This window comes from Canis lupus, unplaced genomic scaffold, assembly GCF_011100685.1.
Source record: "Canis lupus familiaris isolate Mischka breed German Shepherd unplaced genomic scaffold, alternate assembly UU_Cfam_GSD_1.0 chrUn_S1868H2065, whole genome shotgun sequence".
Classification (NCBI taxonomy): domain Eukaryota; kingdom Metazoa; phylum Chordata; class Mammalia; order Carnivora; family Canidae; genus Canis; species Canis lupus.
This window is the reverse complement of record NW_023330729.1, coordinates 1-65,515: the sequence shown is the minus strand read 5'-3', so window position 1 is coordinate 65,515 and position 65,515 is coordinate 1. Positions and strand designations below refer to the sequence as shown.

Here is a 65,515-nt window from a genome sequence, read left to right as displayed (position 1 = left end):
CAGTTTGGGTTATTATGAATAAGTATATAAACATTCTTGTGCAAGACTTGTGGGGACACACATTTTCTTTGAGTAAATAAGTAATAACTCGAAGTGGAGTTGCTGGGTCATAAGGTAGATAGGGTAGGTGTATATTTAGCCTCATAGGAAACTACTAAAGAATTATACCATTTTACAATCCTATCTGCATTTTAAGAGTTCCAGTTGCTCCACAGTCTCATCAATATTTGGTGCACAGTCTTTCCAATGGATATAAAATGGTATCTTTCTTTTTTTAAAGATATTATTTGTCAGAGAGAGAGAACACAAGCAGGGGGAGCGGCAGGCAGAGGGCAAAGCGGGCTCCCCGACGCAGAACTCAATCCCAGGACCCTGGTATCATGACCTGCGCCTAAGACAGACGCTTAACTGACTGAACCACCCCGGCATTCCTATAAAATGGTATTATTGTGGTTTTAAATTTCCTTTCCCTGATGACTGATATTAAGCATATTTTCATTTGTTGATTAGCCATTTTTATACCTTCTTCTTTGAAATGTCTGTTCAAGTCACAGGCTCATTCCCCAACCCACCCCCAGTTGGATTAACTGGTTTTTTATTATTGATTTATAGAAGTCTTTTATATATTCTGGGTAAAGGTCTTTTATCAGATATACACATTGACATAAATATTTGCTCCCTATCTATGACTTGTCTTTTCATTTCCTTAATAATGTGTCTTGACAATCAACAATTTTAAATTCTGATAAAATCCAATATATTAAATTTTTCTTTTGTTTAGAATTTTGTACTCTAAGAAATCTTTCTCTATCCCTAGAGTTCACAAAAATACTCTTATGCTTTCTTCTTGAAGCTTTATCCTTTTAGCTTTTTCTCAGTTTGCATTTTAATTTGGTTCAAAATTCAAAAATTTAGATAAATGCTAAGGATAACTGGGATAACCGAGACAAGAACAAATTATCTGAAGAATAGTAACTATAAAATTCAGAAAACAAAACTCATTGCTAAATGTCATATCTTTTCCTCCAAGGGTTCTTGTTTTTGGGGGGGGAGAAAAAATGAATAAGCAGGAAATGATCTGCAAAACATAATTTTCTCACAGAAAGCCTACAATTTAAATGTGAGCAGAGAAAAAGGTGTTTTGAAGGATTAAAATTCACTTTTAGTTCATTCTGGGTCTATAACGTTAAGTAATCCAAATACATAAATAAGTAAAGATACACACATCCTATAGCCCAATCCAGGGAACACGATTCACACGTGGCAGGCCTGCACACATTCTGAAGTGAGGTCAAAATACCAAAATGGACACAACAGTTATCAAAAGTTCTCAGGGAGAGATGGAGGCTTTCACTATACACCTTCAACATTTCTGCAACTGTGCTGTCAAGACTTAAGTGTACACTACTTTCAAAAGAAAAAAAAAGTTTCCTGTCCTACTTTATTTTCCAAATAAGTACAGAATTGAAGTTATATATCACATTATTTACCTTCAAAAAGTGGGCTTGATGAGCTTAGAAATCCAACTGCTTTTGAACAGTGTATTTTAGTTTACCTAAATATTTTCATATACTATTTTTGAATTAGAAAAAAATGGAAACCAGGTTTTTTTAAGTGTGACAACAGTCCTCGAGAAATAGTTTTAATGAGATTCATGCAATTCTTGTTTATAAAGACTCACAAGGCTTTTTAAAAATTATATCTTCATTCATACTGAGCCTGTCCTGAGGACATTTAAAAAAACTATTAGCATATACTATCACAAAACCGCAAATCTGATCTCAGTGAAAAACAATGATTAACTAACAAAACAATTTGTTAAAATGCTGATAAATGCTCTTTAAATCCCTCATACAGGCACAGCCATAAAATAAAAAGCCCAATTTTTAATCCCATCATGACACTTACTGTGTTACTTCAGGTGCCTAAAATATTATATTCAAACCCAGTTTTTCATTCTCTTTTAAATTACAAGTATTATTTATCAGAGGCACAAGTGCTGAGAATTTCTGCTTCCCACTCCTACATTTTCCTACATTCCACTCATGAAGTACTGAGAACTTACTAAATAAATAGCCTTAATGATTTCTTTTAACATGCATTTTTTAAAAAGATTTTATTTATTTATCCATGAGAGACACAGAGAGAGAGAGAGGCAGAGACACAGGCAGAGGGAGAAGCAGGCTCCCTGTGGGGAGCCCAATGCAGAACTTGATCCCAAGACCCCGGGATCACGCTCTGAGCCAAAGGCAGAGGCTCAACCACTGAGCCACCCAGGTGCCCCTAACATGCATTTTTAAAAAATCACCTTAATTCTAGAGGTGACCTTTCATAAAATTAAATATTGCACAAAATAATACTGATTGGTCTAGTAAACAGAAATACACTAGAAATGGCAAATAGGCATCTAGGTGGTGGTGGTGGTGGTGGCGGCGGCGGCGGCGGCCGGAGTGGCTTGTTGGTTTGCAAAATCAAGGCTATTAAAACAACATCCAGGTTAGAGGCTGGGGAAGAATAAGAAAATGATTAGCAATATCTACCATCAGTCAGGAAGAGAGAATATGTAAAACTTTTCACCTGCTTTTGCCATTTCTGGAAAAAAAAATTAATACAAATTTATGGGTAAAATTCAGTAAAAAGCAGAATTTAAACATTATAAATTACTTTATAGTATGTAAGTTTATTGTAACCAAATTACAGGTGTTAAATAAGCTGGCTCTTAAAATCTTTTTATATTGATCTTCAGTATTAAGGGGTCATCTATTATAAATTTTCTTGTAGTGGCATGCATATACTTTTGACTATTACAGAGCATCTGGAACAGGAATGATCTTCTTGCTACAAGCAAATGTAAAACTGGGCAAAATGTAGGAGGTAACGATTTTAGGCACTAAACAGAAGGCAGCACAGGTTTGTGATCTTTCAGAATAAAGAAACAAGGTAACTCCCATGACTGCCTTACTTTCAGTGTTGAGGCTCTCTTCTGACAAGCAGAAGGCAACAGAACAAATGGAACAAAGGTTTCACTGAGGTAAAAGGCAGAGATTTGAGTTTGGGGTGTTAAGGCAGCTAAAGTTTGTGGAACAGAATAGTAGAGAAAAGGAATTGAACAGGAGAGCCTCAGAAGTCTGCAGAGAAATTCACCTCTGGTCCTTGCCAAGGGTTGGGATGCATATATGCAGGATCTGAAAGCATAATGGAGAGGACACCAGAGATAGCAGAGCCAGGAGGAGACGTTTTTGGCCCAGCCAGAATGGACAGACTTCATTTTAAGGACTCCAGGTATTCAGCTGAGACCCCAGAAGGCCACACCTTAGAACTGAGGGATCATGCCCTAAGACAAAAGACAAAACTGGAAATAGGCCTGCCTTAACAAGAAAAACCCAGCCTGATGAAACCAGAAGATTAATCGTTAATTTAAAGACTGCCAAGAGGATCCCTGGGTGGCTCAGAGGTTTGGCGCCTGCCTTTGGCCCGGGGCGTGATCCTGGAGTCCCGGGATCAAGTCCCACATTGGGCTCCCTGCATGGAGCCTGCTTCTCCCTCTGCCTGTGTCTCTGCCTCTGTCTTTCTCTGTGTGTGTGTGTCTCATGAATAAAGAAAATCTTAAAAAAAAAAAAAAAAAAAAGGAAACAAGTGGATTCAGTCACATTAAAAAACCCTACACAACAGACAAAACACAGTAACAAAAAGAAATAAATAAATAAATAAATAAATAAATAAAAAAAATAAAGGACTGCCAAAATGAAACTCAACACACCTTAAAGAAAGTAACAATCCAGACTCCCTACAATATATCAGTCATGACATTCAACATACAATTAAAAATTTATTAGACATGCAAAGCAGAAAAACATGACCCATAACCAAGAGAAAAAGCAGTCAATACAAACCAATTCCATGATGAATCAGATGTTGGAATTAGCAGATAGGGATCTGAAAGTAGCTATTATAAATACATACACGAATGTAAAGGAAGATGATTACAGTAAGTGAATGGATGGAGAGTCTCAACAAAGATACAAAAACCATAAAAGACAGACATTCTAAGCCTCACATGTTCAGTCTGGAAAGAAACATCTACTCTTTTAACAGAAGACTGGGGACTGCAGATGTGGCCAACTGCGTTTTTCAAGAATGACTGCATCCTGCATCCCACATCCCACATGGCCTCTCCATTCAACCTAACTTTAACACTTTTCCCATCGACGATTTTCAAGAGCTAAGAGATAATCCACTGAAGGGCTTTTTGTAGACTAAATCTATTCTAGTGAATTAAATTCAAGTCTTACGTTAAGCTGAGAGTCATTCTGTTTCTTGAAGGCGAACTGGTATATCTCTGCTTGGTGCCAATACATAATGATACAAAGCTTATATTATTAGAGCATTAGATTATTTTCAAAAGCTTGGAGAATTGATAAAATTCATCTTACAATATTTATCGAGTACTTCTGTGACAAGCACTACTGTAGATACAGTGTAGTACTGACAACTACAATCCTAATAACAAATGCTCCTAGCAGTTTGAGAGAAACCCAGAAGCAAAAGCTCTTTAAGGTACCTCATTCAGAAAAGAGCCTAAGAATACTGGACAGTCCCTACTAATCCAAAAATAGATAAAAAAGAAAAATACAATTTGAAAAGAAAAAAAAAAACAAATAATGCTTATTGCTACATTTTTCTGTAGCTAACTCACTACTTGGCACCATATTTACTTCTGCTGTATTCATGTTAAATTGAACTTTGCTCTTAGAACTCCAATATACCTATAGCTGCTACTGCTACTACTAAAACATGAAGTTGGGTTGCTGCTTTCCTTTTCAACACAGGAGTCATCTTTGCCTTAATCCCATTAACACAGGCAAGCTCCAAACATTCTAATCCGTAACTATTTTCTCCTAGTCATCTTCAGGTTGACAACCTTAAAATCAGTTATATATCCAATACAAGTAAAATATCTTGTTAAAAATGCACTCAACACTTGCCTGCACAGTACTTGCCTTCTCTCTTACCTCAAGATAAACAAAAAAGCCAAAGTATGAATTTTATATTAAAATCTGATCAAAGACAATGATCCCCCAGTCGGAAAGAAAATCTCTCTCAAAGAGGAATAAACTAGAGAGAAAAGAAACAGCAGAGGAAGTGAACTATAACCCATTGAAAAAAAATTCAGAAGGCTGTTACTATGAATAAAAAACTGCCAACCATTTCTCCAAAGAAGTTATATCATTCTGCACTTTACCAACATGGATTTGCGTTCCAGTTGATCTACATCCTTGCCAACCCATTAAGCCCCTTAAGTTTTAGTAATCCCAGTAAAATATGAAAAAGTGCCTCATTATCTTACATTTTCACTTTCCTGATGACTGATTTTGAATGTATTTTAATATGCGTATGTATCATTTATGTATCTTCTCTTGTAAAGTTTCTGTTCAAATCATTTGTCCTTTTCTTCATGGGGTTGTCCTCTAATGAATTTGTAAAATTATCTTTATATTGTGTTTGAACTCAAGATACTACATATTTCAAATATTTCTCCCAGACTTGCTGTTTTTTTTATTTTATTAATGATGTCTTTCAAACAACATAAGCTTTAAATGCTGATTAAGTCTAACTTGTGAATTTTTTTACATAGTTAACTCCCTATGTACTAAGAAATCTTTGACTAAACCAAAGTCTGCAAAGATTTTTTTTTCCACAAAAATTTTCTTCTCTGTTTTAATCAATTAGTTCTATAGTCTTACATTTTACTTTTATGCTTCTATCTACAATCTGTCTGCATGTAACAGGAGATTTTTTATATCATGAGAAGTAGTCAATGTTCATATCATTTTTTATACTGACATGCAGTTGTTCCAAAGCCATTTGTTAATATGAGTATCCTGTTCCCTGTGAATTCTCTTGGCATCTTGTCTAACAATGTATGCGTTTTCTGTAATCTCTATTTTGTTCCATTAACCTAAATACATATACTTTTTTTTCTTTTAATAATCTTATTAACCTAAAGACCCAGCAATTCTTTTCATGGATATTTAATTTAACCAAAAGAAATAAAAATATATGTCAACAGAAGTCCTGGACATGAATGCTCATAGTAGCTTTGTTCATAATAGACCCAAATTTGTAACAACCCAAATGTCCGTCACAGGTGAGTGGATAAATTATATGATAACCATACCATGGAATACTACTCTGCAATAAAAAGAAACAAGTTACTGATGCAAGCAGCTACCAGGGTAATTATGCTAAGAGAAAGAAACCAGACCAAAAAAAGTACCATACTATGTAACTGAATTCATATAAAATACTAACACAGGCAAACACTTAACTACAGTTAAGATTTAGAAACTGCCTAGAACCAGGGTTGGAGGACTGACTGCAGAGGGGCCACGAAGAAAACTTTTATGGCAATAAAAATGTTCCAAATCTTGACTGCGGTGATGTTCACATGGATGTATATACATGTCAAAACTCACTGAACTATATACACTTAAAGTGAGTACATTTTTACCGCATATAAATTATACCTCAATAAAGTTGATTTTAAAAGTAATTTGAACATAACTACAAATATGTAAAATGCAACCCACCTCAAAATATGTCTAATGTATTTTGCTTAATACTAGAGATAGCAATAGAAGGAGTGTACCATCTTCAGGAGTGAGAACTTTTAGAATGAAAAGCAAAATGACACTAAGAATAACAGCACTGCGAAATAGAACTTTCCACAATGATGAAAATGTTCTGTATCTATGCTGTGTAGCACAGTAGCCACTAACCATATATAGCTAGTGAGTACTACTGCAAATGAAAATCAATGAGTAACCTAACTAATTTAAATTTAAACATAAATACCTCTATGTAGCTAATAGCTAACATATTGGATAGCACAAGTCTAAAACAGGTAGATAAAAAATCCAATAGACCACAATACATATGTCTTAATAAAGTAGTGGAAATGGGTATATTCTTGGAAGAGGGAATAAAATTGAAATAGGAAAGATACAGTAATAACTGGGACTTAACAACAGTCAAAATAACTACTAAAAATATTTTCAACTATGTGCAGTTTTCTAACAAATTCCTGATATGTTTGATTAATTTTATCAGCAGATTAATAAAATAAAGAAGAAAACTAAAACTCTGGAAATATTTCTAACCAAGAATGAGGAACAAGTTTGAGTGGAAATGCCAGGAAACAGGGAGAAAGTGTTCATATAATTTTAGAGTTCACGTCAGACAAGGAAGGAAATACTGGCATAGTTAGATATGATACAGATCAGTAAAACCAAATTTCAAAAGCTTCATTTAAATAACAGGCTATGAATTCATAACTCAAAATCTAGAAAGACTACAGAGAGACTTTACAAACTAAAATTCTATATAAACAATCACAAATGATAGTAGCTTTAAAAAGGCAAGTGAACAGAAATTATCTTAGAAAACCAATCAATACAGCTGCAGAGAATTTACTCACAATGTTCAGATTTAAAAGGTTCACAACCAGGAAAAAAGGGGGGTAGGGGAATAATCCTAGATGAATACAAGAGAGCGTAAATAAAAGGACATAAAACTGGTAAAGACAAAAGAAAGGGCTTGGAGTGAGGAAAATGTCTGGATCAAAAAGAACATTAAATGAGGTAGACTCCACAGAGTAGACAGCGGTATGACACCAGAACCAGAAAACAAGCAGAACTCCTTAAAAAAAAAAGTGTAGGAGCCACTAAATTCCCTTTCACTTCCATCATCCCTATCCAGGAGAATGTTGCTTTCATTTAATAACTCAAGAGTGGGTTTGTCTGGATTAAGAGTGTTTCAAAACTTGCTACTTAAGCAAGGTTATTTCTTAAAGAGTATTCATTCCTTAACAAACAACTATCAACAAATCTTTGACATTCCATGATTATACATATTAGTAAAGCATATAGTTAGCAATCAGTAATTCAAAACAGGTAATAAATACATCAAGCTCTTTGTAACAGCTGCACCTGAATCTTACAGGTATAAAATTCAAAAGACTAGTGAGGTGGGGCATTATAAAACTGTCTGAACAAAGAATACCACTAACTTCCTTATTTTTCAAAGAGTTCATAAAAACCATTAAGGAAAAAAAGATATGACCAATAAACATCACAAAGTTACTTAATCTCATAATTAAAGAAATGCGATGAAAAATCAAATTACCAATAAATGCAAAAAGTTTTAAGCTTGATAGTATTCAGTTTGCCAAGACTGTGAACAGGGGAAAGACATTCTCAAACAAGTTGGTAAGAACACAAAATAATACTGTTTTTGAGGGTAAAAATTTAATCCATGGACCCATTGGTCTCAGCAACTCCACTGCTAAGAATTTACCTTCAGTAAATACTTAAAAAAGGACACCAAGATACATGTGTGAAAATGTTTATTAGAGTGCTATTTTCAATAGTAATAAAGAAATAGCCTAAATGTATATCAGAGGGGACTGTTTACTATGGAATGATAAATAAAATGGAATAACAGCCAATAACAAAATCAGTTCCATCTCCATGCCGGTATGGAAAATTCCTAAGTATGTTAAATGAAAAAAAGCAAGATGCAGAAGAGCATGCAATATGTTCCCATCTATTTTTCTTTTTAATTTTTATTTATTTATGATAGTCACACAGATAGAGAGAGGCAGAGACACAGGCAGAGGGAGAAGCAGGCTCCATGCACTGGGAGCCCGATGTGGGATTCGATCCCGGGTCTCCAAATAGTGCCCTGGGCCAAAGGCAGGCGCCAAACCGCTGCGCCATCCAGGGATCCCCCCATCTATTTTTCTTAAACAGTAGATAAAAGATGGAAATAATATCTTAAAGAACACCTGTAAGTTTTAAGTGTAGGTATCTTTAGGAAGAGAGTCTGAGGATAGAAGATATAAAGTAAGAGAAGTTTGTAGGAGATCTTCGTCCTCCTTAGGCTGCCCAGCATCCAAAACCATTCTAATCCGGAGACAGTTTCAAGAGACGAGAAGCAAATACTCCCTTCCCCATCTTTCTCCTCATGTGTGCAAGCATAAGACCAATCAGGTCCTCCTGCTCTGGACAGTGAATCCCAGGTGGTGAACAAGCAAGGTGCAGAGGACTCAGATCCCTCAAAGAGATCTCCAGAGAGCTGAAGGCTTCCGAGCACAGTCACCAAATGCAGTCATGGCAGGAGTACTTTGGACACTCAGTATCCAAGCAGCAGTGTCCTAAGCAGAAAGCCCTTACTGTAACCTCCTGATCAGGCCTTGCTTCCTTCAGCTTCTGCAAATCCTTCCAAGCCTGGTTCTCTTAGCTATAAATTATCTAACATTTTACTTTTTCTTTTTTTATTTATTTATTCATGAGAGACACAGAGACGGAGAGGGAGAGAGAGACAGAGACACAGGCAGAGGGAGAAGCAGGCTTCTATATTATATATAATATATATAATCTATATATAAAATCTAGGTTATATATTCAACTATATTTTCCTTGAGTTGTTCTGCTTTATTTTGTTTTTTGCTTTTTGGGTTGTGGTTTTTGTGTGTGTGGGTTTTTTGTTTTTGTTTTTGTTTTTTTTTTGAGTGAGGTTTGGTAAAATACTTTTTGTGCTCCCTTAAATATGTGAACTTTACAATTTCTTATCTAGCACTTTGGGCAACAGTGAGACTGGCAGGAGAATAAACAATCTATTTAAAAGAAAATATCACCGCATTTTTTAAAAGGGGGGAGGGTAAGTCCTCTAAAGAACTTGAATATTACTTAGGAAAACATTCACCATGGCTGCCCCTCCCACTTCCTCCTCTCTCCTCCCAAGGATTTCATGCCCACAATTGGCTCATTGCCTTATAAATTTGATACAATGGAACAGCAGAAAAAAGCAAGAAAACAGCACTTTCCAAAGGGAAATGGGAAAATTTAACTGTAGATACTTAGAAAGTAGACTAAAAACTTAGACAAGAGCAAAGAGATAATACCCTCAAAATGTGGGAAATCTAGAACACAAATCTAAGGCAACTTCAAATAATTTCAATATATAAAACTCAGAATTCATTAAGACAGCTGTGAGAATAAATTCTTTATTTTTTTAGAAGTTTTCACTTTCTTCAAAGAATTCCTATGAACTAGTTCTAAATAAGCTGAAAAGTTACATTTTAAATTATTTTTGTCAAAAATATATAAACATATATTTCAAAAGACATATAAAACTTGTAATAAAAACTCAGCTGAGGGAAGACAGCAGCGTAGGAATCACCAGGAATCCATCTTTGCACCTAGACAACTGTACTGGTATAATCTGACCCGTGTAACTATTCTGGAACCCTGAGTCTATTCAAAAGCTTGCAGCTTCCAGGGGAAGGCTGAGACAGTAAATCACAGTCAATTTTAGTCAATTTCAACTCTTAGTAGGAGCAGCTACCCACCCACGCCCAGCGCCCTCAGCTCCCAGCAGGCAGCCACCACACATTCCCAGCACAGTCTGCACCAGCTTATGGGACCTTGTACTCCAAATATCAGAGATCTGTTCTGATCACTGACTCCTCTGATTACAGACATGCAGACACAGAAGCAGGCCACCATTGCTGAAATCCCCACTTTAAGGCTTCCAGGGGACTTTAAGATCCAGAACTTATTTTTTTTTCCTTCATTTACCTCCCTTTTTCCTCTTTTGGGAGCCAGGCATTTAAGATATGACATCCATGCTGGTGTGAACGTAAGTTTTCAACTCTTTTGGGTAAACAAAGGGAATTCAACTGCTCGATTTTACGGAATAGATTTTGTTTTGTAAGAAACCACCAGCTCTCTTCCAAAACGGCCATACCATTTTGCGCACTGTGGCTATTTCACATACTGCCGTTACCAGAGTTTTGTATGCATAGGATTTCACCTATATGACATTCTAGAAAAGTCAAAAGGATAGAGATAGTAAAAACATCAGCAGTTGCCAGAGGCTGGGGTGGGGGTGGGGGTATAAATAGGCAGAATGCAGACTAGTGTGAGAGCAGTAAAACTACTGGGTATGCTCCTGTAATGGTGGACACATGTCATTAAATGTGTCCAAGCCCATTCGACACACAACCAAGAGTGAACCCTAATGTAAATTATGGATTTTATATGATAATGATGTGGTCAGTACAGGTTCATCAATTATGACAAACAGATCACTCTAGTAGAGGGCAATCATAACGAAGGAGACTCTACAGGTGTGAGGGCAGGGGGCATACGGGACACTTTTGTACCTTCTACCAAATGGAGCTGTGAAAGGGAAATGGCTCGAAACACTAAAGTCTATCAAAAAAAAAAAAAAAAAAAAAAAATTTCAAGCAGCCCCGGTGGCTCAGTGGTTTAGCACCACCTTCAGCCCAGGGCGTGATCCTGGAGAACCAGGGTCAGGTCCTGCATCGGGCTCCCTGCATGGAGCTTGCTTCTCCCTCTGCCTGTGTCTCTGCCTCTCTCTCAATCTCTCTCTCTCTCTCTCTCTCTCTCTGTCTCCATGAATAAATAAATAAAATCTTTAAAAAAAAAATTCCACACCGTACTTAATATGATATGCGATAGTAAAAGACAAAACCTTTCCTTCAAGGTCAGTAACAAAACAAGAAGTCTACTTTTGCCACCTCTATCCAAAAACGCATCCATATTGCAAAGGAAGAAATAAAACCATCGCTGCAGATGACATGTTCTTATATGTATGAAACCTTAAAGATTCCACAAAAAAATGGTTAGAATAAACAAATTAAACAAAGCAGCAGCATACAAAATTAACATGTAAAAATTGGTTATATCTCTATGCACTAACAATGAACAATCCAAAAAGGAAAATCCCATCCATGATTAGCTGAAAAAGAGGATCTACGAATGAACTTCATCAGAAGGTGATACAGAGAGAAAACCACAAAACACTGTTGGAAAAATGAAAGACCTAAATAAATGGAAAGACATTCCACATTCATGGATTGCAAGACTTGATACTGTCAAGACTTCAATACCACTCAACAAAATCTACAGATTAATGATATTCAAAAATTTCCAAAACTTTTTTTTTTTTTTGGAGAAAAAGAAAATGCATCCTAAAATTCATACGGTCTCTCAAAGAACCCTCAATGGCCACAACAATCTTGAAATAGAAGAACAAAGCTGTAAGACTTACAATTCCTGATTTCAAAAAGTTACTATAAAGATATAAAGTGTGGTACTGGCATGAAGATAGACATATTTGGCAATGGACTAGAATTGAGAGCCCAGAAACAAACTCTTGTATATATGGCCAAATAATTTTTTGGTAAGTATTCCAAGACCATTCAATGGGGCAAGGACAGTCTTTTAAACAAATGGTGCTGGGAAAAGTAGCTATCCACATGTAAGAGCATTAGGTTGGACCCTTATCTTACACCAAAAAAAAAAAAAAAAAAAAATTACTAAACAGGGATTAATAATGATCTAAACAAAAAAGACTGAACATTACAAAACTCTTAAAAGGAAATATAAAAGCTTTATAATACCAGTTTAGCAATGGTTTCTTGGATGTATCACCAAAGGCAGTCAACAAAAAACAGCTAAACTGGACTGCATCAAATTTTTAAACATTTTGTGCATCAAAGGACAGTATCAACAAAGCAAAAAGGTAACCGACAGAATGGGAAAAATATATGCAAATCACATTATCTGGGATTAATACCTAGAATATATAAAGAATATATAATACCTAGAATATATAAAGTCCCAGAACTCAACAATAAAAACATAAACCATTCAGTTTATAAATGGACAAAAAACTTAGGCATTTCTCCAAAGATACACAAATGGTCAAATAAGCACATGAAAAGATGTTCAACATCAACAATTATTATGGAAATGCAAATCAAAACCACACTGAGGTATCACCTTACAACTCTCAAAAATGTCTGGAATCCAAAAGACAAGAAACAAGTGTTAGCAGGGATGTGGGAAAAAAAGGATCCCTTATGTACTGTCAGTGAGAATGTGAATTGGTGCAGCCACTGTGGAAAACAGTATGGAGGTTCCTCAAAAAATTCAAAGTAGAACTGCCCTATGATTCACTAATTCCACTACGAGGTATCTAACCAAAGAAAATGAAAACACTAATTCAAAATGATACACACACCCCTAGTTTACTGCAGCATTATTTACAATATCCAAATTATGGAAGCAGCCCAAGGGTCCACTGACAGATCAATAAAGAGGAGATAATACACACACACACACACACACACACACACACACACACACAGGAATATTACTCAGCCATTTAAAATAAAAAATGAGATCTTGCCATTTGCAACACAGATGGACACAGAGGTAAGTCAGAGAAAGACAAATACCATACGATTTCACTTATAATGTAGAATCTGATAAACAAAACCAATTAATACACAAACAAAAAGCAGAAATAGACCCATACAAAGGGAAGCAGGTATGGACGAAATGGGTGAAGGAGAGCAGGAGATAAAGGCTTTGTCATGGGGATGAAAAGTACAGCACAGGGAATATAGTCAACGGTATTGTAATAGTGTTCTATGGTGACAGATGGTAGTCCACAATGTATAGAGTTATCCAATCACTATATTATAAACCTGAAACGAATATAACGTGTGTCAACTATATTTCAATTAAAAAAAAATTATGTGGCAAATATTACAAAAGTAGAATCCCCAAAGACCAAAAAATCGCTGGTCATTTTCTTGGTTCCTCTGGAACTTGCACTAAACTTGTCTAGACTCAAAAGAGGAACAGAGGGAAGGAGGGATGGAAAGTCTCCTAGTAGGTGGTCAAAAATGTAAGACACCTGAGTGGCTCAGCTAGGTTGAGTATCTGCCTTTAGCTCAGGGAGTCCCAGGTTCGAGTCCCACATCGGGCTCCCTGCATGGAGCCTGCTTCTCCCTCTGCCTGTGTCTCTGCCTCTCTCTGTGTCTCTCTCTCATGAATAAAAAAAAAAAAAAAAAGTAAAACTGAATCTACTAGATGCTTAAATAGGCCTTTCAGAAGGGAGACTGTAAGGCCTCAAATTTAGACTTTGGAAGTGGTCTCAAGATAATTACAGTCATTGTAAACATGTACACTAAAAGTACTGATGTGTCCAATGTGCACATTTTAAGCACCTGTTTCTAAAATCCTCTTTTAGCATTTCTTCATTTTTTTAAAACACTGGGCCTGGGTACATGAGAGTGACCAAGCGGTTAACATGGATTTCCCAGAGTTCTGGTTCCTAGCAAATGAAGCAATTATCAGCTATCACACTCCAGAAGTAAAAAGAATGGGAAGATCTTGGAAAGTTTCTAGCTAAAATAAGGGTTCTTTATGCTTCATCTTGTTTTGGGGGAAGGGGCTTTGCAGGAGAGGTCAGTTACCAAGGCTCATAGGGAGGGGTAAGTTTCCCAGGTCTCTGCTTCTATAGCTGACATGTGCGATTTCCCCAAGTTACACTGGTTTAAAATAACGATGGAGCAGGGAGGGGGAGAGACACACAATGAGATACACTTCATACCTATTAGGATGGCTCTATTAAAAAAAAAAAAAGAAAGAAAGAAAAAAAAAAAAGCCCAGAAAATAACAAGTGTTGATGAGGATGTGGAGAAATTGGAACATTTGTACTTGCTGGTGAGAATGAAAAATGATGCAGCTGTTGTGGGAAACAATATGGCAGTCCCTCAAAAAGTAAAACACAGAATCATCATTTGACCCAGCCATTCCCATTTCTGAGTATGTAACCAAACAAACTGAAAGCGGGGCCCTGCACAGATACTGATACACCTATGATCATACCAGCATTATTTACAATAGTCAAAAGATAGAAGAAACCCAAGTGTCTCTCCCTGGATGAATAAACGGAATGTGGTATGTATGTACAATGGAAGAAAATGTGTCCTGTGAGGCCACAACATGAATACATAATGCTAAGTGAAATCACATGCTATGCTAAGTCAGTCACAAAAAGACAAATATTGCATGACTCCACTCATATAAGGTACTCAGAATAATTCCATACACAGAGACAGAAAGTAGAACAGTGGTTGCCAAGAGCTCAGAGTAGAGAGAATGGAGAGTTACTACAACATTTCAGTGTGGTAGGAGAAAAAAAAACGTTTTAGATGTGACAGTGATGACAGCTGTGCAATGCAAATGTACCCAACACCACTGAAGTACACATTTAGAAATGGTTAAAATGGGGACACCTGGGTGGCTCAGTGATTGAGTGTCTGCCTTCAGCCCAGGGCGTGACCCTGGGGTCCTGGGATCGAGTCCCGCATCGGGCTCCCTGCAAAGAGCCTGCTTCTCCCTCTGCCTGTGTCTCTCATGAATAAATAAATAAAATCTTGGCGGGGGGGGGGGGGGGTTAAAATGGTAATTTTAGGAGCTCAGTTGATTTCAGCTGAAGTCATGATCTTCTCAGGGTCATTAGATCAAGTCCTGCATCAGGCTCCACACTGGGCATGGAGCCTGCTTAAGACTCTCCCCCACCCCCACCCTTTGTCTGTCTCTCTGCCCCATGTCTAAAAAAAAAGGGGGGGGGGATTTTATAGTATATATTTTATATGTATACATATAATCTATATATATAATTTTACCACAATAAAAAAAATTCATTTTTAGCTCTATTCATCCTCAAACCAATATCCTCACTTCTTCCCCCAAAGTAATCATCCTCAACTACTCATTTATTTTTTTCCTGGATTTAATTCAGCATTTCTATGTTATACATACAACACTACTTCTTGAAGATTTATCAATTACCTGCATAGCTTCTGCCACAGTAGATGAAGCCTACAAAACCAGTACCATCCCCACTTTTTACTTCTCTTATTCCTAACCTTAAATGGCAATACGACGATTCTGGGTTAGGCCATCCAACAGATGTTAGTTATTTGCTTCCTATGCTAATTCACCTATTTTTCAAAGAATCTATTTCCCCAAACATTTCAATATCCATCTATCAGTTCAATTTTTAATTTTTTTCCTGAAGCCCTCTTTCCTACTGCTCCCATCAGAATTGCTTGCTCTTCAGCTTATAACACAGTTGTCATCTCTCGACTTTTCTTTGTTGCTTCTGAGTTGGATCCACTGTTTACCAAAGCCCCTTCTCTTTTCTTTCTTGGTTTATTCTCTCATTTTGTTAGGGTGCACTGTATGGAAACGCTGCATGGGTACATATTTTTTGGTTGTTCTTGCATGTCTTTCTCTCCTACTTTTGCACTTGATTGATGGTTTGGCTGGATGCAGAACTCTAAGCTGAACAGAGAACTCGTACAGCACGCTCCTCCATCTTCCATCTTTAACTCTTAGGTGCTGAGAAGTTAGATGTCATTTATATTCCTAATCCTTCCTAAATGATCCTGCAAGCTTTTGAGACATTCTCATCATTTCTGGTGTTCCTAAAAAAATTTCATAACTGCCTGGCACTGGCCTGTTTTCATTCATTCCGCTTGGCACTATATATCTCTTTTCAATCTGGAAACAAATCTTAAATAAATTTTCTGGCATATGCCTAAATATAGCATCTACCTCTGGCATATACATGTATATGGTACATTTCATCTTCTGATAGATATGGTTACTAAGAAAATCAGCTTGGGAAAATGACAGACTGGATGTGACCCTTACCTCACTATTATCAACTGCAGCACTTGGGGAAGGTAATCTCTATTAAGCCATATATGAAATGGGGACATGAAATGGGGACAGGTGTACGGTAGAGATTTTTAATACAACGACACATGTAAACTGCTTTTGCAACAGCAGCACATGCATGTGAATAAAGTACAATGTTACCTACCTATTATTAAAATTTCAAAAACTGGATTGGTATAGATACTATAAACACTGTCCAATCCATTAAGGTTCTGCTATTTGTAATAGAACTAATAGAAGTGGGAGGCAGCCAATGGGTATAGGGTTTCTTTGGCGGTGATAAAAATGTTTTGGAACTTGAGAAAACTGATAGCTGCAAAACACTGAAGATACAAAATGTCACTGAACTGTTCACTTTAAAATGATTAATCTTATGTTATATAATTTTCACCTCAATAAAGAGAAAAAAAGGAAGGACACAGAAAGGCAATATGAAGGAAGAAGTCAAAAGTTGTTGAAAAGGGAGACTGGAATTGATACTTTTTCCTGTAAATTACTGTGAAATTTTCCTCTATATACTCGCTTTTAATTCTTTGAACTAAGTAGCCAATAATGACAATGTTGGGAAGACAAACACTTTTCCTTTTGTATCAAAAACCAACATGTTAAATAAAGTTGATTGAAAGATCAACATATAATTAAGAAGATTATTTGAAGCTTTTTCAAGAAGAAAATATGTAAAACAGGAAGTTGGAAGATATATATATATCAATAAAAAAGCTAATAGTAAAGAAGATGATGGATTAATTCATAAAAAAAAAATCACAATATATCAGAAGACTAAGCTCTAGGCATTTCCTTACAATAAATAGGGCAATCTACCCAAATCTCAAATCTTTCCAATAAAAAGGGAAGTAAACTGTGTGCTACTGATTGCAGAGTAGGGGGAAATACTGTTATATCCATCCACCTTTTTTCATTTTCAACATTTCCCAAACTGCAAGGAACACTGTTTAGAGAAATGCTATTCAATACAGTACAAAAGAAAACAGAGAAGGGGTGAGGGAGAGAGAGAAAGAAAAAAAAAAAAAGGAACAGGAAAGCAGCATATTCGAATTTCACTCTTGAGAGATTCACAAGACACAGCAGTGTATTAAAGGTTCTGCAGTAAGAAAGCCAGTTCACTTCTATGAAACCTACATCTGTCTGATTTATTAAGTACAGAAGAGTTCTTAAGCTATATGTCTGTTAAACACATAATGCATCATTTTGTTAAAGACTGCTTTGATTTATCCCGATAACATATAAATTAGGGTAACTTCAATATTAGCCCCAGGGATAAGATTACCACACATATCCAAGAATAATCAATTACCTGAATAAAACATTGTTTCAAATTACCAGCTAGTCAGAGCAAGAGCTTAGTGACAGTAAAGGAGGGGGAGAGAAGGTGGGTATAAGAGGAAAAGAAGAAAAACAATCTGGGAAAAGTTAGCTCTTCAACTTCCCTTGTTGAGATGTCCTTGTCCTTGTCCTGCCCTGTCAATTCTGATTATTAAACAAAACATTTACAGTTTAGATAGTAAAAAATTTCAGCTTAGTTCACTTCTCCCCCACTTTTTGTTTATTTACATTAATTCCTGATCCTAGGAGGTAACCTCAAAAAGAGAGGTTAAATATTTGTCACCTGAGTACCTCAAGTATAAAATTTCACGTTGCCATAACAATCCATATCCCAAAAGAGTTGAATACTGCATAATTTAAGCATAAAGGCATTTGCACTTTCAGTTTCTTTTACTCAAAGACATACAACACCAACAAAATCTGAACCTGGCACAGCATTTCTTGTTTGGGGGGAAAATCATAGAAAAAACATGGATTTAGAGAAGGAAAGGTAGTTTTAAATATTCTTTAGCTATCCCAATAGGGGGCAGCCCAGTGGCTCAGCGGTTTAGCGCCGCCTTTGGCCCAGAGCGTGATCCTGAAGACCCGGGATCGAGTCCCACGTCAGGCTCCCTGCATGGAGCCTGCTTCTCCCTCTGCCTGTGTCTCTGCCTCTCTCTCTCTGTATCTCTCATGAATAAATAAATAAAATCTTAAAAAAATAAATAAATAAAAAGACATCCCAATAGGTAGGGCTAAGGAAAATCCAAATGGAAATACCTTTGTTAAGAGAAAACTGGTAAGGAAATAAAGACACGTTTTTTCATTGAGATGTTATCATCTTTGAACCAAAAAGGAATCACTACTGATTATTACTACTGTGTCCAATATTGTGGGAACCGATCAAGGAAATCAATCATTTAGGTACTAGAGACAGTAGTACTTAAGTCCCTTGGAGAGGTTAATCCTCACAGGAAAATTACCTGAAGGTTATTTATTTTATTTTACTTCATAGGGAAAAAGCTACAGCTACCTTTGTGGTCACTGTTCATCCTTTTTCTCGTAATAGAAGCGAAATGGAGTGAGCAAGTGAAGCCAACCTCACTAGCCATAAATCCCCCCAGTCAAAAAATGGGGGAGGGCAAGACAAACTAAGCATATCACAGCTATTACACTCTTATAATTCTTCATTATTTACATGCTACTGCCATTGCCATTACCATAAGGGTCACAAGATCAATTGGTTAAATAACATTAGCTAAATAACAAACCATATTCACAAACCTTTTTTAAGGAGTAACATTTGAAAAAAATCAAAAGCTAGCTAAAATAAACTAGACACACTAAAGCAGACAGAATAAACTTCAACCCTGGTTATTGATAGCAAATTAAATGCATGAATCTCAATTCAGAGGCACAAAGGTAGGAGATACTAAGTCAGAAGATGACAGATCAAAACACTTCCCAGCACAGTATTTTCTTTGTGAGATTATTATAGTCTAAGGTCTGAAAATGAAATGTGTAGATCCAGAAACCAAAATTATTAATAACCGAAAAGACAATCAATCACTTTCAGTGACTTTTCACTGTCATAAGAGAGCAAAGAGCAGGCAAAGCACGACCAGCCCCCAGGTTAACTTAGCACAAGGATGCCCTTGCAGTGACCAGAAAACCTGTCCTCTACCCACAGTATTCATACTCTTCTTTCCATACGAGTACTAATCTGATTTGGTTGAATTAGTACTCGGTTGAATACAGAATTATACAGTAGTAATACAAAAGAGATCAACCTGTAAAACATTTCATCTAAGTCATAAGGAGGCCTGATTAAACACTCCTGTGCCACAGCAGAGAATACATGTGCAGTGACTGCACTGCTCATTTTCCAGATTCTCCCATCACTCTCGATTCAAAATTTATGCCCCTCATTCTGTTTTCCATCCCCTACTGCATTTTCTGTAGATGTGTATCACCACTGACGAAGCTGTATCATGGATCTGTGATGTTACCCATCCTTCCAACTGTGTCCTGCCCAACCATGAGAAGATACATTTATTTTCCTATTTTCACACTCTTAAATAGTACTTCTGACAGACCCATGTACCTATCATTGTAACAGAAACTACAAAGAAAGTAGTAGTTTGGGTTTTTCTGTAGTTTTTGTAGATACTGACATTGAATAATTCTGAACAGAATATAAACACTAAAACAGTCCGACTGGACACAATACTGCAAAATGCAAATATATACATCAGTTCAAAGCAAACTAAAAAATTAACCACTTAGAAAAACAACTTATGGCTAGCTCATATAAGAATACAGCTAGGCTCATATGCTTAGACAACTATTATAAAAGGATTCTACATCTGCATAATGCTTTGCAAAGTGCTCTCCCATTATGAAAACATTAATTCTCCCCAAATATTTAAATTGAAAGTCTCCAAGAAAGAGATTTCTGAAAGAGGATAAAGGATATAATCCAAAAATATAAACTTTAAAAACCCATTAAATTTTCTGCTGACATTTACAGTTAATTTTTCATGCATATATATTTTTGCTTTGGAGTGAGAAAATATATTAAGACTGCACAACAGATACAAATTCCTTCTCTCATAAAATATATCATGTACTCAGGTTATACATGTATTAAATCATTTAAATCAGCCTTGAAAAATACTGTTTTGAATCAAGTAATAATTATACTCAGAAAGTTACCCAAGTTTATAAAAGAGACAAAGTCAGGCTTTCATTTGTCCAGCAATTCCTGTCCAGATCCTCTGTACAAAATACTTCTTCAAATGCATGGTATACTTACGGCTCATTACAAACTGTTCTATGTAAAAAATAGATGGTATCAGTTATCTCTACCTTAGAATGAATAAATTTAAGTGAATGAATCCACTCAAGGATTCTAAACCTAATCCCTAATTCTGAAATAAAAGACACAAATCATAGTGCAATGGAATCCAGGAATTAAAATTAACTTGGTAAGAAGCGTTGAAAGGAGTCCATGAAACCGTATCACATACACCTGATCATGTCAAAGGTTCTTATAAAATGAGTTGTATCCCACTGAGGTCCATTAAACAAACAGAAAGCAGTTACAGAGCACCAACATAATAAAAATAGAGTTTACATCTCATAGTACATCATTTTCCACGATTTAGAAATCTTCTCTAAATGAAAATACAGCATGAATACATCAATATTTGAAACAGAAAATAATAGTTCTTACCTTACTACATCATCAATATTGTTCCTGTATACGCCTTCAAGTCTTTCTGCAGGAAACCCCATAGCAATAATGTTGGGATAAATATCTGAGTACTTAAGTTAAGGAAATGTCTGAAATATACAACAATGCAAACTAACATATACATGTGGTAAAACATGAGCTGATTTTAAAAATTAAACGGTTGTCCAAGGTATTTATAAACCACCATATGTAATTAAGAAACACAGGGGAGTACATAATTCCAAAAACAGATCCTCAAAATAATCATAAGGCAAAATAATTTTCAAATCCCTCTACCTAGTACATTAAAAACACATTCAAGGGAAAAAGCAACTTCCAACGCTTAGACATGGGTACCTGAAAAACAAAACCACAGAGTTTATAAATCACAGAACTGAAGTCACCTTGGGACAAAAACCAAGCATCAAAATAAAAACAAAAATAGCTACACAACTACTCATTTTTCATAGTTATATACTGCACCACAGCACAGAGAAAAAGAATTAGGAAGCCAGATTTAAGAGCTGGCTATGCCTCCATCCAGTTGTATAATTTGGACATGTAACTAAACCTTTTTAGCCTTCAATTTCCCATTCCATGCAATTAGGCTGAGACAACCACAGTGATCTCCTCCAAGTTCTTGGTATTTGTGTCTAATACTGAACTAAGGTAGAAACTTACTCTCATTTACTATCAAGGTAGTCAACACTTAGCAAGCCGTTCTATTCATTTATGTTACACACTACAGTTGGCATAAAAACAAACTTCTGTGCTCCAGAAGAATCTGCACCAAACTAACTAAAAAGAAACCATCACCAAATCTACATTCCTATGCATTTTGTCAATCGTAGCAGCTCTCATTTCTTCTTGAGTGCCATCATCCCTCTTTCTAATCTCATGATTTTGAGAACACAGACCTTCCCAAATAACCAAGCTAATCTGCCTCAAGCCTCCTATCAACACCATCCCTGAAGTTCTCCACCTGCCTACTCCTGGACCCCCACTCGTTCTTCAAATACAATCCAAAATTCACTAAATCCAGTGTCTTCTTCTAGATCTTATTTTTTCACTTCCTGCTGCATTCACATTATTGAGCTGATTTCAGTATTAGTTTCAATCCAAAAATAATTATCAGGCTACCGAAGGCCTTTATTTTAGTATTATTTTTTAAAAGGTTTTATCCATAGTTTTACCATACAGATTGGATAGACCTAAAAATATTTTAAGGGAAAAAAAAAAAAACCGACATAGAACATCATACACAGTATGCTAAGTTCTGTATTTAAAAAAAAAAAAAAAAATGTTCCTTTTGTATAAAATGAAGAACTCTTACACATATAGTTGCTTGAATTTGAACTTCTCAACATACACGTGCATGTGCACACACACACAGATGATAACTGAGAAACGAATAAAGATGATTGCTTCACAGGGAAGGAGAGGCAAAGGGGAGAAGCATACACTTAAAAACAGCAACAAACCGGATTAAATACCAAATTGATAACCAGGAGACAGGGCTTATCTTACAGGAGTTATTTGGACATTGCAAGTTTACTGTACTTCTTGGTAGGAAGCACTCTAAGAACAAAAAGAACTACAAAGAAAATTTAAACTTCTTCTGAGAGTTTGTTTTTACTAATTTCAGTGTTGATATCCTCAAGCTTTTTTCTATATTGTAGAAAAAACTGCTAATTATGCTAATAATTTTAAGATTCATGATTACAGGTATAAAAGAGATACCATTATAAAATCAAGAAATCAAGTAAAAACACTAAAACATCATCATGAACTCATGTTTATAAGAATTTATGTTCTCTAGGTGTTTTCACTGACCTGGCCTAAAAGCATGTCAATCCCAGCAGCAAACAATCCCTGAATGCAGATTTCATCTCTAATATATAATACACTAAAAGATACTAAACTCCTTGGAACAACTGATGCCAGGTCTGGGGCAGGAAGATACAGGAAGATCTTTCTGTGCCAGAAGACAAGGAAGGTATTCAGAGATTAATGGTGTCTATCAGACAGATTTGGAGCTAACAAGAAGACATCCCAGGGCCTTGAGTTGTAACAATCTGAGTATCAAAGAAAAAATTTAAATGGTAGTAAATTAAAATACCCTAAATAAAATTAAAACCATTGAGTCTATAAGGATACTCAGAAGAAAAAAAGAACTAAATCTTTTTCATTTATCACCCTTTTGAAGTGGCTATTTTAACAGTTCTTTCTTTACTTTGAAAGTAGGTAAAGGGGGAGATTAAGTATTGATGCTACTTTTCCTGTAGGTTCTGTATTTCAGGGCAACCAAATAGCCCCATTTCATAAGGGTAAAGATCTACTTTACAGAAAAACGCCAGTTAATAAACACAAAAGAACAGAACTTTAAAAATGGTATTTTGCAACCCCTAATAAAATTACTGATTTAGGCAAAGATGAACAACTGGTTCTACACCAACAGGTGACTGGATGATGAACTTTCTTAGAGAAACAGTAACACTGAACAAAATACTTTCTAATGTAAGGAGACAAATACAACTGAACAGCAGGCAGAAAGGGCCACCACCACCCAATTTCAGGGGGTCCATCACCATCACCAAGAAAATTACATAGAGATCCTATAATACAATACAAATACAATACAAAGGACACAGCATCATCTATAATAACTAAGGTATCTTCAATCTGAGAATCCACCAAGCATTTAGATATAAATTTTAATTTACAATAAATACAATAATTTACAGTAAATAAAACAAAGAAAACAAGCTAAATGACATGTGAGAATTAACTGGACAGATTCAAAAGATCTGTAGCACATGACCCAGTCTCTGCTCCAATGTCTTTTAAAAAGGCAAGGAGGGTAGCTATCATTGATGTAAAGACTTAAGCATTCTATGGGACGCCTGGGTGGCTCAGTGGTTGAGCGTCTGCCTTCGGCTCAGAGCATGATCCCAGAGTCCCGGGATCGAGTCCCCATATCAGGCTCCCTACCATGGAGCCTGCTTCTCTCTCTGCCTGTGTCTCTGTCTCTCTCTCTCTCTCTCTCTCTGTGTCTCTCATGAATAAATAATAAAATCTTCAAAAAATAAAAAGACTTAAGTGTTCTAAGAGCCAAGTTCATAGGTACAGTACTATTTTGGATATTGCTCTGGACAAACCGGCCATAAAGAACATTTTTGAGCCAACCAGAGAAATTTGAACATGATCTGGGCATTAGGTGAGATGAAATTTTACTGACATGGAAAAGCAGACATTACTGACAAAAAAAAAAAAAAAAAAGGTTTCAAGAGAGAATATACAGCATTATGCCACATATAATGCATATATATCCATAATAAACATGTAGACGAAAAGATCACAAATAATCATGTATAGGTGGTGGAAATATATATATTTTTCTCATTTTTGTCTTATATTTTCTGTTGCTGATACAATGCACCTGCACTATTTCTAAAACATTTTTTGAATTGTTTTATAATTATCTACAAGTCTATTTACTGTCATGACAAAATATTGTCTTGTCCCTCATGACTTAAATTCAGCTCTGTATATAGTTTTAAAAAATGAATTTCTATCAAAATGCATATATGTATATACACATACACACACACACACACACACACTCATATAACAATAAAAGACCATGTAATTTTTGTCACTTTAAGAGTACAGAAATTCACCCCCAACCTCAAAGGGTTCTTTTACTATAAAGGCTCTGAAACTCTTAGGATTATCATTTTTAACATTACAAATAATAGCTGTCATCTATTATTCTCACATGAGAAAGTAGTTCCACCTAAAAATGTAGCTCAATTCAAAGACCTACGTTCAATTACCAAAATGTTTTAGGTAGTATGTCCATTCATGAGAAAAAAAAAAAAAAGAAATTGGAGGTTCAAATTAAGCCTGTAGCAGTATTAATTCCTGAAAGTGAATAATCTTTACCTTGTAACTCTGTCTTGGGAGCACCAACATATAGAAAATGAGAAATAACACTCAGGAAAAAAATGAGGCAACAGTAAACCCAAAGCAGCTGCCACCAATCCAGAATTCCTACCTAAGAAATTATGAATACATGTCAGTCAAGAATATAAACTGGTCACCCAAGTTTTTCTTCTGAGCAACAGAGAAATTTTTTATTCAAAGAAATAACAATTACTGCTACTAACAAACTTTCCAACTGAATCCTTCATTTCAGTGAAGATGCTAGTAAGATTTTAGCCTTGCAGAAAAGCACAGTAGTACAAAGCCCCTGGAAATGCAGTCATTGTAACTGGGACTAAACTCAAATGTAACTATTAGTTAGCACTATGAATGCTAACTAATAAAGTAAATGAGGTTGCAAAAGACTTAGTTAACTTACTTTAAAAAACCATAGGCCTATAACTATGCATAAAAAGGGATGTTATGTTACACACTCATTAAACTCACTTGGCCCCCTCTTCCACTCAATTAGTCAGACACAGAGCGAGCATTCTGTGCAAGGGGCACTGAGGGTAGAAGCCTAAGTAAGCAAAGACTACTGCACTGGAAGAGTTCCTACTCTATCAGGAGAGGCAGACACATGGAGGTGCAACGGTGCCACAGGCTCTCCTGAATATAAGACCAAGACATTTTAAGAGACAAAGAGAGAGGGATGAATCCTGCAGGGGCACAGATAAAGCTTCACAAAGTGGGTGATGTTAGATAATTCTTAAGAAGTCAGTCACACATCAGCAGGACAGGAGAACGAACAAGAGCAGTTAGAACATTCCAGGCAGAGGACAGAAGAGGGATACGGAAATACATACATCTGGAACACACAAGCAGTCCAGCGCGACTCACACACAAGGCTGTATGCAGAATGCAGGATGGAAGACTGGGTCTAGTTTTAAGGATGCTGTGGCAGGGAGTTTGATTTAACCAGACAGATAAAGAGCCAAAGGCCACAATCAGCCTGGGGGGGTCTCTTCCTTTACACAGAACCTAGGCATTTGGTCTTTTTAAGATTTCATTGTTCACAGAGGCTCTCACCATCCTTATTCATAGTTTGAGCTTTTACCCAAGACTTTAGCATCTATCATAAGTTATAAGGACACAGAGAGCGTGTGCCACTGTACAAGAAATACATTCCCATTTAATCTTAAAGATCCTACAGAGTTGATACTCCCATTTCATGAATGACAAAATTGAGGGTGAAAAAGACTGGGTAATTTGCACTAAGTTCCTGTACTGAGCTATGATTCAAACCAGTTAGATACATAACCCAAAGCCCAGGCTTTTTATACCATGCTGCCTCATGAAAGGAGATGAAGATCTCTTTTATTTCCAAATCAATAATAAAAATATAAAAATTTTCAGAGGGAGCAGGTTCAAATGAAAGTGAATCTACTAATCAGATGTTAAAACTTTAAAACTTCTAAAAGACAATACAAAACTCCACTGGCTTTTCCAGAACTGATTTCAGCAATTGATAAGCACTGAATTTTGAGACAAATATTTGTTATGCCAAGAATTATACCAATAAACACCTAATATATGATTTTTTTGCTTCCCAATGTAAAAAATTTGATATGCTTTTTTAAGACAATGTAAACCAAATAAAAATAACTGAGAAAAAAAAATATATATACAAGATTTCTAATACAGAATAGCCTTAACCTGCACTTACTGGATATACTTTTGAACAAGTAGAGGGCTTCATATGAAATTCTCCTCTAATAACTTATAAATGTTGAGCATAAAAAATTAGAATAACTAGGTCACTGAAGGAAGCCAAATATTTTTGCCATCTAGTAATCTACTTGCAGGCAAGGTGGCACCATGGTTAAGAACATATGCTCTAGAGCCAAGCTGCCTGGACTTGACCTCCAGCTTCATGTATTAAAAAATCTTTTCCAAGTTTACCTGTCTTCAGTTCTCTGTGTAAGATGGGACTGCTCAAAGTACTTATCACACAGGGTTGTTTATAAGGATTAAACGCATCAATATATGGAAAACAACTAGAACATAGTGACAGCTGTCCATCAATTGAACAAATGGTACAGACCCAGACTGTAAGGGCTCACCATAACTATTTGGGTTTTTTTTTTTCCAATGACACTGACTTACTATTGAGTAACCAACCTAATCCTTCTAAAGAGCATCAAAGCCTAACAGAAACCTTAACTGTGTGAAATCTTAACCTTAGCAACCTGCCTTTTAAGTATTTAAATTAAGAACAAATGTAAAATATTCCCAAATTTCCCAAAGGAAAAAAAGGTCTTCTTTCCCCACATTATCAGCGGCTACATGCAATAAGTGGAGAGGTAAAAGAAATGCGTGTATGTGCACATGTGGGTACTTCTTGTCATGCCTAAGGTGGATGGCCACCATTGCTACAGGAGATCTGGAGATGAGATACATGACGTAACAGCAGACAGTCTCCTTTCGCCTCACCTTTGAGCAAACATGTCCAATTTGTTTTAATTAAGGCAAAATTTACATACAAGATCTTAAGTGATTCATTGATGAGCTTTGATAATCATACATATCATGTTGGACAGTCTTGATTTAAGTGCTACAACAATCCCATCTCACACCACAGAATACTGTAGACTGAAAGAAAAAAAAAATGGTAATTAAGTTCTAAAGCCAGTCCACAGAAGTCAATTTCACCAATAATATAACTGACATATTGTAAAATAATGTGGCTACTATAGGAGCTAAGTAAATTTTTACTGGTTATTCTAAGCATCCAATCATGACTTAAAACACTAGACAGTACATTCTAAGTTACATCTAATTAACAAAATACCTTTAGAAAAAAACATGTGAGCTGATAATTCATATCTACTTTGTCTTTAAAATTTTACTTGAACCTAAATTAACGTGGTTTATGTTACAAATTTAACTAGAATTTTCAAACAGAGGATAAAAAAAATAGCTTGTTAAGCCTTATTTTAGAAATGTGTTTCTGAATATAGACTGAATCTTAATTATGGAAAATAAAGCAGTTCTGAAGTTTCTTTGTAGTACTACTTAATATATATACTTATCCCCAAACAACTTCTACACTACAATACCAGTATACAGTACTAGTATTCAAATCAGTAACACTTTTTTCTTGCCACGATTGTTTTAAGAAAAATTATATCCACAGATCAAATAAAGAGATTCTTTAAACTCTAGTTAGCTAGAAGTTAACAATATGAAGCCGTAGCATACATGGAGCATGAATGGCAAATAGGGACATACAGATTTACAGAGGTAGTGACCAAAAAGCATCAAAAGACAATCTGAAGTCACCTGGCTCACGAGAGGAATGAACACCGAGCTTATCCGGCAGCAGGAGTGAAGGAATAAAGTCAGACTAATGAAGGAAGACACGGAAAATGAAAAGCAAGTTAGCAAATACCAGGACTTCACCATTTAATTCTATTTTCCAGGAATTTCTGGAGGTTTTCCCCTGCTTTCTCTCAGGGCTATCAACCAACAGATACTCAAGGATCAGGTGAGAGGAAAAATAATTCAGCCACTGATTCATAAGCTACATCAGGTCTACATTTTTTTCCCGAAAGTTTTTAAGAAGTTTAAATTTAACAAATAGTTTCCATGCATGTCACAGCTATATCCATAGTGTCTTTACTAATCAAATTATGCTTTAAATAATTGCCACACTCACAGACTTCTGTCAGAGTTTCATCTAATGAAACATTTTATATTTCTTATTAGATTTTATTTTTCCCTATTAAATGTGTAAAATGTTTGTATCTGGTTTCTAAATTAAAGATTCATATTGGTAGGAAAGCAGAAATAGGAGTTCCCTGAATTTTCCAGTTGATGAGGTGCTAATTGCTCATTATTTGAGAACAATTTGTCCTAACATATAAAGCATATAATCATTCATGTAAAGAGCAAATTAATAAAGCCTAAAATCTTATTTTCTAAAATGAAATGGGTGCCAAAACTTGAACTACGGATATATTAACAGAAAGAATGCTCGAAAAATGGGGATTTTAGGAATAAAGAAGTATTGGGTCAGAAACACGACAGGACACAGGAATATTTAAATATTTCCTAGGTGTCAGGCCTTGCACTAAAATACGTAATGCATAATGTCATTTAATATAGAAGACCAGAGTTCCATTCTCCCCTTTCAACTTAAAAGCCTATGGACTGCTGGTAAGTTACTAAATCTCTGGGCCTCAAATATTTTTGTTTCTTCTTTCTGCAAAAATAATGATCCTAACAGCTGCTCTAACTTCTTCACTGGTTGTTTCAAGGATCATATGAGATATCTGGACATTATCTTCAATTCCATAAACTGCAAAGAGCTCTACTATTGTAATAAGAAGTTGTTATTATTTGAGGTTGCATGAGAGATGCCACCTAGAAATGCCGTGTTATTTAATTTTAGTTTAAATGTCTCATTACAAAGCAACCCAATATGATGTTTTTATAAACAAATTAGAAAAGAATTCCAATATATTCACTTAAATTCACGTTAGCATAAATTTTAGGTTCCTTTTAACACTTCTAAATTAACTGCCCACAGTGCCAAACCAGAAAGGAAACTGACTGCCAAATAATTTATGAGCTCTACTGGAGCTTTCTACTCCTCCAAACAATTAGGAGCTCACAACTTTCTCTCAAATTGTTACATTATACCAACTTGCCTTGACAGAAAAGTTTACCCATATTTTTGCTTTAAAATGAAGTTTAGATCTCACTTCCTAGAGGTCGTCTTCTTTTTAAATTTATTTTTTACTTATTTATTTTTTTAAACTTAGGCTCCATGCCCAGTGTGGGGCCTGAACTCACGACCCTGAGTTTCAGGGTCCCATGCTCTACCAACCCAGCCAGCCAGGTACCCTTAGATTTCATTTTCTAAAGGAAAATATCACATTCTTCAAAGGTAACATCAAGAATTGCTAGTAATTCTTCTACTTAGTAGCAATACTATAAATTGGTTAATTTGGCAAGAAATCTGCAATCTGTATCAAAGAGCTATGAAACTGTTTTACTTTTTATTCCAAAAACTCCACTCTAATAATGTACTCTAAGAATAACAAAGTAAACTATTCATAGATAGTCACAACCAGTGCTGTTTATAAAGGGAGAAAATGGAAATACTCCTAATACAGTACAGTAAGCAAAGCATGGTATCTAGCTCGATATAATATTAACTATCCAGCTTTAAAAATGACGACTACCCACGGACAGATAAAAATTAAATCATGAACAAATACCTAAGTATGTAATTATGAGTATACATACATTAACAAAAAGGGAAAGATAATTTCCAGTAAGAAACACCTGACATAGAATTAACTTTTTTTCTATTGTTTAAATGGACGATTACGCAGTTTTAAACAAATACTTTTTAAAGGAACAATCAAGGCCTTCTGAACTTGATTTAAATTTAAGCAAATTAGAACCACATAAAAGTACCTTATCAGGTCACTGATAATGCTAGCAATACTCTAAAATCCAAAGTACAATATTTTTCATATATCAGCTGAGAGATTATTCCCCTCAACAAACTTAATCAAATTTTCTTCAGAGCTGTTATGAAATAATGCATCTACAACTGTTCAGACCTACATCTGTGAACCTCTAAAAATTTAAGTTGCCCAACTAACTGGTTTTAACGAGCATAAGAAACAATTACCTTCTTCCTAGGTCTCTGGATGAATACGATAAGGCGGATTTCCTGTTTCAGAACTCTGCTGCTGTTAAAATACACACAAACACACACACACACACACACGCACACCCACACCCCACCCCACCCCCTCTGGTTTTTGTTCAAGACTGACTCCCAATGACAAATCAAATATGGTTGTAACTTACAGAACTTTCAGAAAGATCGTCAGTTCAACGTGCATTAGACATATTTGTCAGCATTATATACCTAAACTAAGCCAAATGCTTACTCTCATTTTCTACAGCAAAATCATAATAAAATATATTAAAAAATCAGAAAAGTTAAAATTTTAACACTGATCCAGCATTACTATAAAGTACGTAGGTGTATCTTTTATGCTCTGATCTTCACATTCAGTGTTAGGTTTATGTTTCTTCTGTAATTCATTCCATTATAAAAGCCATGCTTTTTATCATTTTATCACAGACAACTATCTAAAACACTAGGTTTTGGCTGCTCTATAAGGCCATTAACTTTTACGGAAAAAAAGACACTCAAACAGGTAAGACACAGAAGATGACAAGGTATGTGTCAACAGTTTGAGAACAAAGGCCTAATAATATTTAGTGTGAATTCACTATTAGTAAAATGCACCAAAAAAAAGATTCCAATATTTCCAACTGTACTGATCTTTTAGATGCAACCACGCGCTAAGTCAAAAACTACTACACAAATAAGGTACTAAGAAAAAAAAAGTCCTAATACAAAAATGTGTCTCCAACAAATGGGGTTTTCATTTTCCTACTAATTTAAACTAAAACTGTAAATCTTTAAAATTTACTTCTAACAGGGATCCCTGGGTGGCTCAGCGGTTTGGCACCTGCCTTTGGCCCAGAGCGTGATCCTGGAGTCCCAGGATCGAGTCCCATGTCAGGCTCCCAGCATGGAGCCTGCTTCTCCCTCCTCCTGTGTCTCTGCCTCTCTCTCTCTCTCTCTCTATCATAAATAAATAAATAAATAAATAAATAAATAAATAAATCTTTTTTAAAAATTTAAAAAAATTTACTTCTAACAATAAAATTTACCTTTCAATGAAAGCACTGCTAATTCCAACCATTTTAAATCCAGAAAAGCTCCAAACAAGTGTGTGCTAGACTGATTCATTTTATATTTGGCTCTAATATAATAAAATCCAGTCTCTTTATTTTATATCTAAGCCAGGAAATCATTTAGAAATGACATGCTTTTTTCTTTTTTTTTCCAACTGGCAAAAATAGTTTTGCCTAACTGCTGTATTTTAATCCTGGATAAGAATATAAAACTAGAAATACATGTCTATTTTAAAATATGAAGGCACACATATTGGCATTTACTACTACATTAGTAAGAATCATATTAATGATTTTATGATAATTGCCTTCTTCTAATATTGAAAAATATGATTCATATTCCCACTGAGGGTATTTTTTTTTTGAGGGTATTTTTAATCATTGTATCAACTTTACAATCATTTGAATAATGGATTATCAAAAAAACGCTGAAATTACATTTACCAAAATACTAGTCAAAATTCATATTTAAAATTTTAATGCTATGAAATTTTTAAGTATGTTTAAAAATATAAGAGCAAGTCTACATTGCTTGGCTTGAAAAGGTTATACCTTTAATTTTAGTCAGCTACCCATAAATGCTTGTTCCTGAAGTAATACCATTTTAGTATAAATCCAATTGTAATAATTGGGGGAAAAAGGAAGTTAGTTGTAGAATCTTCATATGCAAAGGAGAATATACTAAAAATCTTGGAAAACAAGCTGAAACATGAAAGATAAAACTAAGCAGCTAACTCTGTCAACCAGTAAAACTTTCTAAATACATGAAGTTCAACATATAAGAAAAACAAAAACACGGGGATCCCTGGGTGGCGCAGCGGTTTGGCGCCTGCCTTTGGCCCAGGGCGCGATCCTGGAGACCCGGGATCGAATCCCACGTCGGGCTCCCGGTGCATGGAGCCTGCTTCTCCCTCTGCCTGTGTCTCTGCCTCTCTCTCTCTCTCTCTCTCTGTGTGTGACTATCATAAATAAATAAAAAATTTAAAAAAAAAAAAAAAAAAAAAAAGAAAAACAAAAACACCAACAGTGAGATGGAGGGACAGAAATGAAAGCAAGGGAAAGGAGCTCTTAAGGCTTCACACCCTTTATATATGATTAGGTAAACAAAACAGGTAAAGAAAGACTTTTAGTATTTGGATAAAGATGTCACCTACATATGTGCCACCTCACTTAATGTGAGAAAGATAATTTATGTACACATCTGTCTGTCCAAAAAGGCACCATTCTTTCTATGGCCTACAGTTCAGACCTGAACAAATTCTGTAAAGTGATGCTAGTAAAACAATCTACTTTCATCAGATATGAATTTGAAATTGGCAAGATGTTTCTTACACAAAAAAACAGAGGCTCTAAACACAAAGTTGGATGTGAGAACATAAATACAAAATCATATCTAAACTGAAATACTATACCTGGTCATAGTAATCATTTGGCATGATGACAAACTCTCAATAAAAAAACAAAGTCAATGTAATAAATAAAAGTATATGATAATTAATCAGACCCTATTAAACCCAAAATGCAATTTTGGGTTTGTACCTGGCAAGACCCTTTCAGGGGTTCGTGAAAAGGAATTATGTCACAAAAACAACTTATATTGTGGCTCAAAAGGAAAAAGCAAAATTTTAAATGGGGAAACTCATTTTCTAGCAGAAAGATAAGAACTGAGTTATACAAGAAAGCAGAGGGCCTGAAAAATATTTAAAGCAAACGTTTAAGGGATACATATTAAATCAGTTCCCTGATGAAGTTCTGTAATAATGAATTCTTATGTATCAACTGCTAGGAAAATTGGAGTTTAAAACATACCAAAATCTCATATAATAGCTCAAGTTGAAACATGATGTTTCCACTTAAATATCCAAATAATCTTGTAAAACTAAATGACTAAAAGCCAGGCTTCCATTACATAAGCTTTAGTTCTCAACCCTATCTTTGCATTTTTAGTAGAAAAATATAAACACTGGCATAACCACTAAGTTTTGTTTTTGCAAAAGCTTAAAATCTGATATTAGTCTTTAAAGACTGTAATTAATAGATGATTCCAAAACACAGAAATGTCAAAACCACTTATATCACTAGATTATCTTAACTTTTTCCTATATCTGAGTAACAGATGGCAAGCCTTAGTTCTTGGACACTACACAATAATCACAATCTGTGTGACCTTTTCAGTATTAAAAAGATTCCAAGTAGCCTTAATATCCAGCACCTTAGTGTATTTTACAGTATTGCCTATAATCCTGATCACAGTGAACAGAAACTAGATATTCAAACTACATCATACTTTCTTGACGTACTGGTATATTTATTTTACAAAAAATTTCCTACAAGTAGTCCATGAAAACTATCCAGATGTCAGATTGCTTCTTCAGTTTTCAAAAAACATACATGCATACATTCACAAAGTATTTTTATCATTACTTTGTTTTCATTAGCACCAAAAAGGTATATACCACACCTAGATAAAAATTTCCTTATGTTTTAGTATTGAAACGTTATCTCACTTAGAAAATTGTTACTCTAGCAACTAATTGTTTAAAACAAAGAAAAAAAAAGAATTTGTTTCTTCCTCAATATTTTTGTTATAAGTACATGAATTAATACATTTGCTAAGAAAAATCATTTAGCTAATAAGGTTAAAATATCTCCCTATTTTAATATTTTATATCTGGGCACTTTAAAATCTGATGCTAACAAATGCCAAGTTTTGATTACAAGTGAAATGCACAGCAAACATTCATCAATAAGTATCACCAATTACTGAGGCAACATATGCAAATATAAACTGTATCATTCAAATATGCTCCAGGAAACAGTATCATCATGACAAGCCATACCCTTTCTGATTAAAGACAGGAAAGTGACAGAGTTGTATTGACTTTGGTATAAAATGATGTGATGGTTTATTCAAAAATTACTTGTATATCCACTTTAATTTCAATACAATTTAATATTCCTACAATAGGAAAAGTTTTATTTTGTCTTAAATAAATAAAATATGCTTAGATTTTAAATATGGAATAGCTTTCCTAGAAATAACTAAGGGGAAAAAAGTTTCAGGAGTCCAACATTTCAGCTTTGTGCGTAACAGATTATGATTCTGTGAATCAAAATCATGAAAATCTTTCCTAATATTCAGGTCATCTTAAATCCACTCTAAAGAAAAATCAGAACATAACAGAAAAAAATATTAGCCAAATACTGGAAAAAAGTCTAATGTGTAACAACAGGGAAACAAATATTTCTGACAACTTCACCATTTAAAATAATTAAGGCAGCTATGAGGGGCTCTGGAAACTGTTTAAAATCCACACACCTTTTAAATCCACAACGATGAACTACATTTTAAAGTAGATGCATACAAACAAAACTAGAAGCCAGTACAGAAACATGAAGTTTCAGAGAAGTAGGGCAATAGGCACTTTTTGAAAATTCTCCTTAGTTTTATTTTTATAAGACACATTTTTTTCTAAAGTATAGCAAGCAAATGAAGTTTATTATTCATATACTGAAATAAATACCATAAGCCTTACTCAATTAAATTACAGCAATAAATGCCATCTGTTTTTCTTAACAAATTTGAAGCTATCATATAATTAGCAGTCCTGGTTTTAAAATATTTATCAGTATCTCTGGGTATCTCCTGCAATTTCCAAAAGAAATCACAACACTCAGTCAAAACTTAAATTTCTTAAGAATTTTTAAAACATGGGGATCCCTGGGTGGCGCAGCGGTTTGGCGCCTGCCTTTGGCCCAGGGCGCGATCCTGGAGACCCGGGATCGAATCCCACGTCGGGCTCCCGGTGCATGGAGCCTGCTTCTCCCTCTGCCTATGTCTCTGCGTCTCTCTCTTTCTCTCTCTGTGACTATCATAAATAAATAAAAATTTTAAAAAAAAACCATGAGGGGAGAATTTCAAATCACATTTCTTCCTAAAAAAGAAAGCTTTAAAAAAAAAAAAAAAATTTTTAAAACAGGCCTGACATCTTACTCTGCTTGTGCAAAGTGAGAGGCAAAGCAAATTATAAAATCAAGCAAATAGAAAAAAAAAAGGAAAATCACAGCAATCTACACCCTAGAACACTTTTGTAATTACATTTGTCTGCCCTAAAACAAAACAAAACAAAACAAATTCAGAATCCACAAAGCTGTTCCCCTGTCATTTTCTCATCTCTGAACTAATCTAAAGCTCCATCCTAATTTTTTCTAAAAACGTCACATTAATACAAGTTTTTAAATCAGATAATTAAAGCCTTTCGATTCAACAGGTTGACACAGTGAAGTTAGGGTGTAGAAAAAAGAATGTAACACATGCATCAGAGAACCTTAGAGTCAGGCCTAATTTCTTTATCTGGAAAGACATGAGAAGTTTGTAGAGCTTGTCAGAAATTTGTCATTTTATATCAACACATATAACTACACCATACCTGACTGTAATAAAAGCAGCTTTAGAATAAAGCGTCAGACTAAAAAAATAAATAAAAAAATTTTAAAAAATGCATTAAACAACAAAAAAACAAGTACATGGGGGGCAAAACATCTCTTAACAGCTCAACAACTACATACTTAAAGGAAACTAGCTAAAGATTACTTTAAAAACTATTGGCAACATAAAAATGAAAAAAAAAGAGGTTTTTTTGTTTTGTTTTTTTAAATAAAGCCTATCCATCCTATTAGAGCAGTTCTACATACCTCTTAAATAAATCTTACGGTGCATTACACTTACAAGTTTATTGAAAACATCTTCAGCCTTTTCTAAAAGAAGTTCAAAGCAACACTTTCACTAACAGCCAAATAACACATGAGCCTTCTTCAAACAAGCCTTTTTGGTTACCAGTGATACCCTTTGTGGACAAAGTTCCCATTTTAAAGAATATTCGCCTAGCAGCAGTGAGAAAACCTAGATGTTAAAAGCCTCACTCCATCATGTATTAGCAAATTGACCTTCTTAAAATACCACAGCCTAAGGGCAAAGGTAATGACTTTTATCAAATATTATACTTCTCTTACTACCTACCAGACACTTTATACCTTTAAAGTAGAATTTCTCAACCTCACATTACTGGTAATTTGGGCCAGATAATTCTTTGTTGTGAGAGGGACATACTCTACACAGTAGTAGGGTTGTATAGCAGTATCCCTGGGCTCTACCAACCAGAGGCCAAGAGCATCCTTCCCATATCCATCTCCCAGCTGTGACCACCAAAAGATGTCTCCAGACACTGCCAAAGGCCCAGACAAGGTGGGAGGAGGTCACTCCCAGTTGGCAACCAATATTCTGAAAACACCTCACCTCTACTTCTAACAAACCTAAAAACTACCTACGAGGATCTTTACCACCATGACGGAGATGTGGAAAACAGGGTTCGCTACCGTTAAGCAACGTATCTTTTATTACACAATTGATAAGTGGCCGAGCAAGGAGTGAAGCTAGACTTTAGCTAACTGACTCCCAAGTCCATGCTCTACCATATCACACTGCTTTTCTAAACTTACTGTCTCATCTACATAATCAGAATAATATTTGCCATGTTGAGCTATTTAGGATTTACAGATCAAATGAGATAATGTATGTATAAATTCTATCAACCTAAAGAAAATAACACATTAAGGATTTGTTTGATTGAAGATACCATAACACGATGGTTCACGAAGTGTGATTCCCCGGGCCATGGGAACTTCTTAAAAATACAAATTCTCAGGCTCCAGCCCAGACCTAATGAATCACAAATTCTCAGGGTAGGACAAGTAATCTCCGGTTTTACAAGCCCTCCAGGTTACTCTGACACCCTCTCAAATTTGAGAGCTACTGATATAATGAGGGAAAATACTGCACCAAGAGGCTAAAATCTCTACATCCTTCTTTGGACTCCATGTCTACTGGCCCTTAACAAGCTACCGATTCTTACTGGAACTAGGATTCCTATACTACAAAAAATAATAATAATAATAAAAGATGGGAATACTTGCCAGGCTTTTTTCTTCTTTGCAAAACCAAATGAGCTAAAGATTAAGCAAAAACTTTATTAATTAAAAAAAAAAACAAACCACTAAACAAAGATAAGACACTGTTAGGATATATGCCAGCTTATTCTACTACATTAATTAAACAGAAAAAAAAAAAAAAACAAACTCCTTCTGATTCAAGTCCTCATTTTTCTCTTACTTCATATTTCCTGAATGATTGAGAATGTTAAATAAATTTTACATTGGCCAAATAAAGCCTGGCAAAACACTGTTTTCACATTATGAAAAAAAAAAAACAAAAAAAAAAACAGGAAAAGCTCAAGCATTCCATTTGATCTCTAACAGACTCAGAGTAAAGTAATTCATAAATACACATTTTAAAAATAACCACCTAAAAATCAAGCTTAGTAACATCCCCCAAACTTCATTCTAAAAGTAGAAAAAAGTTTTTGATTCTTTTAATCTCCAATCAGTTCAGAATGTCTAGAATATGCAAAACGCATACATTTTAAAACAGAGTTGTTTGCAACTTTGGACATGTATGCTATATTATAAATCACTTCAAGAATACATGTGATTTAAGGAATATGTGATTCAAATCACAATGCACTTCCTAACACCTTTAGACATTCTTTTTTAAAGGTCAAAAGTATCAAACATATAAAATTGGCAGAATGCAATCCTTGCAATTAATAGTAAAGAACAAAACCTGGTATTTTAGCCTGAAAATCTACAAAAATCGAATAAAATTCGAAACTATCCTAAAGAGTCTTAATAATATTAAATCAACTCTAAGTTTTGGGTAGTGACATAAAGCAAAACACAGATGGCATGTGGCACAAGAGTTTCAGACAACTCAACTGTCCTGTAAGATGTCAAAATGTCCAATTCTACTATCAAGACTTAGACCAAAGATACAGCTAGTTTATATGATACATAATATATAAAAATCACATCATCAAATAGTCATAGATAATGAGACAGAGCACCATTCATTCTGCAACGCAAAACAAATAAGCAAAAAAACCTCACTGGAAAGCAAATGCTTTACTACTGATAGTACTGGGAGACCAGCAAAGGAAAAAAAAAAAAAAAAAGAACCATCCCTATGCACACAAAATGGCCTTTAGCAGGTAGGTCTCAAGCTTCTTCCATCCTTCCTCCCCTGGCAAGAATCAATGAAGAAGAAAAAAGACCCCTTAGTTTTCTTCCCGTTTCCAAGGCCTAATATTATATTGATACTCACTCTTGATCAAATGTGAAAATGTGATGCAAGAATACAAAGGTTTAACACAAAATTAAAATTCCTAAATTATATGAATGCATTGTTGGATTACATTAAGTGTAAATTGTGCTGTAATAAATCTAACTTAGCACTCAAAGTTGCATGCCTCTCCCAACCAAAAATGAACTTAAAAACAAATGCTCACACGCCTTTATGGGTAAACTGTGTACATTACTTCTGTATTCTACATTAAAAGTTGTTTTGAGAAGATTACCTTGTGAATAAAATATACAAGTTGACCTATCTCTAACACTAAAAAAAAAAATTCATAACAAATTTATTTTAAAACGTCTACTTCATTACGCAATAATAACAGTAAGTTTTCATCTTACCTCAGTATCTCAAAGCAAACACTTTTTGATTAGCATGATTAACTTGCCTCTGGTCAACAGTATGAATGAACAGACCTTTATATTCCATTGTGATGAAACAATCAAGTCACAGACACCTACGACTTAGAACTCCTAAAGGAATACCCGTATTTCAAAAAATACTCGTAATTTGGCCCAGTGAAAATTCTAACATGTCCAAAACTGAGGAAATTCAGTTACAATCACTGCTCTCATAAATGAAAATACAAATAATTTCTCCTATATGGGTAATCTGAAATTATAATTCTTTTTTTTTTTTTTTTTTTTTTTTTTTTTTTTAATGAGAGTCACACAGAGAGAGAGAGAGAGAGAGGCAGAGACACAGGAGGAGGGAGAAGCAGGCTCCATGCACCGGGAACCCGACGTGGAATTCGATCCCGGGTCTCCAGGATCGCGCCCTGGGCCAAAGGCAGGCGCCAAACCGCTGCGCCACCCAGGGATCCCTGAAATTATAATTCTTAAGAGCAGCTGTTACCATGTAAGTATTTACAATGTGGCAGGTAGTATGCTAAGTGAGTTACTCATATTATCTCCTTTATTCTTTAAGACAAATTTTACAGATGAAACAGTTTGAGAAAGGCTAAGCAACCTACCCAAAGTCACCCAGCTGCTAAGCGGGAGAGCCAGGGTTCCAACACGGGCCAGTCTGGCTGGCTCCAGGACCTACCTACTCTACCACCCTAACATCTAAAATGAAACAATGTACACACAATGTGAAGATAAAATTAATGGTCAATATTTTAATGTAATTTAAAATAAATGTAACCTTATGTGAAAATGATAAAACAGTATCGACCAAGGTAGCCTCATTTTTTAGAAATATTATGAGTTTGCTAACTTTGTACCTACTTACACATCTACACAGAATATTCAAACACTTATGGCAGATCCACTGTCCATATCTGAAGTGATGACTATTGATGACAATCAAAGTGCATAACCACCTAAAATATGATACATCAACAGTCTTCCTTTCCACACCACGTGCACACCGTGTGCTGTCGGGTGTAGCCACACATATCCACTAGTCGGTATTCTCAGGACAACCGAGTGTATACCCTGACACCCTGAAGACGTCCACCTGCCTGTTAAATGCAAAGTGCTGCAAATAAAGAGAATATGCCCTAACTATACTGAACTGAAATATCCCCTCTAAAACTAATTCACGCCTAAGTGATGTTTGTTCTTCTTATATTATTATGTTTCCCAACAGCCTTTATTCCAGCGCAAATTACTTGTAAAGAACCAGACTGCTAATACCTTTTCTGTAACCAGTGAAAAAAATTTCAAAAACTTAGAGGCTAGGTGAAGAGTCAAATCCAATATGCTAACTTTACCTTTCCTGACAAAGGAAACTATTGTCCATTAGTGGGTGCAGGTATCCAGTGCTTAGAAAAGCAATCATATTGACAGACCACCCAGCAAAGAATGCATGTGGCAGTAAGTGGCCTTTATAAAACAATTAAGGATATCAGTTTGCTCAGCAAATCCTTACGAACTTAAGGTTATGCAGTCTAACCTCAACATTACTGACAGCTCTGAGAGCAAATGCATTCATTTCAAAGCTACCAGACAGAAAGCCACTGTAAAACTGAATATTTACTGAAATCATTACTGACCCCTATCTCAGACGTTGATACAAATGTCTTAAGTCTCTCCATCCTTAGAACAAATTCTAACACATTTTCTCAAAGAATTCAGGTCACCAAAAGAATTCTCCAATGCTGACCTCACTTAAAATCAAAGTTTAGCTCACAAAAACAGAGAGGGAGAAAAAAGGTAAGAGTGAGGTCTCTGCAAGATAGAAACAGAACTTAAGAACTCGTGGTCTCTAAAGGGGAAAAAAAAAGTGATATCAAAGAAATGTTTTACATGATAATTAATAACATAGCTTCTGGAAGCTAAATCCTTCCTTGTACCATGACCAAGCCCAAACATTCCAAGGAAGTGAGAAACTATCATATGCATGCACAATTCTCAATCTCTCTTTACAAACTCCATTTCACATACATTACTGTAGTATAAAAACATTTCCTACACATCTGTCTTACTAAAAAGGCTGAGGTCAAAACTTTACAGTACAATGTTTACTGAGAGTGAATTAATGTTGAAACTTTGTGCACTGATTTTCCCATAATAAATATTCCTTCATTAAAAGTCACTGAAGTGATTAAGTGGCTTAAGATCTATCAAAAAGTACTAAGCTATCACCACACAAATCAACAGCAAACGGGGCAACTCTCAAAATGAGAACATGTGAAAATAAGAATCAGAGATTTCACTTCTAAAAACCAAGGAAACCTCGAACATTAAGAAGTTTGTGTATTTTTTTTGAGTGGTTATTAGGAAAAAGCAGATACACCGTCCCACATAAAAACTAAAATATCAATAGCCGCCTTTCTCGTGTTAAAGTAAAATTCTAAAAGGTAAGGAACACCAATGCATCTTTTTCTATGCTCTCTAAAAATAAATGTAAAACTACGGTGGTTATACCTCACCATATTTTATGACGCTTATTCATCTATTATTCATTTAGTGTATCATAAGCAATGTAAAATCTGTACTGATGGTTGTACTCCTGTGCAAACTTTTACAATGGACAGCAATAAAATTCCTTTTTCCTTATACAAAGTCATATAAACTGTGAATTATTCTCCTTTTAGATGCGCTCTATTCTTGAACAATCTTTATGAAAATGAAGTTTGTAAACTGTTACACAGCGATCAGGATGCCCAGTCATGTTGCTCGGAAAAGAAATACAACTTAGCAGATACAAAACAGTGTAAAATAAAAACTGTGAATAGAATCTTAAAAAAACAAAACAACAACAACAAAAAAAAAAAGAAAAAAAAAACCACCTCACAATACGGGCACTTCAGTAATCACTGATCTTAAAAGATAATACAGTTAACTTCCATAGTCACTGTTACCCTCTACAAGTTAAAAATACTCCCTATGGTTAATATTTGAAAAGACGCAAACTTATCAAGATGTAAAAATACATACAAACAGAGCCTAAAGTTCCCATGAAATCTAAAGACACTAAAATTTTTTTTAGTCTCATGGTCACCACCATTTTCCAGACTAACAGATGTTAACAAATTATTTTTAGGACAACTCAATTTTGCAAATAATCGTCTTCAGTTTTCCTCTGAGAAATCACTACGTTCTTCATCTTTCTTATCAGATAGAAATGCTCCAATCACTACTCTCATAAGGGAACGTAACTTCTCACAGGCTAGCTGCTGAAGCAGACACTACAACCTGCCAAAGTCCTCAATGGCCACCTTAATTTCCCCCCACAATACACAGAGAACCCTAAAGCGAAACCAAGCAAACCAAAGTGCACTGGTGTAATCAAAATTATTGGAAGTCCAACTAACAAAAAAAAAAAAAAAAAAAAAAAAAAGAGCCCTTCACTGACTTTTTCCTAAATGATTTTTTTTCATATATTTGGCTCAATAAAACCACAACTCTAGAAATCAAGTGTTACTAGTCATTTGACGCAGCGTCTGACACTGCTTTCTATGCACACCCTAACTAAAAGTACCGTTCTAGTAACAGTCTCTAGGTCACGTAAATTTCAGGTATGGAGGCACACACCTGTGAAGTCAAAGGCGAGCTGGCCAACCAGCTCAGGACTCCTGTGTAAGAACCCCGCAGAACGATCTGAATCTTAAAGCCCTGACTATTTTAGAGCAAATGGGTAACGTAAAAATAAACCTACTCTGAATGATAAAAGCAATCTACCAAACAGCATCCACAGACATTGGTTTTTGCACGGGGATTTTTTCCTAAAAAGTCAAAGAAACGTGTAATCAATTTGTTCCTATACACCCAGACGGCTGTCAGTTCACACTAACGCTAGATTGCTTTTGAAATAAATTACAAATCAGAAGTTGTCCAGCAACTGGTCACCTTCTAGGCAAGCGGGTCAAGTTCAGCCTGACCAGTGTTGCAATCAATGCAGACTCCAAAACTTCTAAATAGTCTTCTAATACATAATTTTTTAATCAACAGAAAACTTACGTTTTGTGTGCTAGAAAGCTCCTTCTTCGGTGACTTTTACCTTCAGCTCAAAACAGACACTTGGGCAGAATTAGCTGTGCACGTTTATGTGCTGCTATGTAATCCAAAGGGAATTAAAAAAAAAAAAAAAAAAAAACCTCTTCAGATGTAAAGAATTTTCTTCAAAAACCAAATCCTCCCCACAGTGTTTAGCAGGACATATGGATCCTTCAGCGCCACTCCACCTTTAGGCAAAATGTTTACTAGTGTTCGCTAAAAATGATCTTTATTAAGAATCCTCCAATAACAACCGACGCAATCACGTTTGAACTAAATACCGTCCACTGTTATAATTCACATCACCAAACTTCTGGCCTTCACAGAGGCCTTGTTAATAAGATGCTGCGGGCATCTCAGACCCACAAGTCAATTCTGTTTTTCATGCCTTAGACACTGGCCTAAGCAGGAACGCTGAACGCCTGTGATACTTTCCATTCTGGGGAAAAAAAAAAAAAAAAAAAGGAGGGCTCTCTGCCCCAACTCTTGATCAAAACCAGTTCATTATACCTGAAACTGCCAAGATCAATGCCTTTCAATAACCGCTATCTTTTCAGGTACAAAGGCCTAACTTTTAGGCAACCGAAACGATACTCCTGTTAAAAATTCTCGGGTTTCTGTGTCATTCAACAACCTGAGTCAGTAAATTCAAGACACTGTGTGGAAAACCAGCTAACATACCTAGACCATGCGAAGCTGGAGTGATCCGCTCTTGCCTGCGTTGCTGGTGATTAGCTGGTAAATTACACCTGACCTTACACCCGAGCCCGAGTACAATTAACGGACATCACGCGGCGTCAGGAGTCCTGAAAGCTGGATGAGGTGAGCAGCAGTTCTGGACTCGCAGTGGCACTTGCATTTCAAGGAAGAACTGAAGCTTCATGTCTGCAATCACGATTTGCTGCACACAATACCCCAGAACCCACACAACACGCTCCTCCGGAATCAAGAAGCAGTCAATCCCCATTCTGCTACGTGAGACAAGACCACTGAACCTAAAATGCGGCTGAGCTGCAAAATCCCATGCCCTGTCCTGGATCACCCCATCAAGGGAGGGGGGAGGGGGGAGGGGGAGGGGGAGGCAAATTTCAGAAAGACCGAGCAGCAAGAGCGGCTCAGGACGTGCGTTACCTGTGACACTATTGATCGCGAACTACACAACTTGGGAGAGGCAGTTCCCGGTTGTAATTCAACTCGGCGTGAGCACACGCGAACCTACTTTCTGTGCCCTCCAACGAACGCCCCGAGTGCTGAGAGCGATTCTGCTTCCAAAGTTATGCAAATCAGCTCACAACTCCCATTACGAATTAAAAAAAAAAAAAAGTCTATCAATGCGAGCAACCCAGGAAACTAAATCACTGCGAGATTCTGATGCAATCTGCATACGTGCAACGCTAATTTTCATCTTCATCTAATCTGTGCCGTCGATCTGGGGGCCTAAAGCCAAGGTTTGACCGAAACGTGCTCGACCCCGGAGCCCGGGCGCCGCGTCCCCTCCGCGCGTCGGGCAGCCCGGGTTCCCGGCTCCGGGGTCCGCCGAGGGGCACCGAGTCCCGCGGGCGCGGACAATGGCCCTCCGGAGGGGCCGGGCGCGCGCAGGGCCGGGACCCGCCGCCGCCCGACAGCCGCGGCCGGGCGGAGGGGCGGAGGGGCGGAGGGGCCGGGGCGCCGGGGGCCGGGGCGCCGGGGCCGGGGCCGGGAACGAGGTCGGAGGCCGGGCCGGAGCCCCGAGGCCGAGGTCGGAGGCCGGGCCGGGGAAGCCGAGGCCGGGGTCCGGGGTGCGGGTGCGGGTGCGGGTGCGGGTGCGGGCGCGGGGTCCCGAGTCCCGGGTGCGGGTGCGGGTGCGGGGTCCCGGTGCGGCTGTTGCGGGGGCCCGCGGCCGCGCGGAAAGGGATACAGGTCAAGTCCAAGTCGAACCCATCCTCCTGGTAAGCGGCCTTTTGTTTCTGCTGACGATCTCCTTGATGATGGCTGTCATGTCTGGGAGCCGGTGGCTGGAGAGGAAGGAGGAGAGAGACGGCATGGAGCGGCGGGCGGGAGCGGCCTACTCCGCAAGAGGAAGGAGGAAAAGGGGAAAGGGAGGAGGGATGCGAAGAGAGTAAGCGAAGGGCGAGCGAGGAGGAGGAATCTGGGGGGCAAAGGAGGATGAGAATGAGGGAGGAGGAAGAGGGAAGGGGAGGAGAAGGGGGGGAAGGGAGGAAGTGAGGGATGGGAGGGGTGACACCACCCGGAGATGAGGCACAGACGGAAAGGGGAAAGGAGCAAGTAGAAGAAGAAGCAGAAGAAGTTGCGTGAGTGGAGGGAGAGGGGGGCCCAAGAGGGGCGAAGGAGCGGTTGGAAAGGAAAAAACTAAAGGAGAAAGAAGAAGAAAGGAAGGGGAAGAGGATTGAAAAGGTAAAAAGAGAGGGTGAGAAGAGAGAAGGGGAGAAAGGCTAGAAGATGGGAGGAGGGGGAGCGGGAGGGGGCTGAGGGCGGGAGAGGGAGAGGGATGGGAGCAGGGGCGAGCGCGGCGCGGCGAGAGGGAGGGGGCGGGGGGGCGAGCGGGCGAGGGACGCTGGGCGGGGGGGCGGGCGCGGGCGCGAGAGCGAGGCCGAGGCGAGGGCGGCCGCCCGCCGCTGCCGCTGCCGCTTGCCGCTGCCCGCCGCCGCCGGCCGGCCGGCTCCCCGAGGGCGCTGCCCCCCGCGGCTGCTCACGGGCGCTGAGAGGGGCTCTGGGCCGCGGCCGCCGCCGTCTCTCATCTCCCTCCCTGCGCGCGGCCTCGCCTCTCCGCGGCGCAACTCTCAAACTTCCATCACTGGCTGCAGCTTCCGAGACGAGGCGCCGAGCAGCGCGCCACGCCCGCCCCGCCGCGTATCCTGCCGCGGCGCACAAAGAGTCCCGCCACCTCACCGCCGCCCCGCCCCCGCCGCCGCCGCCGCCGCCGCCGCCGCCGCCGCCGCCCGCAGCGAGCCCGGCGCCCCGGAGCCCGGGGGGAGGCGGGGGCGGGGGGAGGCGGGGGGAGGCGGGGGCCGGGGGGGGCCGGGGCCGGGCGGGGGGAGGGGCGGGGGGCGACCGCCGCGCATGCCCAGTGCGAGCGGCCCCCGGAGCTGCACTTGCCGCGGCCGCTCCTGCAGCGGCGGACGGACGGACGGGCGGGCGGGGGCGTCGGGGACCCGAGTCGGACGGAGGTCGCCGCGCACCGGGGGCGCAGGGGGCGAGGGCGGGGCCAGCGGACCCGGGGCGCCCCTCCCCCGCCCGCAGCTCCCTGTGTCCGCCCCGTGTGCCCCCGCGTGTCCGCTCCCCGCGTGTCCGAGCACGAGGATCACCCCCACTATGGCCCTCGCGTGCCACTGCCCCCGTGCCTGCTCCCCGCGTGTCGGTGTGAGCACGAGCACCCCCCGCGCGTGTTCCCCCGTCCCTCCCGCGTTGGTGTGAGCACGAGGACACCCACATTGTGCCCCCGCGTGTCCGTCCCCCGCGTGTCGGCGTGAGCACGAGGAACACCGCCATTGTGTCCCCGCGTGTCGGTTGTCCCCCCGCGTGTCCCCCCGTGCCTGTCCCTCGCGTGTCCGCCCCTCGCGTGTCCGCCCCCGCGTGTCGGCGTGAGCCCGAGGAACTCCCCCCATTGTGTCTCCGCGCGTGTCCCCGCCCCCGGCTCGCCCCGCCGCCCCACCCCCGCCGCCGCGGGCCCAGGACCCCGGGGACGCGACCCACCGCGCCGCCCCGGCCTCGCCCCCGAGAGCGGGCGTCCGTCCCTCGGGGCGCCTGCTGCCCGGTCCGCGCGGGGCTCGGGGCTCGGGGCTCCGGGCTCCGGGCTCCGGGCTCCGAGGCCGCCTGGCCCCGCCCCCCGCGGGCCGCCGCGAAAACCCGGCCGGCTGGATGGCCGCGGGCCGGCGTGGGCGTCCGCGCGTCGGGCTGCGCCCCGGGCCCGAGCCAGGAGTCCGGGCCGGGAGGGAGCGCCGGCCCGGCGGGTGGGCGGGGCCGAGGGGCTTCCAGGGCGGCGGAGGGCTCCGCGGGCCGCGGCCGGGACTACTTCCAGGGGCGGTCACGTGTGCCCTAGTTGGGGAACTTTCCAAATTCCCAGTCCCCGAGGAGGGTCGGGGGCGGCCGGCGAGCGGCGGCGGTGGGGCGGCGAGTGGCGGGCGGCGGGCGGGCGCGGCGCCGGGGGAGCTGGTTACACAAGCACCCGCGTCCACGCACGTGCCCCCCGCGGCCGGAGAGCCGGGGCCGGCCTCGCCCTGCGGCGGCTGCGCTGCGCTGCGCTGCGCTGCCCTGCGGCGGCTGCGCCGGGCCCGGGGACTGTCGGGTGCGCCCCGCTGCGGGCCCCGCTGCTCGGAGGGCTCGGCCCGGCCGTGCGCCGCCACCGACCTGCCGCCTGAGCCCCGGCCCCCTCCACGCCGGCCGAGGGGCGCCGCGCCCGTTGCCCTGCCCGGGGAGCACCACCAGGCGGGCCGGGGCCGCCCAGAGGAGCGGGGCTGCAGCGGGGCCGGAGCGGGGCCGGAGCGGCCTGCGGGTGAAGCGCAGGGAAGTGACGCGCCGCCCGGGGAGGTGCGCCAGGACGCGGAGGCCGCCCGGAGCGGCTGTCCCGGCGCGCGGTGCTCGCAGGCGGCCCTCGCTACGCCCGCGGCGCCCAGAGCGCCCCTCGGATGGCCCCGGCCCCGGCCCCGGCCCCGCCCTCGCGCTCGGCCTCCCTCCGGGGAGCGCCGCAGGAGGTCGCAACCTGCGGGACCCTCGCGGTCCGTGTCGGTCGGAGCCCGCGTGGGGCGGGGGGAGGCCACACGTAGAAGAGGGAAGCGGGCGGGGGTCCGGGGGAGTAGGGGAGGGCTCCGTCGGGTCTCCAGAACCGAAACCCGCGTGCGCGGCCTGCGGTGGGCCAGAGGCTACGCGGGACGCCCTGCCCTCCAGCTGTGCCGCCGGGTCGCAGGGTTCCGGAGCCGAGCTGCGCTGCCCCGAGCAGCGGATGCTGCTACCTGGTGGGGGATGGGAGACGAGGAGCAGGTTCAAGGAAGGGAGGTCGGCGGCGGAAGGCAGAACTTCGCACCTGTGTCTCCGGTTGCCGACCCCGCCCGGGGTCCCTGCCGTGAGCGCGCGCTCCCCTGCGCCTCCCCGGGAGCTGCCCTACCTGGGGAGGAGTCTGCGGTGCCCTGGAATCCACCTCCCCGGGAGGAAAGGGGCCCGGCGCTGCGCGTCGGAGGCGAGGAGAGGAGGCTTTCCCATTCCCGGGCACAGGGTTCTTCGGGGGGCGGGGAGGGCGCGCCCCCAGCACCGAAGCGCGGGCCTAGGAGGTCGGCCCACTGCGCTCCCGCTGGCAGGGGGGGGAAGACGGCCCAGGAGTTTCGCGGCTTCCCTGAGCATGAGCCGCCCTCCCCCCCAGCACTGAACCAAAGGACCCCTGGTGTCGACAGACAGTGGTCAGCCAGACGGTGATAGCGGGTAGTTATCGGGAATGACTGAATTAACACCGCCCCCCCCCCCCCGCCCCAGTGTCACAGAGGTTCCTCAAGGAAATTTCAGTTTTCGATTTTTGTTTCCCTTCACATCGTCCTGTACTCAGGGGATCCCCTTACCCAAGTGGTAGAGCTGAAAACTCTTAAATAGCTGACTCTACCTGCGCACAGAAGGTTTAAAATTTCAACTTCAACTGCGGACATCGCTCGGCCGCACAGGTATTACAAGACATCGGTTTCCAGGCGCTTCAGTCCTTTACCTGTCTGGATTCAGACCGCCCTAGGGAGAAACAGAAGCTTGTAACAAAGGGGGGATTATATAAAGCTTCGGGGAGGCTAACTATGCAGAATAATTAGTAAACACGATGAACCAGCTTTAATTATAGTTTCTAACAGCTGATTCCAAAACTATATTGTCACTACACCCAAAGGATGTCCAAAGAAAATAGCTTTCTTATTTTCTTTGATAAATGAAATGACCGGCAACTCGATGTGGGTGATATAAATAGTTGATGTGCTTTTTGGAGGTTCTGCTGCTAAAATGTCTTTTGCTGAACACTGATTGCTATAATGCCTTCCTCGTCTCCCACACACTGACCTTTCAAATAGAGATCTAAATCAATGGCTTTAATTTTTAAGCAGTCTTTTCTATTTTTATCTGTTTAACCACTGTTTTCCTAAATAATACAGAATAGAAAAAAATATAATAATTACTGGTTTGAATTTAAACCACCCTATCCTTCCAAGGGTCCAAGGCTTTTCCCCTTATTTCATTTATCCTGATTATAAATGTCACGGTTCTTTTGAATAAAGATGCTTATTAGTCCAAGACATTTCTCCGGAAGGCGCTACAAGTAACCATATCCAAAAAAGAATTTTTCCCTTCTTATCTGTCAGCCCTCCTGGAGCTGTTGCACAGGGCACTTGGGTCTCCCATCCCGGTAGAGAGGTGTGCCCTAGGAAATGATCGCTCTCAGAGAAATGACAGTGGGGCTGGGTATTCCAGGAGAGCCGCGGAGTGGAACGGGCGCTTGCTGTGTCCAAGATGCATTCAGAAATTGTGACATGGGCCAGAGAGTGAAAGAAAGAAGAGACCTAATGTGACAAATCTGCTTTGACTGCTTTACTTTCCAACCTAACACTGGCTACTGGACATTGTACTCGGGTCCTTTTAGTATTAACTCCAATGGTAGTCCTATGGAATACATATTCTGCTTTTAACTCTTCCATTAGAAAAAGGTACTAATTTGTATCTGCCAGTAGGTCTTGAGGCACTTGCCAGGTGCTTCCCAGAGGGGCCCTCTTTTGTGTAGCCACGGGATGGACATGGAGAAGGAGTCAAGGCTGCCCTGTGCCTCACTCCTACAAATCTTGCCCTTCACAGCATCCTTCTGGCTTCCGGGGCATCAGGGTTTCTTTTTTTTTTTTTTTTTTTTTTTTGGCATCGGTGTTTCTGAAAATGAAGAGCACCTGTCTGAAGGCGAAAATGAGACAACTGTTTAAAGTATCTTTTTTGTTTACTTCTTTCATGATGTGACATCTTTTATCTCCATCCTTTCATTTAATTGTCCAATCAACAAATATTTGAGCTAATTATGTGCTCGTTCTGTGCACAGAGCCATGACCATGGCATACAGGGTCCAGCCTTTACGGAACGGAGTCTCCATGAAACTTGGCTTCTTTACCTGACATTGTTGCTGCCTCCTCACAGCCCATGGGAGGAGGTTAAGGCAGTTGGAAGAACCCTGACGTTGGTAATGGCTTCAGTTATCTTTTGCTGCATGACAAGCCACCATAAGCTCTGTAACTTAAGACAACCACGACCACTTCTTTGCTCACAATTCTGCAGTTTGGAAAGGGCACAGCTGGGCAGTTCTGCTTTCCCAGGATGGCAGCTGGGGTCAGACACGGTGGCCTGTAGCTGTGAGTTTGGTCACTGAGGCCAGAATGGCCAAGATGCTACCCCCACATCTGATTCTTAGGCTGGGCCAGCTGAAGTGGCTGGCGGCCCCCTCTCTTCACGTGATCGCTCATCATTCAGTGGGCCAGTCCCAGCCCCTTTATGCTTTCTTTACAGCCTGGATCCCAAGAAAGAGAAAGCAGAGGCTATCAGGCCTGCGAAAGCCACGGTGTGGAAGCCCCAGAAGGTCACTTCCATTTTATTCTCCTGGCCAAAGCCCATCACAGGGCCAGCCCAGATCCGAGGGGCAGGAAAGAGACCACACTTCCAAATGGAAGGAGCGCCTGGAATGGGAGGAACTATCAGCAGTCCTATTGGGAAACACTCTATCATATCCCACCCTCTGGCCACGACACTTCACATACACACACACACACACACACCCTCCCCCCAAATTATCGTTCTGTGCAGCACTGGCTCTAAGGTCCAGGATCTAATGACACACACACTGGGCCCTAGGAGTGGCTGAGGCCTTTTAGATGCTGCTCCTCTTCCTCTGGAGACCTGTGAACCACACGACATACAGCGCCCAGACAGGGATGAGTCAACTACGATGGACATGTATGTTCAGAACGGGGGAAACAAGGCACGAAGCAGCCACCATCCATAGAGGTTCTGAAAGTCACCCTCACTCTGCAGACCCAGACCTCCTCGAGTGTCTGGTTCTTCTCCCTGGGAGCCGCTTCCCGAACCACGGATACTGGCTCCGGGCTCCAGGGTGCAGGCTATGACCTTGGAGGCTCCCGTTTCCATAAGCAAGTAATTGCCTGCCCTCTGGCTGAACAGCTCGCGCAGGCTGGGTCCTATCCATTGGAAGTCGGGAGCCCGGTGGCATTTTATTTTACATTCTCAACAGTCTCTTTCTTCTTTAGTCCAGGCCGGTGGGGGTTTCATCAATAGAGCAGTCTTCAAAATTGTGTGGGTTTTCTGTGACTCTTAGTGGAGTTTCCTTCTTGCCCACAACTATGCCCATAAAGCAACATCTGTAATTCTTCCAAAGACAAACTTCTGGGCCTTGTTGAAGCAGCTACTGTTGGACTCCCCTGAAGATTCTTCTTAAAAGCCCTTTTGGCTAGACAAGAGGGTCTATGAGACAACATCTTAACATGTTTAGAGGCTTCAACATAGAGTCTTGATTGGATTTTTACCTTGAGGCCACATTTGATAGGCAGGCCCCTGAGGCCATTTCTTCCCTTGAAACTATTGCTGACTACAGAGAATCTCATTGGCTCTGTTTCCTCTACGTGCCGCTTGAAAACGGAATAGTGCCTTTTCTAAGGCGTCTCTCTCTTGTAACAACACCATCACACATCACTAAAGGAAGCCAACCCATACTCTGAACATGCAGCTTGGAAATCGCCTTCGCCAGATCTGCAACCTCATTAGGTACGTATTCCGTCTTCCGTGTCTCACTGCACGCAGCGGCTGCCACACATTTTGCCGCTGCTTAGCCCCACTTCTCCAGCCTCCAGGACAATTTCCTCACTACCCCTGGAGCCTCCACTGGGAGAGTCCTTCCCAGACGGAGGAGATACATCAACTAAGTGCAAACACAGGGCCCTGGACTGGATTCTGAAACCGGAAAAGATCATCACCAGAAACGCTGGCGGAGTTCATACAGGGCTGTAGCTTCTGTTGATTTCTGGGTGTTGATCATTACTCTGTGGTTATGCATTTATTACTATTAGGGCAGCTAGGTGCAGAACACACGTGACCTCTGTACCATTTTTACGACTTTGGTGTAAGTCTAAAATTGTTTCAAAATAGAAAGTAGGGCAGCCCTGGTGGCTCAGCGGTTTAGCGCCACCTTCGGCCCAGGGCATGATCCTGGAGACCCCGGGATTGAGTCCCGCGTCGGGCTCCCTGTGTGGAGCCTGCTTCTCCCTCTGCCTGTGCTGCCTCTGTGTGTGTGTGTGTGTGTGTGTGTGTGTGTGTGTGTGTCTTTCATGAATAAATAAAATCTTTTAAAAAAATAGAAAGTAAAAAATAACTAGTTAATTTAAAAGAGAGAGAGAGAGAGAGAGAGAGAGTTCCCTCATCACCTCTCCAACCTCTACCCAATGCTTGGTCCCAAAGCCAATGCCACGTGTCTTAGATTTTTTTCAAGCCAACACCCAACTTTCAGACATGGATTTCCGTTATCTATTATGCATAATACACCACCCCTGAAACATGGCAGCTTACAACAGCATCGACTGTTCTCTCACTCGCCATTCTGCACTAGGGACAGAACACAATGACAGCTTGTCTTTCCTTCATGTACTGTTGGCTGGGGTGGCTTGACTGGGGCTGGAGGACCCATGATGATATCAAGCACGGGGCTAGGGCCCAGCTGGAGTGCCTGAAATAGTGAGGGGCTGGGCCTGTCTCCTTCCTTAGGTCTCACTGCCTCCATGAGGCTGTTGTCTTCAGCACCGTTGTCAGTCTTCCTTATCATCCAAGAAAGCAAACACTAAAGTTGCCAGGTCTAGGCCCAGAACTGGAATAGCATCATTTTTGCCGCATTCTATTGACCAAAGCAAGTAATGGAGCCTGTCAAGAATTCCGGGGAGGAGAAAGAGACTCTACCTCTTAGTAGGAAGCATGGAGAGAGACAGCGTAATTGCTGGTGGCCCTCTACCACCATGACCACACCCCACTCCCCTAGAAATGTCTCCTTAAAACAGACAATCTTCCCTGGTCAATTCTTCCTAGAACCTCCATCATTTAAGAATCATTGCTATCTGGGTGCCTGGGTGACTTGGTCGGTTAAGCATCTGACCCTTGATTTCGGCTCATGTCGTGATCTCAGGGTCCTGAGATCCAGCCCTGCGCTGGGCTCTGCACTCAGTGGGGAGTCTGCTTGGGATTCTCTCTCTCCCTCCCCTTTGTTCCTTTCCCTACTTGTGTTCTCTCTCTCTCAAATAAATAAATCACAAAAAAAATCATTGCTATCATGACAATTTGATTAAAAACTTTTTTCTGTTTGTCATCTATCTTGCTCCCTAGCCCCTATGATTTTTTTCACTGGCTCTCTCCTCTGTGTTACATGCATATTTCTACTCTAGGATTAATACATGCTATAAAATTATTCATGAAAATTCAATGAAATAAAACAGAAGTGATAATACATATATCCATGTTTGTATAAATCCATGGAAAATATCAGAAAGGATAAACGAGAAGATAACACTGCTTATCTCTGTCTACAGGATGGGGAGGGAGGGCTTCAGGGGGAGAACTTTTCTTTCCACTTCTTCCTTTCTGTATGGGTTGAAAGTTCTTTACAATGATGGCTTAGTGTTTTCATAAGGTAAAAAAAAAAAAATGATTTCACCCAATAGAAGAATTGAGTCTAAAAATCAACAAATGTCCGTCATCAGAAAAATATCAACTAAACCAGGGAGACAGCCCAACCCTGATTTCATTTTTAAATAAATGAGCACGCTAAGGAAGTTCTAACATTTAAGGCTGAATGCATGGCCAGTGTCTGCTGCACCACAGAAATACGTGAGAATATCTGTCATACGTGGTGTCTAGTGTAGTGGACATGCTGTACCTGACCCTGAGTACCCCCTCTCCACAGATCAACTGTTTCCCCTCAATCTACTCTGACTTTTCATGCTATTTAATAATAGCATGAAGCTATTTGCTCATTGCTTTGAAGCAGTTGCTCAAAGAAAATATCAGAATTACTCCTCCGGTATCACAGTACAACCACCACGCAGGGCAGTGGCCGACTATTTGAGGATCCAAGAGTATAAGAGCTAGGAGAAACCTCAAAAGTCCCTTAGTTTACCAATCCCATTTTACAAATGATGACCGGGAGCCCACAGGGTTTATATGCCCAGATTATGTAGCTTCCCAGTGAGGGACCCTGGATCACAGCCTGGGTTAATTCGTGAATAAAGCTGGGAAGAAAACCTCATTTTGATGAAAATCCAAACACGTTCATTAGAGAGAAATTTGGCTAGAGAGAGCTTTTATTAGTATTCTCAAGCCTCGGACAGGCGTGAGCAAAGGGAGCAAGAAGCTTCCCTGAGGATCCGAATAGGGTCTAGTACAGCGGAGACGGGGGCGAGTACACAATATGATTAGTGACACTCACGGTCTCCCCCTGAAGCGGGGTGGTTCTCTAGACCAGATCAGGGCTCTACAGACCAAACACAAAACCACGGATTGCTACACGTTGCCCATTTGCTTCTCCTCCTCATGCCAGGACCACTGGAGCATCTCCCAAGGGCGCCAGGGAGGCAGCCCTTTACATGTGGATTGAAACACAGAAGAGGGAACGCCAAAGCTGCCGGGAAGAGAAGGAACACCGCCACCTGCTGTAGGGCCAGCGGCAGTGTAAACGGAGCCGCTCGCACACCCCAGAACCCACCTCCCCGCACGCGGCCAGCGCCCCACAGGAAGGTTAGTTTGTTCCTGGTAGGAGAAACCCTGCTTGCCTCTCTCCCACTATTGACTCCTACTAGTTCTGAACTCTTCCCTAAAGCCTAAACCTCAAATAATAAAATATACTTGGCTGAGGCTAGATAAAAGGGATATTGGGGGGTTGGGGGGGAAGCAATACAAGCAAATTTATTCAAGAGTTTCACGTGGTGCAGAATTCCCAGTGGCTCACTCACACACTTCCCCAGATAAATGTCTTTTTTTTCTTTACTCTTCCCATTTCTTCCTCTTCTATTCTTTTTTTTTTTTTTTAAGATTTTTTTTAAAGGTTTTATTTATTTTAGAGAGAGAGTCAGCTCGGGAGAGGGAGAGGGAGGATCTCAAGCAGACTCTGCGCTGAGCGTGGAGCCTGAGGCGGGGCTCATCCCACAACCCTGAGATCATGACCTGAGCCAAAATCAAGAGTCAGACGCTTAACTGACTGAGCCACCCAGGTGCCCCAAGATTTTATTTTAAGTAATCTCCACACCCGATACGGTGCTCGCACCCACACCCCTGAGATCAAGAGTCCCACGCTCCGCTGACTGAGCCAGCGAGGCGCTCCTTCCTCTTCCATTCTTACACAAATACACGTCCCCTGAAAGGACAATTGCAAGAGAGGGCTGGGACCAGGCTGATCCTTTGTGTACAGCCCTGGTTCTCCCAGGTGGCCGAGGACTGATGTTGGTGTCCTCCTCCAAAACTTAGGTTGAAACTAACCCCAAGGTAACGGTAAGAGGAGGTGGGCCTTTGGGAGGTGATTGGGTCAGAAGAGTGGAGCCCTTACACATGGAGAAGTGCCCTTAGACGGGAGGCCTGGAAGGCGCCCTTCCCTTCCCCAGGCCAGGTGAGGTTCCCCCGGGGGAGACAGCCATCCAGGATTCAGGAAGCTCGCCCCCGCCATAGAACCCGATCCTGCAGGCGGGCTGATGTCGGCCTTTCGGCTTCCCAAACTGTGAGAAGCACATTTCCAATGCTTAGAAGCTACCCAGCTATTAGTTGTCTCAGCCCCAATGGGCTACACCCTCTTCCTTCCATCCTCCTATTCTCCTTTTCCTGCCCTCTTTCTTGCCATCCCTGCCAATCTATTTCCATTTTCCTCCGACTCGCCTCTACATTTCAAGATTCTCCTTAATGGGGCATCTGGGTGGCTCAGTCGTTGAGCACCTGATTCTTGATCTTGGCTCAGGTGGCAATCTCAGGGTTGTGAGTTCAAGCCCTGGGACAGACGCCACACTGAGTATGGATCTTGCTTAAGATCTGCCCTTCCCTCCACTGATCTCCCTCCCTATCTCTCTCTTTCAAAAAAAAAAAAAAAAGATTCTCCTTATTAATATAGTGATATGGCTATGAGACAAGTGGGAAGGTGACATTTACAGCACTGCCAAGTTCCACAGCTCCAAGGGCCGTACTTCCCATTGTATGTTATGCCATTGCTTCATGCCCTTCGATTTTTCGACCACATGAATATAGTATCCTTAATTTACATTTAATGTTTTAAACCTAACCTAGTGGCCCAATGGGGGGTGGGGCGGGGGCACCATTTAATTTCCATGATTCTACTTAATGACAAAGCAAGTTCTAGATCCTAGGCATTAAAGCCTTCCTGTTAATGATGTCTTAGGATTAATGAGTTCAAAAGGTACTCTCGTTGTGATTGATATTTTTCCATCTTGCAGCAACTTCAGAAAGAACACCATAGAAAAACCTAATGTCAGACCTAGCTTATAAGGGAAATTTTATCTTTTCTAAATATGATAGACAGTTCTCTTTGGTGGAGGTTTGCTACTTAGTCACACTTAAGTGTGTTGTGCTTCTTAAAAGATGTACAGGTTTTACATTTCAGGAAGCTCTAGAGGAAAAGGAGGTCTATAAGGAACAAGTCGTGGGTACTTAACAATTAATTTGGGAATACTTGAAACCCTCAACATAAGTTTTATGAAGCCTGGGAACTTGGGAGGAGGCACAAAGCTAGTGGATAGAAACAGTCTATTTTTCTAAGGACAAAACAAACAAATCCCTGTTGACTTAGCTCTGAGACTTAAGTCTTATCTGAAATTTCTTTCCTGGACATAGTACCTTGGTCTTGGCTGCCTCGCAGGGTGCAGTGCCAGGCCACTGGCTGCTGTTGCTCATAGGACCACCATCTTCCTTGTTCACCTGTTGAAGCAAGTAGAAGGGAGGCCTTAATTTGGATGTGCCTCATTATTAATGTGTTCTTATAGACCTGCTAACTGTATAATATCTTATTACTTTATTATTAGGTTTTACTAAGATTTTTAAAATAACCTTTAACTGTAAAATACGATGGTCTGCATTTCAAATCCTGTTTATTTTACAATGTTGAGGCAATTATCCTATTAACGGCAACTTTTCTTTATGATCTGAATTTGGCACATTAAATCTTCTGTTTTTAAAGTAGAATTATCCTGCCCGAGGATGGCCATTATTCTCTTTTTGAAATGTACTGTCCCTTTTAACTATATCCAGAAATTTGCCAATCAGGGAGCCTGGGTGGCTCAGTGGTTGAGTGTCTGCCTTCTGCTCAGGGCGTGATCTTGGGGTCCCGGGATCAAGTCCGGCATCAGGCTCCCCACATGGAGCCTGCTTCTCCCTCTGCCTGCATCTCTGCCTCTCTCTGTGTGTCTCTCATGAATAAATAAATAAATAAAATCTTAAAAAAAAAAAGAAATTTGCCAATCAGAAAATCTTGCCCTAAGAATAAGCTATATTAGTAGCTCACTTACCTTGGTAGCTGGGTTGGCTTGGGTTTCCTTTGAGATGCTAGGTCAAGCAGTCCTGACCTCTAGTTCTCCCAAAGTGCACAAAATGTTTTTAATAATCTTCTCCAGTAGACATCTGTTTATTTCACAATGAACAATTAAAGGCATTTCTGCTTCAGGGCACAGAATGCAAACCAAGTGCAGTGCTGTTTTTATACCACCTTGGTTGATGTGGACTAAGGATGCCCTTTAAAAGAAAGAAAGTTATGAATAAAATACTTTCAGAGGTTTGTCCCAAAGCAAATATAGAGAGGAATTAAATGTCTCATAGGTCTCTGGTGGGTTACCACTCATTGGCCACCAGTTATTTAAATGCAATGACTGTGGATTTTCCCAAAGTTCAAAAACTCCACTGACTCACATATGGGGATCTTCAGAGGGAACTTATCCCGAGTCCTTGAGAGGTAGAGCAATGTCCCCAGCAACACACAGCGCAGGAGACTCTAACACTAGCAATTCTGCTGCTGAGTATATAAACCTCAGAGGAAGAGTTTCAAACTGTGTGAGAACTGAGGCACTCTGATGGTTTCCAAGGAGTAATTCCAGATCCTTACCTTCCATGTATATTCCTTTTTTTTTTTTTTAAGATTTTATTTATTTATTCATAGAGACAGAGAGAGAGAGAGGCAGAGACACAGGCAGAGGGAGAAGCAGGCATCATACAGAGAGCCTGATGTGGGACTCGACCCAGGGTCTCCAGGATCACGCCCTGGGCTGCAGGCGGCGCTAAACTGCTGCGCCACCGGGGCTTGCATGTATACTCCTACCTAAATCTGAACTAGCTGAGAACTAGTGTAGTCAAATGCCCTGTGGTTCCTAATCCCCACCTCCCATTCATAGTAGCCCTTTCTCTCTCTTTAAAAGACAAAGGCCCACACCTGTCTTCTCTATCTGAATGCTCAAGGAATATTGCCCCCAAGGGTAAAAACCTGCAAGAAGCTAAAGAGACAATCTGAATAATGAGATTAATATTGAGAAGCTGAATGGGTCTACTAACACTTTCGAAGCTTGACACTTGTTTCCTAGTGAAATTGAAGAAAGACCTAAGCAAACCCACTCACTGATAAAATCATTAAAGATACACCACTAAGTGATGCGGGCCATATAATGTGGAAAGTTTTTCAAATAATGAATAACATCACTTACACACTTTTTCCGTCATTTACTCATTTCTGTGAATGATATTCCTCCGTGTTTATAATATAAAAGCAAAAACTGGAGGTAAATGACGCTGGAACCTGTCTTCTTCTAGAAATAAGTAAAATTTGTTCACATATGCAAACCGATTTCTTAAAGTTCGATGATTTTTTCTTTTATGTCTCATAATGATGAACATTTAAAAGCGTTTAATTGGTTGATTATGAACTAAAAATAATGATAACTCGGAAAAAATTTTAACACTTTGGAGTAGTATCATGGTAAAAAAAAACGTAATGAAATTTAAGTTTATACATAATATTTGTCATAAATAAATATGGCAAAGTGATCAATAAAAGACACTCATACATAAACGTATGTTACATTCAGATTAAAATCTGACACAAGTATAAAGTTCAAGTCCCACTGTAAGAGCCTTGTTCTCATGCATAACGGTTGTCAGATCAGTATGGTATTTATATGCCATTGGATATATTTAAGAAATTCTACTTTTGTTTTTTTTAAAGATTTATTTGAGAGAGAAAAGAGAAGAGAGCAAGGGGAGGAGACAGAGAGGAGAGAGGAAAGTCTCAAGCAGACTCTCCACTGAGCACAGGGCCTGGACCCAGAGCTACATCCCACAACCCTGAGATCACAGTGTGAGCTGAAACCAAGAGTTGGATGCTAACGGACTGCACCACCCAGGTGCCCAAAGAACTCTACTTTTATTTTTTTATTTTTTTATTTTTTAGAATTCTACTTTTAAATGCTAATGTTTACAGGGAAATTAATTCCTTTGCAACTAAAAGTTATGATAGAAAGTTTGATTCCAATTCTAAAAGTGTAAGTAAGGAGGGAAAAGTTTTTCCAAATTGTGAGGTGAGCTAGCAAAAGAGTTTTTAAAGACCCCTACTCTACAGAAACTTTCTCCTAGGTCATACAACCACTTACAGAGGGATGTTCACAGCAATATTATTTGAGAGTAGCAGGAAATTAGAACCTAAATGTCCATCAATATGGATGAATAAAATGTGACATTCTCATGCAATAGATTATGTACCCAAGTTAATAGGAATAAATTAGATAAATTTATCAAGATGGAGGTATCTCAAGATTTATGAGGACTCTAGTTAGATGTGGTCCTCAGGAATATTGGGGGGGCGGGGCGCTCATCTTTCTCTCATTTCCTATCCTCACAACAGAAAAACCTGTCCAGGATTTGCCGGCAGGCAATCCAGAGGCCGTTGTGTGACATCATCCAAACCTTGACCCTGGAGCAGAGAACTTTGAATGGGTTGTTGTAACATGATCATATCACGGTTATGATCTTGAAGGTTCACAGGTGTCTGAGGCATTTTAATGACTCATGCCCTGCCCGGGGGTGGTGGAAGGGGGATTAAAAGGGCCAAAGAACCAATTAGAAGGAATAGAATTTCCTCATCATCTTTCTGAAATCTCTACCTGCCTGGAAAGAAGGAAGGTGGTTAGGGTGAACAGAAGAAATATTAGTGATCTTGCAAATATCAAATGGTGAGATAAGCAGAACATGACTCTTCATAAGAAATTAATTCTACAATAATAAAATCATAGTTCACAAGTTGTTTCTGTAGGAATGCCAAAATCCATAATGCCCACTGATAATTAAGTTCCTTGCCTCTTTGTGTGAATTTCATTCCTTTCTTTCTGTTTAGAAAAATCTATGTAAAATTTGAATATTTTCAAAACTAAATTCTATTTTCCAACTGACCACAATATAAAATTAGGGACAAAAAATGGGGATAAGAGCAATAATGATTACTATCTACTACCACTTATTAACATTTGTTGATAACTTTAGAAATGCATAAAGTCATTAAAGAAATGCATGTAAATGAAGACCTCTGGCATGGTTACATTTTCTCTCTTAGGTCCCTGCAAACATGTTTTTACAAGGACAGCCCTGGGTGAGTACTATAATATAAATAATGAGTATTTATCAATAACATACTGCTGTCAGTGACCTATACAAATACATCCCCTGTATTTCTGACAACTTGATCCTATCCTGCCCCTCTACCACAAGCACTGAAGTCATCCCTCTCTTATAATAGCTGAGGCTTGGCTATCATTTCTGCACTCTTCCACCTTCAGGGATTTTCTCCAGAAGTAACCGTTTTCTGCAAGTACTCCCCCAGCAGACCCATCCCATCAGTTTAGGAGACATGCCCACACAGGTCCGAACCTCCCTAGGGATGCAGCCTTCACACAGGTACCCCTACCAAAGCAGAGGAAAGGGAGAAAACAATGTCATTGGGTTAACTGTATTCGTTCACCCTCATAGTGTATATGTGAAAGGAGGATTCAGGGGTGTAGCCCTGTGTAACCCTGGACATAAAATTAAACTGGATTGCTACTGCTGGTAAATATTTCCAACATTTTGGTGGGCTTAACAATTTCCTGTCGTTCCGTTCTTCTCTTTGGGGCACAGAATGAAGCATTTCTTGAGTCAGATATTCTTGGTATTAGTTTCCAGCAAACACACTCAACCTCAGTCACCTTCTGTGTCCCTATACACCTATCCCTCACTGCCTGACCCTGAACAGGGAAGTATTTCCCCATGTGCCCTCAGACTATAAATTCCTTGAGAAGCTATCTGACATGGAGGTTAAAAGCACTGTTCCTGCAGCCAGACTGTCTGCTTTCAGATTTTGCTCCGCTTTTACCAATTGTGAGACCTCTGGCAAGTTAGTTACTCTCTCTGTGCCCCCAGTGTCATCCAGCGTATAATGGGGAAAATAAGAGTACTCACTGACGGGGTTGTTCTAAGGGTTAAGTGAGGAGATATACAACACTCAGAACAAGCCTGGCACGTGGCAAACACTGCATGAGTGTCCACTGTTCGCGGTCACAGAGTCAAGAGATAGAGCCTGTTCCTTCACACTTCCCTTGCTGCCACCTCCGACACCCTGCATGCCGTCAGCCATCTGGTAGCTTTCAGTAAATGCTGAATGGATGATTAATTATCAATAAGTGCATGATGGGAGGTGACAAGGAAACAAGGACTCCCCCCAGTCCTTCAAGATATCCCAAAAAACAGTACATTTAAAATAATTTTATGCCTTTTATTGATATATCTTATGTCATACCCATGTGGCAGTTCAGAGTTTAAATGAGCAGCATTGGCCGCTGAGCCACTGTAGAGTCAAGGCTTGGTAATCAAACAGTCCAATCACATTGACCTGCCACGTGCTTCTCTTTAAGTCACATGTCCAACATTGTGACATGAGCAAGAATGCACACAAACTCCTTTTTCCACCCATTCAAAGTTCTCTGTGGGGGCCTGGTTCAGAAGATGCCACCTCCCCCCATGGATTAGACAGCTTCCTGGGTAATGTCTCCTACAACTAGAAGGATGCTAATCCCAGCTGAACTGTGCAAAGAGCAAACCAGCAGGGGCTTCCCAAGAACCTGCCTGATTCACAGCAATCAGAAGGTATAGTAAAACTCAGAATCAAAACGCAACCTAGACTCTCTAGCTTACGCCCTGACAATTCCTAACTACATCGCAGTCTTCCCTTCAGTGAAGGTACTCCCACTTTGCACTGAAGTTTCTTGAAGGTTAGGGGGAGAAAAAACCCCTTGTGTAAACCGTTTTACTTCTCACGATGTCTAGCACAGGTTTTTTTTTTACACACCAGACATTCAGTTAAGTATTTATAAACCCAATGATTGAAAGACTACGTACTTTTCCAATATAGGCTTAAATATACAAATACCATTTAGCAGCTGGATATAACATAATCCTTAGGTAATAATATTCATATATTACATGACATTATCATGTCATGTTATATAAACCTTTTCTTTCAATACTTTGGTGTGGGATATTATCTGGAAAGGCCTTAATCACAATCTCTATCTTTTGTTTCCCAAAGGAAACATCAACAGAGGAAATGTCTGTTTTAGTTAATATTCTGTTATTAATTTAGTTAATATTACTCAGCGGCAGCACAAATAATCAAAATCCCCAGAATGTGGACTCCTAATTTTATTCAAGAGGCTAACTCTTTCTTTCAAACAGGTTCTAGTGCAATTATTTTTTTCTAATACTGCTTTTTGGATTTTCTCTAAGATGGAAGGGGCTAAATCACAGCTGAGGTTTAGTTTTACAAATTATACATATTAATTCTGGAACAATGTAATGCTTTCATAAAATGCCAGTGTGTTTGTGTGTGGGGGAAACTACAGTTACTATAGAATAAGTAATGAGCTTTTATTTTCAATAAAGCAGAGTTAAAACCATGTCTTCTTGCCAAGCTAAAGCTTGGCCCTAGAGGAAAAAAAAAAAAAAGCTCGGCCCTGGGGAGCAGGATGGTATAGAGAGGTGGAATAGGAATGGGGGTGCAGTGCAGTAAGCATGCAAGGAAGAGATGAGAAGCCCATGAAGGAAAGGCACTACCCCCAAGGATCAGCAGCTTCTTTAGAGCCTGCTCTACTGATTAACACAAGCTTATAGAGGTAAAAAACTATGAAAAGGGGAAAAAGAAAAGGGAACAGGTGAGATGGAAAGGATAAGTGGGAGAAAAAAGGAAAGAAAGTCCATCTGGTGGAGAGCAATGGAGCATGACCTGAAACTGCCTTAGGTACCAAAGCTCACTGATGTATTCTAGAGTCTTCGGCTCACTTGAGACAATAACCTAGTTCTAGCCTCATTCCACTCCAATTATGAGGATTTGTCCTTCATTGTTAATGGTCAAGTATTATTAATGTTCTTATTTTCACATGTGAATTTTTAAAAACTATTATCTGCCAAAGACAAGCCTTTATCAAGTAAGCTAAACATAGTTCCATAGCTCCTTTGTCTTCCTTCCACTCAATCATGTTTCTTTAGCACGACTCTCATTTCTTGTATTTTACCACGCTGTATGTGAAATAAATGGATTTGTGGGCTTCTAACCACATGTGCTTTGAAATAAGCCTCTCAAAGACGGTAGAGAGCTAGAAAGAGAGAGAGATAGAGAGAGAGAGAGAGAGAGAGATAGAATGGGTCCAAACAGGACCTAGGTCATTTAGCCTTGAGATTATTTACATGAAACATGGAGTAAATTAAATTAGGTCAAGGGGACCAGGACCCAAATAATTAAGCAGCAAATTAATTCAAAACATTGACATATCAAAAAATATATTTGCAATATTATAACTAACAATACAAAGCATTAAAGTTACAAGTCTAGTTTTAGGGGGATTATTTCCTTTTTGTCTGGAAATTCAGCTAAGTAAAAATTGTTAATAAGCCTGCAGAAAATATGCTATGTGGAAAAGCTGTGATTGAATTGGGAAGAGTGACACAATCAATATGTAGTGCCACGAGTCTTTTTCATGAATATTTTGGCAATCGTCTTAAGTTAGGCTGGATGGCCATAACAAAGTTCCAAAGACTGGGGGGCTTACAGAATAGAAATTTATTTTCTTACAGTTCTGGAGGCTGTGAAATCCAATGTCAAGGTGGTGGCCAATTCAACTCCTGGAGAGAGCTCTCTTGCTGGCTTACAGACAGCTGCCTTCTCATTCTGATCTTACCTGACAAGGAGGGTGGGGAAGAGAGAGCAAGAGAGCAAGTGCACTCTGGTGTCCTTTTTTACAAAAGCACTAATCCCATCACCAGGGCCCTATCTCTATGACCTCATCCAACCCCAATTACCTCCCAAAGGACTTATCTACAATGACCGTCACATTGGGGGTTAGGGCTTCAACATATGAATTTTGGAGGGACACTAACATTCAATTTATAGCAGCAAATAAAATATATTATTCCAGTTCTAGGTAAAATGGAGTAAGCAACTCTACCCTGTCTTTCTCACTGAATTTAGCTATAAAGGCTGGATGAAACACATGGAACAGCTATTTGAAAAGCCTAAAAATAGCAGCAGGTGAACTGAAAAAGAAGTCCAGAATGCAAAGCACCAGTGAATCAGCAGCGAGTTTTCTGTTTTGTTTTTTCCCCTACCAGAATCCCTTGGTCTAAATGTAAGGCAGCCTGAAACTTGGAATGGGCGCCAGGGCCTAGAGCAAGCTCCTGAAGGAGCCCTCCAGTTCTGCTCTGGCCCAAGGATCAGGAAAAGCATGTCCTAATGCTCAGAGAGTGTCAGGGAATTCTGCCAGTTTTTGTTCTGTTGTCTGTTCTCCATTCTCTAGTACCCCCGGCCTGAGCAATAGTA

The 65,515-nt window shown here is 40.1% G+C and overlaps 2 long non-coding RNA genes across 2 annotated transcripts; both read right to left on the bottom strand.

The window, feature by feature from the left end:
* Positions 1 to 21,171: 21,171 nt before the first annotated feature.
* On the bottom strand, positions 21,172 to 39,812 carry LOC119878729. Its single transcript, XR_005387099.1, has 4 exons — positions 39,496 to 39,812; positions 28,459 to 28,522; positions 27,575 to 27,768; positions 21,172 to 21,277 (listed from the first exon to the last, which is right to left on the bottom strand). It is a non-coding gene; the product is annotated as an uncharacterized LOC119878729 (long non-coding RNA).
* Positions 39,813 to 54,945: 15,133 nt separating this feature from the next.
* On the bottom strand, positions 54,946 to 64,894 carry LOC119878728. Its single transcript, XR_005387098.1, has 4 exons — positions 64,772 to 64,894; positions 58,146 to 58,368; positions 57,478 to 57,558; positions 54,946 to 55,264 (listed from the first exon to the last, which is right to left on the bottom strand). It is a non-coding gene; the product is annotated as an uncharacterized LOC119878728 (long non-coding RNA).
* Between the last annotated feature and the right edge of the window lie 621 nt (positions 64,895 to 65,515).